The sequence below is a fragment of the Peromyscus eremicus genome, chromosome 5 (genome assembly GCF_949786415.1).
Source record: "Peromyscus eremicus chromosome 5, PerEre_H2_v1, whole genome shotgun sequence".
Taxonomy (NCBI): domain Eukaryota; kingdom Metazoa; phylum Chordata; class Mammalia; order Rodentia; family Cricetidae; genus Peromyscus; species Peromyscus eremicus.
The window spans coordinates 1415911-1486982 of NC_081420.1; the positions used below are offsets into that span (position 1 = coordinate 1415911).

The window sequence follows — 71072 nt, forward strand, 5'->3', positions numbered from 1 at the left end:
GGCCGCTTGGTCTGAGTCACGTGGCGGAGCAGGCTCCGCCTTCACCCCCGCTCCTCCCCCTTTCCCTCCATCTGGGTTTCTTTCTTTCCTTTTCTTTCTTTTTTTTTTTTTTTTTTCAATGAACACACACCGTGTGCATCTTAAAGCCACACCGCCCCATTTCACGGCTTCAGTTGGCTTCTCACTACTACGGTTCCCTCTACAGTTCAAGTGGGAAAAGAAAAATAATAGGATATAGCAGAATCCAGTGTTTGTGGGTCTGGTGTCTACTGCAGGGAGGAACTTAACTTGAAAACTTATTGGAGAATGGAATGTGCTTCCTTAAGTGTTGGGGTTTTTTTCCCCCCTTAAAGAGCGTAGATGTGTAGACGGTTTAATTTGTTACTGGCTCCAGGACCCCCCACCCCCACCCCGCGAAAGTCGCTTGTTTTTTGTTCAACGTAAAGCGAATCCCCGGGATGTCTTGGTGACACTGGGCGCAATATTGGGACAAATCCTCGAGATCTGTGCACAATTTGTTTCAAATGGATCCGTCATCAAAGCCTTTATTCTCTCCTACGTCACACTATTAAAAATTACAGGATACACACCAAGTTTTGTAATTTAAAAAAAAAGCCTAAAATTGACTTTAAAAACGTGGTTAATTCAAAGGCGGAGGGTCCAGATGAAACCCAAATAATCAGGAAATTTCTCAATTCCATTTCTCTGGACTGCTGAAAAGATTGTTTCTTTTTATATATTAAAAATTCAAATAAAAAGTCTCTACTTCTACGAGACTATGTGTCTGGGTTCTCTTTACAAACTCTTTCAAATTGGACTGTATTGTGTTTTTTTTCTTTGCGGGGGGGGGCAGGGGATTTTTTTTTAAAGGGTGGCTTTTCCCAACATCCTTGCTCTCCTCTTTAACTTTCCATTTTGTTTATCTTAATACGAGGCGTTGTTCCCTGCGAGAGTCTAAGTCTTGCCTTTGGTTATAAAAGAAAAGAGGAGAAAAAAAAAATTGGCACACACTGGCGCACTATCCACCACCCTGTCATTATTGGTGCAAGCCTGGGAATTCAAGGCGGACCTCCCAGTATTTGCTGCAGCTTGAGGCCAAAGTGCCTCTAAAAGGGTTTTCTTTGAGGAATCTCAGAAATTGTTTAAGCGCTTAAAAAATATTACATATCCCCCGTGTCTATCGCGAGGCAAATGCTCCTGTATGTGTGAGCGTGTGCGTGTGTGTTTGCGCGCGCGCTCGCAAAAGGCGTCTCACAAAAAGAAGACACTGTTGAAAAGAAAAGAAATAGGAAAGAAAGGAGGGAGCATTCCTTAATGGAAGTATTGCATGAGAGAAGGTTGGAGCTGAGCGGGCCCCCCCACCCCAGCCGGGGATGCACACACGGGGGTTGCCTACCTGGGTGGTCTCTCTACTTTGGTGAGCTGTTGCTAAGCAGCTAATAATAGTCATGTTTGCTGAGTAATTTCTGCCCTCCGTGAGCCAATCGCGTCGCAGAAACCCAAGCCATCTGACAGCCCCGGGGGCGGGAGTTCCAGCCTTTTTCTCTTTCGCTCGCTCTCTCCCCCTCCACCCCCTCCCCTCCTCCTCCTCTTTCTCCAAATGGAGAGAGTTCTTTTTTTTCTTCTTCCATCTCATCTATTGAGTCAAGGAGCTGCTGCGGCCGCTGCCCGCTGCACACACACAGAGCAGAGTCCCCAGGTCCCGGGAGCGAGAGAGGCGCGCGGCGCGGGGACAGAATGGTCCAGCGGGTCGGTGAGGAGAACAAGAAAGCAGAGTCCGGGACCAAGCAGCCACCGCGAACCCAGCAGTCGGAGAACGAGCAGCCGTTTCAGAAGCCACCACCGCCAACCCCAGCCGCAGAAGCAGCGGGAGCAGCAGCAGCGGCTGCCCCGGCCCGGCATCGCTGAGACCCGCCGGGCACCGTCGCGTCGCCGGCAGCGGGCGCCGAGGGAGCCAGCGCGAGTGGCGGGGGTCTGCGCGCGCCTTCTGCCGTGAAGGGGTCGCGGCGTGGGGCGGGGACGTCTGGGGGGACTTGGGGACCGCGAGGCGTGCCGTGGAAGCGCCGGCTCTCGCCCTCCCGCGAGCTGGATGTGGGCAGCGGCGGCCGCAGAGACCTCGGGACCCACGCGCAATGTGGCAATGGAAGGCGCAGGGTCTGAGTCCCCGGCAGCGGCCACGGCCGCAGCACCCGCAGCGCCCGCTGTGTGAGCGGCAGCAGCGGGTCTGTCACCCGGAGCCGGAGTCCCCGGCGGCCAGCAGCGTCCTCGCGAGCCGAGCGCCCAGGCGCGCCCGGAGCCCGCGGCGGCGGCGGCGGCGGCAACATGGCCTCGGCTGGTAACGCCGCCGGGGCCCTGGGCAGGCAGGCCGGCGGCGGGAGGCGCAGACGGACCGGGGGACCGCACTGCGCCGCGCCGGACCGGGACTATCTGCACCGGCCCAGCTACTGCGACGCCGCCTTCGCTCTGGAGCAGATTTCCAAGGTGCTCGTCTGTTCCCTCCTCCCTCTCCACTCTTCCTTCTTCTTCCTCTTTGGGATCCCTGCCACACACGCACACAGACACCCTCCTGAGAAAGCAGAAGACAAGTGAAGGCTGAAATTTTCAAACCCTCCCTCCGGACTTCGGAGGAAAGGGCTGTCTGAGGTCCGCAGGGGGTGGAGGGGTGCGTGCGTGCGTGTGTATGTGCGTGTGTGGTGTGTGCGCGCGCACACGCCCTCCCTGGTGTGCCTTTTCCGGAGCTTTGGAAACCGTCCTGAGTGGACCACCTCCAGGGCGGCCGCGGTGCAGCACTGCCCCCGGCTCTAGCACCCTTCACCCGCGCCCCTGCCCTCGGTTGTAGCCTAAATCTCCGCTTTGCCACATTTCTTAACCTCTTCGTGGGGGAGGCGGAGTGGAGAGAGGCGGAGAGAGGCAGAGGGGAGGGAGCCAAAGTAAAGGTGGTTTCCTTTTTTGGCAGCCGGTTCTGCTTTCGTTGAGCTTGAAATCTCTGCTCCCTTAAAAATTATTCTCGGGAGAGGACGTCCCCTCTCTTCCAGGTTTTGGGCCGCCTCTTCTCCCAGCCTGCTGGAGAGAGGGGCAATTGTAAACAAGTTGCCACCTTAAATCTTCGGTGCTGGTGTGCGGAACGGCCGGGTTCATTGTGTTTACGAGGCTGGCTGATATGTGTGGAATCCGGGGAAGGCGAGCACCTAGCCTGGGGCCCGTAGGGTCCCTGGCCAGCACCAGGGCACCGCTGTCCCGAGAGCAGCCTGCGCCCAGCCAGGACCCCCGCCGGCGCCGGCCTGGGCCTCTTCCCCGTACACTCGGCTGTTTTTTTTAAAGATTTCACCAGGAGGGAGTGGGAGAGGAGGGAAAGATCCTTGTGGCCGCCCTCTTCAGAGCACAAATAGTGTAAGTTGCAGATGGCTGCTGCACTTCCTAACTGAACTCCTGTGGCGTCTCCCAAAGCCGTGGAAAAGTGTCTGGAGCGAGCTCTGGCTGCCGGGCTTACCACGTGGACCCCCGCGTGCAGCTACGCCAGGCCAGAGGCCCTAAGGTCCACGGTCGCTGTATATTGTCCCTAAGTGCGCTTGCGCTCTTCACCCGCCTCCGGGGTATCCGAAGAGGCCGAACGGCTGTAGCTGGACTTACGGCAAAGGGGGTCGTGGCCTGGTGGTTTAGTGTTGGGCTTCTCCACTAGGATCACTCAGGCCCTACCTCTCCAGCTCCGAGACACTAATGCCTGTCTGCTTTTGTTGGCTCCCTCTGTTAGCCTCTTTCCCCAGCACCCCAAGTCTCATTCAGGGATGGTGCTCAGGCTGCGTGGGGGCGCCCTGTGTCCCTAGGGTGTAGTTCCCACGCTGCAGCCTCGCTCTGATTTACAACCTAGTCCCCCATGACCCTGGGGCTCTCCCTGAGCCACGGCCGCCCACGCCCTCCACTGCTGGGGGTGGGGGGTCCCCAGGCGGGTGTGCACGGACAGTGACTCCTAGGCGTTCACTCCTCCCTTCTGCTTCGTCCCCAGGGGAAGGCTACTGGCCGGAAAGCACCGCTGTGGCTGAGAGCGAAGTTTCAGAGACTCTTATTTAAACTGGGTTGTTACATTCAAAAGAACTGCGGCAAGTTTTTGGTTGTGGGTCTCCTCATATTTGGGGCCTTCGCTGTAGGATTAAAGGCAGCTAATCTCGAGACCAACGTGGAAGAGCTGTGGGTGGAAGGTAAGAGACCCGGCGCGCGTCCTTCGTCTTCTTTCCCTTCCCTGTGTTTGATAAAGATATTTGCCAGCCTGTACCTAGAGCCTTGCTGTGGCCAGCGAAGCCCCTGCCCGCACCAGGGGCGACTGTTTATTGTTTGCATGCCTGGCCTATGGCCAGGCCCGCCCGACAAAGGCCGCGCTGTAATCTACTCGGGGCGCTGCGCCTGCTAGGTGTGGTGGGAGAGAGTGGCGGGGGCGCCAGGCCCCTGCGCGGGACGGACCACTCGGCAAGGCCCGCGGGGGTGGGGGTGGGGGTCCCCGAGGTCCGCCACCGCCGCCTGGCTGGCTCTGGCCAGGGTCCCAGCGGCCGGAGGAGGGCCTCTCGGATCTCGGCTTCTGCGCTCGACTTCCTTCCCTCCCCCCACCCACCCACCGCGTTTGCGGAGAAAGGAGAGGGGGTGGAGGGCAAGGCCACCCCTCTAGCTGCAGGGAGTGTGCGCGCCCCCGGGGCGCGCGGGGGGCGGGCGCTGCGCGGGCCTGCAGAGGCGGCCGCGTGTGTGGTCCTGTTTTTGGACTGCTTTCAACTCTGGGGGAAAAAAACATTTGTCTCAAGGTACAAAAAAAAGGGGGCGGTGGAGGGGGGGCGTTGAAAAAAAAATAGTAAAGCACAAACTGGAACGCGTGTTTGCAAAGTAGATTAATGTTTCCTCGCGGGTGGGGGCTTTTTAAATGGAATTATTCTGGGGGGGAGGCTTGGCAGGCTTTCAAGAAAGAAATGTGTTTTTTTAAAGAATGCAGGTTTGGTGGGAGGGGCCACGGGAGCTCCCCCTGGGGTTTGTGTGCCCGTCTTTTATCCACGTTCCTCGATTTGGGGGGTTGGGGACCTGCTTTAGAAAAGGACTTGTAAATTGAAAATAGGTTCGCCGTTTCCCCCCACCCCCACCACTATGGACGCTTTTATGCCCTTTGTGGTTATAGGCTTTCTTTTTCCTTTTTTTCTTCGTTGGTCGTTTCTCAGTTATCTCTTTGAAACTTATCAATCCCTTGTTTGAAAACATTTTAGCCTCAGGCAAACACTGCTTTGGGCATCAGAGTAGTTGAGCAGATATTTCAACCCCAAGTATCTGGTGCATGTCTACTGTAAGCCACCGAGGACAGAATTGGGAAACCGGAGTTAATGAGTAATTCCTCAGGATGGTCTTGGAAACTAACCTTTGAGAATATTCACCTTTCAATGTTTTGCAAACTAGTGTTGGAGTAGTTAGTTGAAAAGTGACAGTTAAAATAATAGTTGAAAAGTGACAATTAAAATAATAATCCAAATCGTTACGAGCAGAACACATTCCTGCCTTAAGTAGCTTGGTTAATGAATACAAGTGTCTTTTGGATTGATTCCATTAGGTAATTTACCCCACTTTGCTTCCTTGTCATTGGTAGTTCAGGGAATAGTTTTATTGAGCACCCACAAGTCCCCTAGCAACAAATTTCCTGAGTTTCTATACTGTTTAGGCACTGTGGTGGGAGACAGTGCCCAGTGTCCTGTGCTTCAGACTTCTGGAACTCAATGCCTTTTCACTGAGTTCAGGTTTACACTTGAACTGGTCCATGCAAGTTAAATTAGAAGAAAAAAAGGCCTTAGTGGATGTCTTGAGGCAGGCAGGGGTACTAGAGAGACAAGAGGCAACAGGGTGTTGTAGTAGGAACAGGCCACGGCCTGCAAGACCTCCGGAAAGGAAAGTTAAGGTCCTCAGCACGGGAACTGACCAGCAGGGCTGTAGTGTAGAAATAGAGCTTTTTCCACACCATGACCATACAATGATTTGCTTTTTAGTAGTTGGAGCAGTTGTTTCAAGAATGACATGAGATTTATGAAGAGGGACTCCAGAGTTAAGTGGGAAGATGTTCAGTAAGGGGGACACACCTGAGGCAGACACCCTGGCCTGCTTTTGGCATCTTGAGGGCGCCCCCCATACACACACACTAGTACAAACCTGGGGCACCGTCATGCTAGGCAAACCCTCCTCCACTGAGCCACCTCATATATGTGTATAATGTTCCGTATAACAGTTGTCACTCTTTCCAGATTATGACCATGAATGGTCATCTACATGTCCAGTCATGTTCACTTTACCTACCATTGATTTAGGTCATTTAGTCTGATACTGCCTTGGCCTCGTTCATTCATTTATTCATTCTTGCCTTCTACAAGAAGCAAGTTTTATAAATTGGGTTAGGGGAACCCATTGTCATAGTAACTAGAGGTCTTGTTTATGGTATATGGAACTTAATGTTATATTGTGAGCCTTTGCTTTTAGGAGTAAATTCCCAGTGTTTATGGGTAATGGAGGTCAGTGAGTTACAGTGAGCAGTAGGCCCAAGTTCAGGTTCATCTTTGCTTCAGTCTCTTAGATAAATTCTTGATCACTGTCAGCGAAGTCATCTGTGACATGATTCTTTCTTCAGGTTCTGGGTGTGATTACAAGAGCCAAGAGCTTGCTGTACACACAGATAAGATGAGAAGAGAGCAAAGACAGATTGTAAGAGAAAAGGGAAGCTGGAGAGACAGAACGGTTGCTATTTCTCCTGTGATGAGTTGCCTTTGTGCTTGTGTGTGTCTATACACAGGCTTACTGTGTGTGTTCTGTCTGCCAAAATATTTTTAATATGACCAGAAAATTAAGGAATCTCCTCGACAGCCGTGGCTTATCATCCTGAAGAAATGGAGCTTATTACGACAGTCAGTCCATTCACCACAGAGTTTCCCCTCCCTTCTCACAGCGTCTATGCATGCATAAGTGATAATGCTTTGATTCTGTTAAGATGTTGGTTTAATAATTGCCTTTCAAGAAAATGACTGTTATATATGAGGTGACAACCTGAGTCTTAGGGTGTATTTTTTTGCACGTCACAGGTGTCAACAAGAGCTTACTTGTGAATGGACCAAAAAGGTTTGATAAAGATCTTGGTGTCGTTGGGCACCTGCTGTCACAGAAACATGGTGGCACATAAACACAAAATCACAAATGGTGATTTCCACCTAGAAGTATTTGGTCAGTGTGGGTTCTCTGTGCCTACTCTGCACCAGGCACTGCCCAAAACCCTTGAGAGAAAGGGTGATGACAATCTATAGATGAGTCAGTAGATGCTTAATTGCCACATTGTTAGGGAAATCAGTGGAGACTTCCAGGATGGTCCCAGGCTGGGAGGGTGGAGGTGAAGGACATTCTAGGCAGAAGGAAGAGGATGGTGGCCTCAAGTGTTCATCTTCCAGTGACCAGCGAGGGAGTGACTGAGTGGGGGTTGGACGTCCCATGGTTTGGAAGATCTACAGGGGTGTGTGCCACGGAGAGTGGCTGGGGCCTACAGGCTCGCTCTTCAAGATGCTGGATCTGTAGTTCTTAATTATCTCCTGGTACTCTTCCTGATATCAGAAGTGCTTGTATTTGCTTCTTAGGGTGCTGAAAGAAACTAGTTTTTTTGTTTGTTTTGTTTTGTTTTTTTTAAACCCTTCGCATTTCCCAGTGGCATTTCTTTCTTTTGACTTAGCAGATCTGCCCTCCTGCTCTCCTTAATATCTGCTTCCCTTTGCATACTCCCTCCCTCTCCTCCAGCTCTCTGTCACAAGTTTGTTGTCAAGGTACTCCTGTGACAGAATCTTCATTTATCTCCCTGAGATAAAAGCTTAGCCAGCGCCTGGCCTCCTTTTTTGAAAAGGGCAACAACCTTGAAATGACTCCATATTGCCCTGGTGTTTGATTGTTGAGGGCTTTAAGGCCAGTATCGGGGAGGAGGATGAGAATTTACTAAAGAGAAATAGAAGACTTTACTTTAAAAAAAAAAAAAAAAGCTTATTTGATGGGCAGTTGCACTCTCAATTCTGTACCGTATGCTTTCTGTGTGCTTTGCAGTTAGAGCCACTGTCCTTCAGTTGCTCAGCCTTGGCACTCTTGCCATTTGGGACTAGATAATACTCCTCTGTGAGAGGCTGTACACACTGAAGGGTGTTCAGTAGAGCCCCTGGATTCTACCCACTAGGTCCCAGCAGCGCTGTCCTAGTTAAGTCAGAAGCCCCATTCATTGCTAGATGCCCCAACTGAGAACCCCTGAGTTGGATGATATATGACTGGGTAGAAGACTTGTGCTTTGCAGGTCTAATTGGGTCTGCAAAGGCACCAGTGTGTGTGTGTGTGTGTGTGTGTGTGTGTGTGTGTGTGTGTGTGTGCACAATTTGATGAACAAGAGGTGGTTATTCAAAGAGCAAGTGTACACTTGGTGCAACCAAGTTGTTGTTACTCTATTCCCTTTGTACTCAGAGTAAAGTGAATGACAAGTAAAAATCACCAATAACTGCTTGCAAAAAATAGCAGGTGGCTCAGGTATTCCCCACGCAGGGCAGCTGGTGAGCTCTGAACCCATCTCTACGCTGCCCACCATTCTTGACACACCGAGAAGTCTGTTCATAAGCCAGTTTGGGTCATGGACTGTTTCAGATGCATCCAGAGCTGCTTGGAGCTTCCAGGAGACGACAGCTCCCAGATGTATGAGCCGCCTGGTCTGTGTGTTTAGGTTATACACCACAGCTGATGCCGAGATTAATGCTGGCTGGAGAGCTAGGGAGATTGGTCTGCTCTCCACAATACCATGTTTATATTTCATCTGGATTTCTCCTTCAATGCTGACCTGCCCATGACCCCTGGAACCCTATCCACTTTGGGTGAGGTGGTACTTACTCCCTCTTGCTTAATTTCTCTTACTGGGGGTGGGGGTTCCAAAGTTCTGTAGAGAGGGGTTTCTGGGTGCAGAGGGGCTTCTTGTGGCTGCCTCCCACATGGTCAGTGCCTGAGAGTGAACCCCTGATGTGTGTGCTCTGCTCAGGGGGTGATGTGTCAGGGCTCTTAAATACAATATTTTACAGTTATTTTGAAGGAGACTAGATTTCATGGAAGCCATTTTTCACAAAAGTCTTTGATCTCTTGGCAACACTCTTTTGACACTTTAAGTGGGGGGAGATGGTCCCTAAAAATCACTGTACCCCTAGGATTCTCATGTCTGCTGCTGTCATTTCCAGTGCCTGCTCCAGGCTCCTGACAGGTTGCTCCCTCTCTCTTCCCTTCTTGTCACCCCTCCTACCCTCCTTGCTCCTACCCACTCACTCCTAAATTGCTCAAGTTCATTTCCTCAGAAGTGTGTCAACTCTGAAAAGGTCTTTCATCTGGTCAGTTAGGAAAGAACTGGTCGATGGTCCTTTGAACCAGTGGTGTGAGGCACTAGCTGCAGAACCATCATACTCCTGGGGTGGCGGGGTCCATGGAGTACTCTGTTGGGTTCTACCAGCAGAAGAGCTGCTCTTCCTGCGGAGGATCCCTGACATTTTTTCAGACTTATAAGGACATGTTCTTTCTGTGTGTATAAAATGACCAGTGTATGAAGTAAGTCTTAGCCCCCTGTCCTTGTGGCACATGATGTAGGGGAGAATTGAGCCCTGTACCATCTATGAGCTGCTAAGTGAGACACAAACCATACATTTCCACCCAGGCACCCTACTTCAGCCTTTCCCTAAATGGAACACCCACCAGAGCCAGTGGAAATCCAGAGCTTTGATAGAGATAGAAGGGACTGATTATCTTACCCTGTTTTTGGCTGACTCTATAGCCTCAGATGTTTCATCCTCATGAGAGCTCTGTTAACACCCCAGAGTTCAGAAGGTTCCACTTGGGGAGGCAGTTCAGTGTGGACCGAAGGAAGAAGCTCTTGGAGTCTTCTCAGTGCCAACATTTTTTGAATGCACAGATACAATCAGGATTGCCCCAGAAATACAAGCTCTTCTGTTGCCTTTTTGCTGCCAGTCTCTGAATTTGGGTTCCTTACTGGGTTTCTCCCTCTCAAATCAGATTGTGGATCCTTTTATATTAGACTGATATTCCCTTTATACTACATTATATTAAATTTTTCCTGCATATCTACATTTAAGTAGATTTGGCAGAAAAAAAAATTAGCCTTCCTAGATAGACAGTAAAATGCTGCCATTGAGAAACTGCCTGAATGTTGTGAGGTGTGCAGGAGTCTACTGTCCAGAAAGTTGTATCCCATCCCTTGCCCCTTGGGGGTCAGGGGTTAGGGTAGTGATGTTAGGATTTAATGGAGTTTAGAGCATAGTTGGCAAAACAGTTGCCTTGTGTTAGGGAAACTGTTTCTTGGTGGACAGTCAGGTACCTTCTGATGAAAGGCAAGGTTGTTGGAGAGATTTAATATGAGAAGGCAGGGCCTTACTTGTAATCCAGAAGCCCAGGTGTGAATTGGACTGAATAGTCCACCCTGCCTGTGGGCCCCATGGCACTTGTCTGTGGAGGTGAGGCCAGTGAAGAAGCAAGTTTCCATGCATATCACAGTATATGCTTTGTATCCCTCCTGTTGGGATAAACACAAAGAAGCTGGTACAGATGTGCTCAGCTTAGCAGCTGAGATGGTTTGCAGCTATTGATGAGACCTGGACAGAAGAAAGCAGGAGCTAGAAATGGGCTTTCAGTCAGTGTGCTTAAGAGCTTCTGGATACTAGCTCAGGGATCCTGCCCAAAAATGCCAGATGTATTACATAGTCAAGGATTGCAATGTAAACACTGCTCCGTGCCACAAGGCAGGGTGGTCCATCTCCTATTTAAGAAAAGCAGGAGACCCAGAGTTGCAGAGCAGGCCATTGGCTGTCTGTCCACTGAGCACAGTGGTTCTCCTTGAGTTAGGAGCTGCACAATCAAGATTTGGAAGTACAAAACCCAGATAAATTAACACTTTAGAAGGCAACAAACAGCATCCTGTGCTAAAACGCCATAGAGAAGCAGCTTGCCTTTTGTACAGGGGGTTGGAGATGTGGCTCAGTAGTACAGCACTTGCTAGCATGCCCAAAGCTAGAGCCCTCCTGCTGCCCAAACAAACAAACAAACAAACAAAAGTTGGACAGCATAGGGGTTGGGAGTGAGTAGGAAGAAAGTTAGGTTCTCCTAGGAGCATCCTTAAGTTACTGTGAACGGTGCTTTTGCTATCTGCTCTTAGTTAAACTGAAAGGTAAGGGGAAGCTAGGCCAAGATGGGCCAGCCCTCCTCAGGACCTCCTGCAGTGTCAGAGAAAGCCCGCTGGGTTGGTTCGCCGTCTGGGTTTAAGCCCAGTGTTTATCACAAGGCTGCGTGATGTAGCACTAGGAGGTGGTTTTCCAGTTTGCTGTGCTTTCTGGAGGGAAGTCAGGATGCTGCAACTGGCCAGGGCTGGGCAGCTGGGCACCTCTGGTGCTGTCCACCAGGTGCATTTTTATAATGCTACAGACAGTTAAAAGATGGAAAATCTAGAGAGAGCACAGAACGTGTATTCAGCCTTCCTCAGAAGGACCAGACTCACAGTTTAAAAAAGGAACATATTTTGTGAGTTAGGAGGAAATCGGATTTTGGCGATTGTTAAAGTAAGTGCTCTAATATTTTCCTGGTTTGAGAAAGCCATCCATAGCATGCTTGGGAGCACTCCTTTAAGAAATGGTAATAGTAAAAACAGGAAATTGAGGCTTCTTGACTCCCTGTCTTTCTCTCCCCGACTGCCCCCACCCACCTTTTCCCTCCCACACTCCTCAGTTTCCTTTGCTCCTTTACTGGGAAATCAGAAACCTTTACAAAATAGTTATACATCACGAATGCCTCGGCTTAAATAGTCTAAGGAAGAAAATACTAAAACTTTTTTTCCCCCTAGCTGCCTAAGAAGTTATTTGTTTTTACCTGTTTCCCCTAAGGAAGTTCTCACACTGTTATAATTAGTTAAAAATGTCAAGTATGACACGTCATTTTAATCTATCTGTGGTCCAGAAAAGCACGTCTAATACCCAGGTTCAGCTGCGGCCAGTGCTTGCGATTTGAGAGACTCTGGATTAGGACTAAATATCTGTTAGCTGCTCTCTCTAGAGATTTGGGGGATAGGATGACCCCCTTTTTCTTCTTCTTCTTCTTTTTTTTCTTAAAATAGGCTACAGTTTCACATGGGCTCCCCAAAGAAATCTCTCTCCCTTTTTGTTTCCCACACCAATTGATTTATCATTTTGCTTGCAAGCAGATCCAGAATGTTAGGGCAAGAACACACTCACTTTTTTCTCGTAACTTTTTTGTTGCGGACCGAAACCAGTTGACTTGAATAAATTTTTCTGAGGCCTGAATGTAGCCAGCAACGTGGAAAAATCTTGCCATTCAGGGCCGTCTGAATGTACATTTCAGCCACACAGTAAGCTGCATTGGTAAGCACTGGACTGCTAAATACAACCATTTTTCGCAGCAGCGAGTTAGACAGGTGATTAGCATAATTAGCACAGCGCAGCTATACATATGGTAATGTTGAGTGTGTAAGTGCCAGCTGCGGAGTAAAATTTATGTCAGGGGTCGGCAGGGCTGTGCGAAAGTATTGTGTCCCAGCTGCAGGTCAGGGCCGCCAAAGCTTACCTCCTTTTCTCTCGTTGGTGAATACGCCAAACAGAAGAGAAAGACAGAAATATAACAGGTACTGCTTTGACGGAACAGCCCAGTTCTGTGCAAGAGGAACTGTTCTGTAACATTGCACACACATACACATGCTTGTGCAAACTTGCAGAAATCCCCTTACTTTCTCTACAAGTGATTTTTACTTCAAGCAGGTCTTCATGAGTGGGTATGGATGGGGGTAGGTGGGAAAATGGACCTGAGGGTTTCCAGGAAGGGGGAAGGGGAGGAGTTGAAAGTTGTGGTTTTGTTAGTCCTTCCCTCATTCCCTGCTCTATTTTCCTACCCACATTGTTTTCCTTCACATTAAATGTGGGGAGAATTCCTTACTAGATGGGACACTGTTTTATTCTTCAGGGAAAAGGGACTACCTTGGACATAGGAGTTTTGAACAGAGGACAAGGTTTCATTGGTGGGACTCTGCCCAGAGTACTTGTTTGGTTAGGGAAAAGGGGTGTGTGTGTGTGTGTGTGTGTGTGTGTGTGTGTGTGTGTCCCCTGTGGGCAGCAGCACTTCCTATCTGTAATCACTAAATTCTTTACAGATAAAATAGAAAAACAAAAACAAATAGGGTCCTTGCTTGAAAGAACAACCCTGAATGGCTCACACTTTGAAATGCCTGTTGGGGGATGAAGTGAGATATTTGTACATTTTCCACTCGGAGCATTTTTCTCTGTTCTCCTCTCTCCCACTTTTTTGGTTGGTGGCTGAAAGAAGTGGTAGTGTTGACAGAATATAGTTCACACACCATGCTGACCCGGTGATGAAGCTTCCTCCTGGCACCAGGGGGTCCTTATGTACTGGCCCCTAATCCAGCTAATCCTGATGGCAACAAAATCATGAAAGTGCCCCCAGTGCTGCATGTCTCCCTGCACAGATGCACAGGGAAGGCCAATGTGGCATTTCCCAGAGGCCAGGGAGCCTGCTTGAAAAGGTGGGGACTCTACTGTCTCCCCTGCATGCCTGCTCCAGGAGAAGAGGCTGGATACAGGCTTTCCGAAGACTGGAGAGCAGACATGATGTCGGCTTTACTGAGATGGGATTTGGGATTGGTGTCATACACAGCCATGGCCAGCAAATACTTGGGTTTTGATGATTTCTGTTTCTGTTTTTTTGAGACAGAGTCTCATGTAGCTGAACATGGCTTTGAATGTTTGACTCACAGGAGCCACCAGGCTTGGGTTTGTATGTTCTGAGCAAACATAGTACCAGCTGAGTGATCCCAGCCCCATTTTGTTATTTACTTATTTACTTTGGTGTTTTGAGATGGTCTTACTATATGGCCCTGATTGGCCTGGAACTTGCTGTGTAGACCAGGCTAGTCTTATACTCACAGAAATCTGCCTGCCTCTGCCTCCCAAGTGCCGGGATTAAAGGCATGCACCACTATGCCAGGCAGCCCTTTTTTATTTTTTTTAATTAAGAACTCAGGCCTTAACTAGATGTAATTAGTTGTGTTGGTTTCTGGTTCCACCTCCTGGAGGGGTTGGACCTCCCTCAGTGCTCACTTTTCTGCAGAATAATCAGACTTGACTTGTGCAATCAGGTGAGGTGGTGTTCTTTGGAGCTTGGGGCACTGCACAGCCTGGCAGGCACACAGTGAGGAACAGAGGATGTGTCTGGCTGGGCACTTTAGGAAGTCAGGAAAACACTGTAGTTTGGTGTGGGTAAGAGCACACACACACACCCTTCCCTTGCCATTTCTGATGAAGAAGGGGCCACCAGCAGATGCAGGGTTGTCTTGGAAGCTGCTGTAGGCAGCAGACCTGGTGGCAGAGTACTGGGCTGACATGATTGCATCTGACAGGGTGAGTGGTTTGGTCTCAGGGAAGACCATTCAGAGGAAGCAGCCCTGGCTGGTAACAGATGGCACTTGGAGCTGCTGGTCTATGGAGTGGGGGTGGGCAGGACATGGATGCCTGCCCAGGGCTCTGGTGGGTACCTGCACACTCACTACCTGCCTTCAGCTCTCTGAGGTGTGGTTTGTGGCTGGATGAGTGAGTGAGTGTGTTTTGCTTTCAACGTGTTTTTGTGTGGTTGTCCTTTCAGGAGGGACCAGTACACTTTGAGCTGTCTGATTCCAGCATATTCCCATGGTAGGCACTTCATACTCTCATGATGAGAAAGAAAGAAAAGGTCCTGACCATTGAGCAGCACCCTCCTCCACCCAGAGTTTTCAGCCAGTTCACTGTCTACATTACTACCATTTCTCTTTCGCTTTAGAAACGAACCAGTGCCAATCATTTTAGAGTTCTTCGTTTTAGCAGTGTGTATATTTTGGCCCTCTTGGTAACTAGTCACATCACTGAAAGAAGGAACTGAATCAGCTAAAGGTTGAAAGTCTCTCTTTGAGGCTGCTAGATAATTCACAGGATTAATCAAATGTGAATGTGCCCTAGTATGCACAGACCCCATTTTCCTAATTAGACTCTGAGTGGGTACTTTTCAGGCTGAAAGGGTCATTTGTTTTGACTGACTGACTTTTGGGGGCTTTGGGGGGAATTAATATCTTGTACAGATGACTGCCTGTTCCCAGGCCCCTATTCTGAGGTCGTTCATTCATTTGTTTGTGCAACACAGTCTGAGTATGTGCCATGCTCCTGGTTTGCCTGTGCTGTTCACTCATTGGGGGAGAAACACGACACCTTGATTTGAAACTTCAGATCATCTTTCAGTAATTCACAAGAAGCTTTTGCTGAAAAATTTAATTGGGAATGCTGGGTACATCTTTTCCTTTGGCTGTGTGAAAGGCAGTGACTTCAGCGTGGGACCTCGTGGGGAAGCAGCTTGGGTCTGTAGTAGATTGGAATGGTGCCCATCCGGAGGGTATGGCTTAGTTGAATGCTCTGCCCCATGCTTCCATTTGGAAAACTATGCTCAATGATTTGAGGAGAAAAGGACACACAGAGCCTGACTGAGAAATTCTTTGCAGAAGCTTGTCCCACCTCTTTCAAACTACTGGCATCAGCTTTAAATTTGTAGAGAATGATATGTACAATTTAAAAGAAAGAGGGCTCAGGATCAGAAGGAAAACGAGGCTATGGTCCATTGGGTCCTGTTAAACAGTGCAGCCTCCTTAGTGACAATTAAACAATTAATCCAACAAATTTGTCCAGTAAATAAGATGGAAGTTATTTACCTGCATTCTCAAAGCTCAAACTGTGAGCTTAGTATACTCACTGATACAGAATTTGATGCTTCCAGTCACCCCTGAGCTTAAGGAAGCTGGCAAAGTAGTTGGGTTAGATCAGTACTGCCTGCCTCTTACAGCCCCATTATGGCCTTCTCCTAGATCTCCCTCCTCCAGTGGTGGTGCTGGAAACTGAGGTCTGTGCCTGTGTAACACAGCTGGCCTGGGTTAATGGAGTTACAGCTACAATCAAAGTTTCTCTAAGCAGATAGTGATTTTAAGAGCTCTGCGGACAGACAGTATCACACAAATGCAAAAGACTATTTGGGGTTTTGGAATCCTGAGTCTTGTTCAGAGAGACTAGTGATTATTTTATTGTTAGAAATAATACATTTAGGGATGAGAAGGATTAAAAGATGCAGTAAGGTGTATGTATTGAGCCTGTTTATTTGTTAACTAGATAGGACCTCATATAGTCCAGGCTGATCCTTCCTTAAAGTCACTATAAGGCTAAGGATGACCTTGAGCGTCTGATCCTCCCACCTTGAGGGCTGGGATCACAGGACTGCATCACCATACCTGGTTTATTCAGTACTTGGTGATTGAACCTGGAATTTCTTACCTGCTGGGGAAGCACTCTGCCATTGAACTTACATTACTTTTTTTCTTTTATTATTTTTGATTATGTGTTTGTGGGTGTGGTCTGCATGTGGGTATGTAAATGTGGTACCCAGATGCATTAGAATAGATCCCCTGGAGCTGGAGTTGCAGGCAGTTGTGAGTCACCTGAAATGGGTGCTGAGAACTGACCTCGCAGTCCTCTAAAAGAGGAGTACTGCTCTTAACTGCTGAGCCTCCCTCCAGCCCTTAAACTTGTTTTTAATTCATGTGTCTAGGAAGTCTTTTCTTCTCATATGTCTTCCTTCCCTCCCTCCTTCCCTCTATACTTCCCTTTTTCTTTTTTGGTCTTGTTTACAAGGAAGTCTGCATTGCAAAAAACTAAAAATGAGTAAACTTCTCAGAAATCAGGTAAATATCCATAGACCATTACTCAGCAATCATGGCTGCCACTATGGTTCACTGACCCTATAACTAACTAAGGAATACTGAATTTCATGGCTCATTTTGTTCCATAGGTACTTTCCTGCATTATTTTGTAAACATTAAATTATTTATTTAAAAAGTATGCAAGAGGGACTTTGACCTTGTAGGTAGGAAAGAGATCAGGGCTTTAATATAGATAACTTTCTTAGTCAGGCAGTCTCAAGTAGCCCAAAGAGATACCATTTAAAATTAAATATATTTTCTTTCTTTCTTTCTTTCTTTCTTTCTTTCTTTCTTTCTTTCTTTCTTTCTTTCTTTCTTTCATTCATTTCTGGAGTTGAACCTAGGGCCCTCTACTTGTTAGTTGAACCTTCTGTCACTAAACTACATCCTAAACCCCAAGCAAATTGTTTTTAGATTACAGAACTTTGATACTTGCTGTAGGTAGTAAATGGGGTCACACACCCCCAAGCCCTTGTGCTCTTGAGATCTTTTTAAGTCAGTGGCAGGAGACCAGCTCTTGTCTGCAGGGCTGTAATCATCTGAAGTGGGTTCTTTGGGACTTCTTCAGGTTGTCCTTCTGCCATGATTCACCATTGCTCTGTCCTGAAAGTCTCCCGTTTCTTAGCTCGCTCATGGTGCCTGGGTGCGTGCTGCTGTAAGACAGGATGGATGCTGCAGTTGGTGATGAACGACAGTCAGCTCTCACCAGGTTCCAGCCACCCTCTCCTTCCTTCAGCATGTTGTCTCCCAGCATTGCTTTTTTTTTTTTTTTTTTTTTTTCTGCCCCACACCACCTTATTTTTCTTCGTGAAATTTGGTTTTCTTGGCATTGCCTGTTCATGTCACTGGCCCTGTAGCCCTCTTGGAGCAGAGCCTTAGAGAGGAATGCCTGGTCCTGTCCACTAAGCATTCCTACTCCTTGGTACATACCACATGCCATACTTCTTATGCACTCAGAGGTCAATAGATAGTGGCTGTGTGAGTTAAGTTGTTTAAAAAACTGTGGGTGACATGAAATGATGCAGCTAAATGTACTGAAGTTAGCTAGTCATTTGGCAAAAACACTCAGTTAAATACAAAGTGAAATGTTAAGCCTAGAATGTACATTAAGGCACAGGTACTCAGCATATATTTTAAAGAAGAGTTTTAACTCTGCTTGCTTGGTCCACCTTATCACTGATGGTTGTGGTCTTGCATTGACTGGTACTGATTGTCACATAGGTGAGATTCATAACAGTGGGCTCAGCAATTAAGAGAGCATACTGTTTTTGCAGAGGACCTGAACTCAGTACCCCATACCCACATAGGGTAGCTCATAAACACTGTAGTTCCAGCTCCAGGGGTTCTGATGTCCTCCTTCTTGCCTCTGTGGATACCAGCACTCAAGTGCATAGCTCATATCCCCCCACCCACCCACACACACAAATACCCATGATTGAGAATATTAAATCTTGTAAAAAGATACTCATGAATATTTACCAGTAGAGCAAAGAGAACAAAGATGTGTACCCACAGAGACAGAGTGGATACTTAGTTGCTTAGAGTGCATTTATTTTAACGTACACCATAGGGTGGTAATAGGGCCTGTGAGTTACATTTTTCTGTTGTGAGAGTATCCTTTCTGTTGGTTTGTTTTTTCCAGACAGGGTTTCTCTGTGTAACCCTGGCTGTCCTGCAACTCACTGTAGCCCAGGCTGGCCTCAAACTCAGAGATCTGCCTGCCTCTGCCTCCCAAGTGCTGGGATTAAAGGCGTGCGCCGCCCGCCGCCGCCGCCGCCGCCGCCGCCGCCGCCGCCACCGCCACCGCCACCACCGCCACCACCACCACCACCACCTGGCAAGAATCTCCTTTCTGAAACCGTCTATGATGAGAGTTTAATTTGAAAGTGTACAGTGATGTCCTCAGCAGTGTGACATATACCGTGCAGTGGATTTCTTATCTTTGTGACCACTTGTTGGGAGCTTTAAATAGAGACAGACTTCTTTGCTTAGGCCCTGGGGTCAGGAGTAAAGTTTGATCAAACAAACTGTCTTGATGTGCACAGAAAGCTCCTCGCTGTAAAAGCAGTTTGTTGGGGGAGGGAGAGACTCTGTTTTGTTGTTTGATTTTTATTTTATCTTTAAAAACATTTATTATTATTATTATTATTATTATTATTATTATTATTATTACTAACAACCTCTTGGTTTGAAGTCACCTGAGTTTTAATTTTTAAAAGCAAAAGGAAGCACAGTGTGTTGAACAGGATCTGGTCACAAGGAGGCGAGGAAAAATGAAGAGGTTGAGCAGATGTTGGGTTGCCTTGTAGCTTCTCGGTGCTTCTACACTGGCAGACGTCAAATTCAGCTGGCTAGTGACTTTGACAGCAGTGAACAAGAGACTATCTTTGGATAGGATGAGAGGGATGCAGTTTCCAAGTTTCCCTAGTGCTGAACTCAGCACCTTGTGAATGCCGGCCGGCACCGAGCCACACCCCTAGTCCTGCTTTTCCATAACTTGACACTGGTAAAGCCCTCAGCTGTTCCCTTTGGCATTCGTCAAGCTGTCTGCACACTTCGAATACCTTTTATGAGCCTTTGCAGCCCTCCTCCCACAGCCGCACCATGCTTTAGCTTCTTCACCTCTGAGCTCCATGGTGGCCTTGGCGGCTTCGTGGACCTACACATAGGGTCCTGCCAGCTTGAGATTCTGTACTAGTTTTCCTAATGAGGGCATTGTTTGCTTTGTAGACTGCCCCCCTTGTTTATAAAATATGCCAAGAGAACCAAACAGCCCACTGTTCTCAGTACTTACTTACTTTCCCAAACCAAATGTTTATGTCCTTGAATACTAAACTTGAAGAAAAAGGATTCCTCTTCGTGGGAAAGTGACAATCACTGAGTTCTTTCCAAGCTATTGCCGGAGGTCTGCATTTCAGAAACTCTGAGCTTATCGGTGACTTTGGGAACTATTCAGACCAGCTTCCTTTGCCTTGTGTGCACATGGAAGGCAGATCCTCTGACATCTGTCTTCCCAAGATGCCTCTCAGCACAGAGGTGGGATTCTGAGTTTATACATAAGAACACAGAAAGGAGATCCAGAGTAAAAATAATTTAAAAACTGTCAATTGGACCTGCTTGCCAGCATGCCTAGCTTTAGCTAACTTGTAGAAGAGACAGGTTGGTGCTGGATAGAGCGCCTCCTTGGCCTCAGTAGGAGGTCCAGCATCACCTGGGGGCTTACAGACACAAGTGGCACTCCCCACAAGTGACTCAGAACCTGAGGCCTGTTTTGTGGATACTGACCAAATGATCGTGATGGAACAAGGTTCCAGGGGCTGCCTGCAATCACCGTGACTGATCCATTGTTGCTCTGCTGTGCAGTTCCCCTGGCTCTTCTGACTTGAATCACAGTCTTCACCTGCCCTCAGGTTGTGTTCTGAACACTCACTGAACCACCTTCCTTGTGGATTTGTCCACAGAGGAGAAACTTTTCCTTGTTACCTGTGCTAGAGAGAAGAGTGTAAATTGCAGCATTTATTGTGAAATGTGCTGCAGGCATATTGTTTATATAAGCAAACGTGATTAAAGGTGTTTTGGTCTGGTTCGCAGGGAAGAGAAAGGCATGTCGTGTTTCCCATCCCCTTCGCTTTAAACTCAGGGTGTCTAGTCAGAATGCATCCAGTAGATTTGAGTATTTGACAGACACTGTGCTTAGAGAGTATTGTTTTTATTAGGCTTATCATTCCCAAAGCCAGCATTGCTGCTAACTCAAAGTTTCATGGCCAGTTTGTTCCTTGTTACTGAACCTGTCTTTTAGGGAGCAAGACAAAACAATTTTGAGGTGAGTTCTGTTCTGATCGATACCTATCCATGTTTGTCAGTTGGTGGACGAGTGAGTCGAGAATTAAATTATACCCGGCAGAAGATAGGAGAAGAGGCTATGTTTAATCCTCAACTCATGATACAGACTCCAAAAGAAGAAGGCGCTAATGTCCTAACCACAGAGGCTCTCCTGCAACACCTGGACTCAGCCCTCCAGGCCAGCCGTGTGCACGTCTACATGTATAACAGGTAAGGCCCCCTCTGTGTCATCTGCACAGGTCAGCAGGTAGGCCCTTTGTTTCCATAAATAACATTGCCTTCGGATAATTAAATTAGTTCCAACAGTTTTATAACTCTAGAGCCCAGGGTTTCATAGATGTTGCACAGTGCTACCATTGAGCACTTCCCCATCTTGATTTGTTTTTAGAGTTTGATAGCAAAATACTACACATTGAATTTTCCTTATCCAAAATGCTTGGGACCCAAACATGTGTCAAACATTTAAATTTATTTTGGAATACTTCCATGTAGGTAATAAGATTTATTAGGGGCAAGGTCCAAGGCTGAAGACAGAATTGATTTATGTTCCAATATGTCTTATATATTTTAGTACTTATTTTTTGTGCAAAAAATGGAGTTTCACAATATGGAGTATTTTGTTGGTGTCAAAAAGTTTCAGATTCTAGAGCTTTTCAGATATCAAGTTTTCAGATTAGGGATGTGTTCGACCATATGAGTGCCTGCATATGTGTCTGTGTACCACATGTGTGCAGTCTGAAACTGGAGTGAGAGCGTGTGAGCTGCCATGTGAGTGTTGGGAACCAAGCCCATCGTCTGCAAGAGCAACAAGTGATCTTAGCCTCTGAGCCATCTCTCCTGCCCTATAATGTATTTCAAATGAGTATCTTGGCATAGTCCACAAATGAATGTCATTTCATTTGCTTGGAGGGAGGGCTGCACACCTAGGCTTTATCTCATTGCTTAAGATATTTTTTTTCTCAAATTGGGTATTTTGTTAACTTGGTAAATTATCTCTATTACTGAACCTTTCTTTGGAGCAGTTACATTTTGGGTAGTCTCATTCAACAATGTTGAAGGGCAGAGGGAGAGATGAGAGGGGAGAGATGGGGAAGAAATTAGTTTTCCTACTTTGCATGTACAGGTGACATTAGTTACAAAGCCAATGGAAGAGTAGGTGTTGACCCTCCCTGGGAATTCTCTGGGATGTCTGAGTGAAGGAAATTCATACATACACCCTTTCAGAGAGTTTTGGAACAAAATTAACATCTTTTTTTATTTCCCTTAATATGTCTATACTCAGTCACTTCAGAATAGGAGCCATATGCACATGTGGCCCGTTGTTGAGCAGGGGAAAGATCAGATGTATGTAGGAAAAGGCTTTGGGAAATGTGTGGACATATTTCAGCAACCTGCTCTCTTCCCATCAGTAGTGTGTATTGTAGAGAAAGTAACTGTCTGGTCTAGATGGCAGAATTTGCAGTCAAAGGCCCTGTGGAGAATCTGGCATGGGTTGTTCCTATACATCATATGTGAAGACCTACACTGAGGCACCTGTCACTCACATTCTTCAGGACAAGATTTAAGGTTCTCTGCTGTGAAGTTACATCTTTTTCAAGGAAGCTAAGATGGACCCAGAGTTAGGCACAGGAACAAACCCTTGCATATTCAATATATGCGTATTTTAGATGAAAAAAATTAAAATGAGATCAAATGGAGTACTTGTCCAAGATCCTAGGGTTATTAAATTATCAATCCAGGCTTCAAAGCCCTTCTTCTGGATCCATGCCCAATGAGTGATCAACAATATCTTTCTCAAGCAAACACAGAGAACCAGCTCAGCAGATGGCATTGAAAACCTGCTTATGTTGAATATTCTGATGGCACTACACAGAATTAAGAAGAGAGAAAGACACAGAGTCAGACAGACAGACACATACCTACATGGTCAGCAGGTTGATAAGTAAATGGAGGGAAGGAGAAGATGGGAGAGATGGGTGGATGAATGAATGGGTAATGTCAGCCCTTATACTGGGGAAGGAAATACAGTCAGCACAGGTAGACACAGGCAAAGCCACATGAGCAGTGCACACCTTACACACCTCAGGTACCAGATAGGAGCCAGGGTTCTACAGGAGGGTCATTTTCACCAGCGTTAGGCAAAGGAAGCTTACTAGCAGGAAGGTAGAATTTGAAAAGGGCACTGAGCGAAAGATGGGAAAATTCTAGAAGAAAGCATAGGGACGAGGACACAAAGCACAAAAAGTGCCCTTGGGTGAAGACAGGCTTCTAAGAAGACCAATAAAGCAGAGCAGTTTGCGGGGGGGTGGGGGGGTGGGGGGGGTTAATTTTTGTTTTTATTCCTTTGATTTCCCATCTCTATTCTTTCCAAATACCCTTTTATTTTTGAGTAAGGCTTGTTTCCCTAAACACATTGAAAAAGCCATGGGTTTACAGAACACTCTCCTAAAGATTCTAAAATCAAGTTAACACATAGTCCATGTATTTAAGGTCATGTCTACCAGACTGGGAATCCAAGTCTACCTGGCAGAGGTTGTTTATAACATTTGTGATTAAGAACAGGAATGTTTCAAACATGACCTACAAATAACATCTGCTAGTAAAGAAAAATAAAAGCCAGTAATAATTTCCCACCTGAATATATCCCAACACTCACTACACTAACTCAAGCTCCAATTATTTTGAATTTGTGATAATTCCACTGGATTGCTGCAGGTTGTTTAATGTATGTAGAAAAGCAGATTAATGGTGTAAACAAGATTATTGGTGGAACACTTAAGGAAACAAGACTTTTCAAGTACTTGGGTAGCATTCATTTACATAAACACCCTACATGTTAATTACGATCCAGTGTTATCTATTCATTAAAGCAGGCTTGCCAGCTTTCTGCTTGGCAAAAGCTCTGCTGGTTTTGACAGACACTTCAACGTGATCGAAATTACAGCCTTTTGATAAGTCCTGTTGCTCCTGTTTTTAGCTCATTTCACTGCAGTAAGAAGTGTTCTGTTTTACTTTTTTATTTTTCTCTGCTTTTCATCCCAATAGGCAATGGAAGTTGGAACATTTGTGCTACAAGTCAGGGGAACTTATCACAGAGACAGGCTACATGGATCAGGTACAGTCTTTTCTTGTTTGCAAAGAGGGAAAAATGTTCATAGTTTCTGGAAACCACCCCAGCAGTGCTAGCCTAATGCACTCACTCCTGTTGTTTTGCTTTGACAGATAATAGAGTACCTTTACCCTTGCTTAATCATTACACCTTTGGACTGCTTCTGGGAAGGGGCAAAGTTACAGTCGGGGACAGCATACCTCCTGTAAGTGTACCCTCGGTGTTGAATTGCTGGGCTCTGTGACAGTTTCCGGTGTGGCTTATCATTGTTTATTCTGTTTCAGTTTTGGACAAGAGATAAAAACATTGAAATTCCAAGCGAATTTTTTTTTTTTTTTGAGTGAATGGTGGGGGGAAGAGGGGATTTCAGCAGAATGTTTTTTCTTTTTTCAAAAACAGTTCTGTAGGCATCATTAAATTTCATTCACTTTTACCAACCTATTTATATGCAAATAAATGCAAATTATCACACAGTCTGTGCAATTTTTTAAAAACTCTTTATAAAATGCTTGTAGTTATGCACACTAACACTCAGACCTTTAAGAAGAGAATTTATTACTGGGTACATGTCACAAAGAAATACTTCAAGCTAAGGTTCAACATCTTCCTGCAAAGTAATATATGAACCCTTCTTTAGATCACAGTAATGATGTTTAAGGGGGAAATATGCCCTCTGTGAAGGCCATGACAAGGGATGCTTCATAGCCCAGCAGTTGGGAATTACATATACCACATCATTTAAAGAACGATGGTTACTCAGTGTAGGCATTTTTCAGCTAATTAAGCAAGAGTTAGTGCTTGGGTTATTGCCTCCGTCCTGGCCGGCACGTATCTGCAAAAGCAATTTGCAGTGGCCATCCCCTGACCTTCAGTGTACAGTTTTAGATGGGAAATAAGGGGTTTTGTGTTTTCTGGTTGGGAGAGTCTGAATAATGACTTCAGCCTGGTTAAGCAGCTACAGTGCGGTTTGAACCACATAACAGGCAGCCAAAAGCCTTTCTGGTCTGTCAGCAGCACAATTTCCGAAGTGAGTGTGGGGGAAGTGGCTGTGGTGGTGATGGCAGAGCCCGTGGGGGCTTACCCACCCCACTGCCAGCCTGTCGAAAGAGGGCACACAAGAGTGAGTCGTTGGCGGTTACAGGTCAGATGCTTTGATTAGTGACAGCTACAAAACATTAAAGCTAGAAGATACTAATATAATATTGTAATTCTCTTTTGGTTTTTAATTTTGGATCTCTGTGTTCTACTTAGGAGTACTCACCCCCACCCCCACCGGCTAATTTTTTAAAAGATATTAAGTATAATATTAGTGGATTAAAAGTCTCTGATGTCTGCTTTAAATTGCAAGCTCTTTTCCTGACTTGTTTGTAAATGGCTTTCCTGGGGAGGAATACTATATTTTCCCTTTATACCCAAGTCCCAGAATTCTGCTTTGAACAGCCTGTTTTACGCAGATGCAGCCATGGTGCCCTCCTGCCTGTCTGAAGCCGGTTTTTCATGGCCTCCCCTCTTAATTTCTTTCGCAGAGGTAAGCCTCCTTTGCGGTGGACAAACTTTGACCCCTTGGAATTCCTAGAAGAGTTAAAGAAAATAAACTACCAAGTGGACAGCTGGGAGGAAATGCTGAATAAAGCTGAAGTTGGCCATGGGTACATGGACCGGCCCTGCCTCAACCCAGCCGACCCAGATTGCCCTGCCACAGCCCCCAACAAAAATTCAACCAAAGTGAGTTTCCAGAGAGTGCAGGGAAAAAAGCCTTCCTGTTTCATTTACAGCTCTCTTTCATATTTTCATCTTAAAGATTTTATTTGCCATGAGTTTTGTTTCTTTTTTAATTTGGTGTATGGAACTAAGGTTGTTTACAGAGCTAAGTTTTGCTGTAAGATTTAGCATAACCCTCATTAGCCTTGTTATTAATGTTTTCTCTGAAACAAACAAGCCCTTAACGCACTGGATTTTAACGAGGCATGTGACCTGCCTACTAATTCCCGTAATTATGTGGCTGTCTTTTCATTACAGCCTCTTGATGTGGCCCTTGTTTTGAATGGTGGATGTCAAGGTTTATCCAGGAAGTATATGCATTGGCAGGAGGAGTTGATTGTGGGTGGCACAGTCAAGAATGCCACTGGAAGACTGGTCAGGTAACCCAGCTCAGCACCCTACACCATCCTGTGCCTCTCTTCTTGTGCACACACATTCGGACTCATGTTAATCCTGCTAGCTGTGCAGTGTCATTGAATCTTGGGGAACATTAGCACATCAGGCCAGCATGCAAAGAAATCTCATGGGAGAAGTTTTCTAGAATGGATTTGTAGTTTTCATCAGAGCTGTAGCTGTTGATTTCAGGGTTTTGAAAGGTCTGCCCTTTGTGTAGACTAATGGGGGCAAGAAAATCCAGTAATAATATGTAGTTGAGTGGTGGGAGCTGATCAGTGTTATACACTCTTAAGAGTCAAAGACCAGGCAAAGCAAGAGTTAGCCTTTGTGCAGTCAGGGACTCCAGTCAGTCAAGTGTCAGGTGTTCCGTCTGCGGTTTCTCCCTTGGGATACTGTCTCTGGGATTTCTGCACCGAGAGAGTGTGTGGCTGAACCCAGTGTATCTGGTCAAGCTATCTACTCCCCTCTCCTTCCTGTTTCATGGAATAGGAACTGAGAAAGGAAATTGCCTATTAATTTAATTTTGGGGTCTATCTGTAAAAGGTTTGTAAGGTTACACCTTTAATATGGTACATCAATCTATTAAATACAATAACCATCCTGGTCTTGTTTGAATGGAAACATGTGCGCACAGAGGAGGGAAGAGGTCTGAGGGAGAGTTGGGGTTGCTCACTTGGGATATCACGTGGCACACACTGCTTTCTGGCGGTGCTGACCTGCCTTCTATCTGTTTACCCTGACACAGTGCTCACGCCCTGCAGACCATGTTCCAGTTAATGACTCCCAAGCAAATGTATGAGCACTTTAGAGGCTACGAGTACGTCTCTCATATCAACTGGAATGAGGATAGGGCAGCGGCCATCCTGGAGGCGTGGCAGAGGACGTATGTGGAGGTGAGCCTTGACATCAGGAACAACCTGTAAACAGTCCAGTCTTCCTGTCCTTATTGAAAGCAGTGTTTCCCAGTAGGTTTAGTGGGATTTTCTTTGTTGTTGAGTCTCACTGTGCAGCCCAGTCAGTCTCAAATCTGCTCTCCTCCTGCCTCAGTCTCCTGATGGTTGGGATTACACCACCACACCAAGCCTTGGATTAATTTTCATTACAGATTTTAATTCAGAGCATTGCATGAGATGGAAGCTTGATTTTCTTTATTGAGCCATTGTAAGACTTGGAAGTAGTGGCTGAAGAGACACTCATTCTTAGCGGAGGTGCCCTGAAACATGCCTAGTAACTATTGTGGACTCCAGAGCCCAGGGAGTGTAAAACGGGGGGGGGGGGGGGGGGGGGGGGGGGGGGGGGGACGGGACAGACACTGGGTGAGCAAGAAAAGGTGTCTGGAAAGCATTAGCAAGACAGAACCTATTCACAGCTGCAGGCCCCTTGGTCAGGTCATGTGACAGGAGGCTGGCCTTTGTTTCCCAAGCACTGACCTCTATGGGGCTGCCTCTGACCTTTTGAAAGTGGCCAGCAAATGAAGTGGGGGGAGGTGGAATTTATAAGAATGAGTTGTTTTGGATTAGGAGAGAACAGTTGTCTGGCTTGGAGGGAGAGTACCTTTGAGTTACAAAGGAATACACTTTAGGTGGCCATTGGCCGCCTGCTCTCCTGTGCTCACACTCACTGTCAGAGGGATGTTTCTCTTCCCTCATCTGACCACATGGGACCTTGTGCTGATGTCTCAGCACACAGTGTGGGGTGCATAGTGGTGTCCCCAAGGTCTGTGCTGGTGGAGCATGTTGGTGCTTTAATTCCTTTGGAAATTTAGCCTTGTCTTGTGACCACAGGTGGTTCATCAAAGCGTTGCCCCAAACTCCACTCAAAAGGTGCTTTCCTTCACCACCACAACCCTGGACGACATCCTAAAATCCTTCTCTGATGTCAGTGTCATCCGAGTGGCCAGTGGCTACCTCCTGATGGTAATTCTGGGCTCCCACGGGTTGGGGTGGTCAGCTTGGTTTGAGTTGGTTTGTTTTGTGATTTTAGTTCTTTACTATTCTGTGACAATACCTGCTTTTTAACTGCCCCTAACATGTAAGCACATCCAAGACAGAGACAGCTCAGCCTTGTAAGGGTTGCAGAAATGGTACCCAGCCTGTTGTGTGATGATTTTGTTGTTGGAGTTAATAGGTTCTCACTTTGGATGTGGGCAGTGGGTGGGGAAACATTAGAATCACACACATTCTGATGTTTGGCTCTTGTTTTGTGTCTCCCCCCCCTTCTCTCTCTGACCCCCCCGGCCCCTCCCCCTTCTCTCTGACCCCCACCCCCCCAATCCCCTCCCCCGTTGTTCTGCTTGCAGCTTGCCTATGCCTGTTTAACCATGCTGCGCTGGGACTGCTCCAAGTCCCAGGGTGCCGTGGGGCTGGCTGGCGTCCTGTTGGTTGCACTGTCCGTGGCTGCAGGATTGGGCCTCTGCTCCTTGATCGGGATTTCCTTTAATGCCGCGACAACTCAGGTACTACAGGGGCCATTCACTGCTGCCCTCTGGCCAACACTCTCCCGGCCTGCCGGCCCCTGTGTGTCTGCCTCACCTGAAGAGTCTTTAAAGCCTTTTCCATGAGGATGCCGTTTATCTTGGGGGAGGTCGAGCTCTCAGTGAGCCAATCTGGTCTGTAGGCTAAAAGCCTGGAGAGCTGGTGAGATGGTTCATTGGGTAAAGGCACCTGCCATGCAAACCTGAGACCTGAGTTCAATCTCTAGAGCCCACATAAAAGGTGGAAAGAGAGAACAGACTACAAAATTGTCCTCTGGCCTCCATACCGTGGGCTCTGGGGCACGCATGTCCACACACATACGCATACACACACACATTAATAACTTTTTTTTTTTAGTCTGGAGATACTCTTGGCAGATAGAGACATTCACTTAGAATAGTTTATATCATTTACTGATTCCCAAACTCTAGTGGGCATTAGAATCACGCTGAGAAAACAGAGCTGGATGGATGGAGTCTGCACGGAGGCACCTTCTTTATTTTTCAGCATTTCTCACTGATGCTGGTCTAGGAACTGTAGCTTTAGCTATGCGTTAGCTGGCTTCGTACTTTTAATTCTAAGTAAGCTCTTATACCTGGACCTTAGAAATAGAAGAAGCTTGTAAGAACATCTCTGAGTCATACCTGAAAGATTTTAGGGATGCAAACTATTAGATAAGTGCGTTAGTCCACCGAACTGGCATGAGCTCCCCTTTGGCACCTGTGGGGCACTGGCAGCACCGTTTCCCTGTGAGATCTTACCGGGCTAATTCTGTGATTGCCTGTGTTTGCTGTAGGTTTTGCCATTTCTTGCTCTTGGTGTTGGTGTGGACGATGTCTTCCTCCTGGCACATGCATTCAGTGAAACAGGACAAAATAAAAGGATTCCATTTGAGGTAACCGCAGGAGAAAAGAAGGAAGTTTGGGGGGTCACTCAGAGCACACTCTCTTCCTTAGTCCTGTAGTTTTCCGACTGTCTGGTCAGTCTCAAGTCAAATGACACATCACTGTGAGAAATGCCAAGAGCCCCATTTAGGATGCCCATGGAAATGCAGGTGTCTTAGCATTATAACTCAGGCTCCTGTGCCATCCTTCCCAAAGCCCAGGTTTGCTTCTATGGTTTTCTTTGGCTACGAGTTTACATTTAAGTCATCATTATCTTCAGCTTTCTGATTTGGGTGATGGTAACCATGAGGAACACATGCCCATGAGGGAGAAGTCAACAGGACCTTCTGTTGGGGTCAGGTTGGTTGTGGCCTTTCCCTGTACCTTAGACACAGTACAGCCAGTATTAGAAACTGCCACAACGTGCCTTAAGGGTGGCTAGTATAGGCTGCAGCCCTCAGCACGGTGGCTTGTCTCCCTCAGGACAGGACCGGGGAGTGCCTCAAGCGCACAGGAGCCAGCGTGGCCCTCACCTCCATCAGCAATGTCACCGCCTTCTTCATGGCTGCACTAATCCCTATCCCTGCACTGCGAGCATTCTCCCTCCAGGTGAGTGTACAGCGGCAGATCCCTGTGGGTTGGCTGTTCAGCATCTCCTCTCTGCTTTACTTGAGTTCAGCACTAACTTTACAAATCGAGTGCGTGCCAGCATCATTTGGGTATTGGTGCTGTTGGGTAGGTGCTTCAAGCCATGACCTGGCACTCCTAAAACAGATGCCAGAGCTTTTTGCTTTCTTAGACCTTGTTACCCAGCAGCTGTTCACTGTGGAATTGTACTGTGTAGTCTAGGTCAGTGGGTCCAGGGATGTGCCTTGAAGTCCTCCTTGGCTGGCTCCTATTTCTAGACTACTCCCCTTCTGGTCACCTCATATCTCCCTTCCCTAAACAGCCCCAGCCCCACCTCAAGGCCATAGAAGACTCTACTGGTGTATGCAGATAGGGTTGTTCAAATCCTGGGACACGCACTGACTGTCACACTGTATGAGGGTGTATTGGCCACTTGGCTGTATCCTACAGGGGCATCTCTTGGGGATCCTTGTGTCTCACTGCCTTTTCCTTGGTTGGCCTCTGCATTCCATCCTGTCCTCTTTGGTTCCTTACTCCCTTCTCAGGCTGCTTAAGCAAGCGTAGAGTGCCCACCACTCACTGTGCAAAGCTATGTTGCTGGCCTCATTACTCTGACAGCTCCCTCCCAGCCAGGTCCTCGCATACCTAGGCTGTCAGTCTGAAGAGCCTGTTCCTGGGTGTGAGAGGAGCAGCTGTGGGCCATACCTAGTAGTCACAGTAGTTCATAGGAAGCCTGAAGCAGTCAGCAGCAGGCTTCCAGGTAGTTCATGACAGGGTGGAAATTTCTTGAATTAATTGCAAGTTCTAAAGCTTCAGCTGAAGGGAACATTTGTCTCTCTTTTTCTTAGACATCCTAGTCTAAGATGTTTCTTAGGATGTCTAAGAAAACTCACGAGGTGGCCGGCTGCCTGAAGGAAACCACTTTGATGTACTTGTATGAAACTGCTGTTGAGTTTGCACGCCTTCACGCTCTCCACTCATCAGCAGGTTCTAAGAACCGTGGCCAGGAAGAGACCGTGACAGATGATGCCTCGTGTTCCTATTTATACTCTTAAATACACATTGTCACCTGAGTAGAAACAGTCCTGAGGTGTCTGAGCTTGATCTCCCTACCAGTAGAGGCCCTACTGTGGGTGAGGTGCAACCTTAACAGTTAGGAAAGATCTGAGATTGAGAAGAGCCTCTCCTCTGTCAGTCATAAGCACCAACTCCTGAAAAAAAGAAATACCAGAAAGAGGTTTGTCCTTAAAAACATCTATGGAAATAGAGATAGCAGTGGTTAATGAGAGAAGTCAAATCTGAAACTGGACAGAGACACAAGAAAATGAAAATGACCAGGGGTTTGTAATAGGAAAGATAAGGGAAAAGATGCCTGTGGCCTTGGTGGTGCCGCTGATGTTTCAGGAACCTGTCTTACAGAGGCATGCATCTGCTACACGCTCTTCTTGTGTCTGCTCTTGCTCATTGCAGCAGACTCTGGAACGGAGTTGGTTCTGGAGTCTCCACTGAGGCCTCTGCTCTCCTTTCCACTGCCTGCCCCTCGCTGTCCACTCCTGCTCCGCGCTGTATCGGCTCACACACACCTTGTCTTTCCCTCACTCTTTGCTCTCCTCTCCTCTCAGTACTGATGGTTCCTCAAGGCAAACTCCTCCTCCCTTAATGACACCCCACGGTGTGGTCTCTCCCTGAGGATAGAAAAGCCTTTTAGAAAATCCAGAGCGCTAAGTTCTCCCAAGGTAAGCACCTTTCAGGGACAAAGTGAGTGCTTTGCGTTTTGTGTGTCTGTCGTCTGTAGCCACGAACAGCATCCAGAGAGGTTCTGTACCGGAATAAACCAGTGTTACATTTGGGTTTTTTTCCTTGTGAGACTTTGATGATTGCCCTGACCAAAATAGTAGCATTCCTTCTCTCAAAGAAATAGCTTGTCTCCTGATCAGCCTTCACTGTCGTATCAGTTCCCCAGTGACCCCCAGACCAAGACCCTTACCGATTCTAATGATAAAGGTTTGCTTTAAATGTTTATTAGTGTCTCTGTCTCTGTCTCTGTCTCTCTCTCTCTCTCTCCCTCCCTCCCTCCCTCTCCGTCTCTCTCTCTCTCTCTCTCTCTCTCTCTCTCTCTCTCTCTCTCTCTCTCTCTGTGTGTGTGTGTGTGTGTGTTACTGTGTGAGTGTATGAGTGTATAGTGTATATGTTCATGTACAGGTGCCAAAGCAGGACATCAGGTGTCTTCCTTCACTGTCTGACTTGAGAAAGGGTCTCTCACTTAACCTGAAGCTTATCTGCCATCTGGGCTGGATGGCCAGTAAGCTCCACGCCAATGCTGGGAGTACAGGCATTAGAAGCAGTATTCAGCTTTTTCTGTGGATATTGGGAATTGGTTTTATGACAAGACTTTTCCTGGGGAGATGCAACACACATGTCTACTCATACCACATAGGGAACCTATGACAGACCAAAGTACAGATACCACCAAAGTCCAACTTGGTAAACCAGTGACTTTTATTGGGGTTACTTAGGGGAGTATCCGTAATGGGTTGCTTATAGGAGCAGAAATGGCTCAAAGCTGTATCACCAAAGCCACCCCAGCATGAGTGACAGCTCACAAAGCTAGGAACCGGGAGCACACTGCACAGCCTGTAGGCAGTGCAGCAGGGTGGAGAGCGTCCTTTCCAGGTGACTCCTGGTCTAAACCTCTGCTTCTTCCAGACAACCAGTTTGTGATCTCCCGAGTGGTCTTTGCAGTTCAGTTGTCTGGAAGTCTTCTTTGCAACTTGGCTCTGCTTACTCTGGCAGGGAGGGACCTAGTGAATCTGATCAGTTTCAGGGACTTCCTAAAGCTATTTTGAGTTGTTTATATTCCTGTTTAAAGAGCTTTCTGGATAGAATGTTTCAGTTCTGGAGGAAATTGTTTACACAACAGAATTTAAAATCAGGTCCTCAGGTTTTCAGTGACTTATCTACTAAGCATTCTTCCTATCCCCCCTTTCTGTTTGTGGCAGTGGGATTTGAACCCAAGACCACACAAAGAAGTAGTCTACCATTAAACTATACCCTTACACCAGTAAAAGGTTTTAGGTTAGGGTCCTGCCACAGGTGTCTCAGCAGGGCCACTATAGATGCTTTGGGGGTGGGGGCAGCATCTCTAAGAGTAACTGGATTCAATCCACAGCCAAGATCATTCCCATCAGATTCTCTGACTTACTTAGAATTTCTTTTTGTTGTTTAAAGTTTCATCTTACTTTGCAGAGACCATTCTGCCTTGAGAAATCCTTGCTAGATGCTTCTAAGGTTTTGACACCCATGGGGGATGTCAGCATTCATTTTCTTTGCAGAAAATTATTCCCCCTCAATATGGATCACATTGTCAAAAAATAGGTTAGAAGAGCTATTGCTGTGGGCTCTTGTCCCTCTGCTTCCCTCTGAATGCGCAAAGACAGCTGCCCGTCAGACTTTTTGATGGTGTTTTTTTAGTGAGTGTTGCCGTGGCAGCACATGCCGCCTGTGCCCTTGTGAGGCTTAGTGACTCAGGAGTCTCTGCCCTCACCCTCAAAAGATGCCTAGGGCTTATCTCTGCATCCCACTCCTGAGCTGTAAACATAACTGGAATTAAAAGGAAAATCTCGAGTATTACTATTTCCTGCATCTGATTGGTCAGCATCCACACCTAATGTGAGTATGCCATTTCAAGAAGTCACCAGCCCCAACAAGAGCATCCAAACTAGTTAAGATGTGGACTTTGCATCAAACCTCCATTTGAATCTGATTGGCTGGGAAGCCTCAGGCTTTCTAGGTAGTTGGTTCTGTCTGCTGCAAACTGCCCACATCCTGGTTACTGTGGGAATGCAGTGGGTGCTGACAGCCTGGCCTCCCATCACCCGTCACAGGACTGAGTGGCTTGAATCAAGAGTGTCTTTCTTGTCCTGTATCTTCCAACCTAGCATCTTGTATCTTCCTTGTTGCTCCTGGACCATATATTCATCTTCTAAACCTTTCTCAGGAAGCCTTCTTGGATCAGCCACCCTGTCCACCCAACCCACAAGCCCTCACCCCCTGAGCTACTGGGGACCTGCTTTTTAAAATGACACATCTCAGCCTTGTATGCAATTTATTTGTAGCGCTCTCTACTTCTCCAGCACCCAGCACAGACTAGACTTTAAAGAGAAGGGGTATATTTCCTAGATAGTGTCTCCAGTCACAGTAGTGACAGGAACCTGTCACACATGCTGCTTCATAAGGAAGCCTTCAGAGTCCTGCACATGCATTTGAGCTGTAGTTAACCTGTTCTGTTGGAATTGATGAGGTCCTTTTAAAATCAACTCAGGACAGAGTTGGCGTAATGTAGAAGACTTGGCTTTTTTGTGGCTCTGTAGACTTAACGGGACTCTTTATGGAAGGACATGTCTTCCAGATTGCTGTTTCACCTGCAGCATAAACCAACACTCCCTTTAAAAAGCCCTTTGTGAAGTGTCTCTTGGTTTTTAATTCTTGGTACCAGTGATGGCCAGGCCTCCTCCTTTCCTCACTCTCATCCATTTTCCTATTTTGAGAAGGTCTCAGAAGCTGTCCTTTGAAAGCTCTGCTAGGAGATTTTATTCTTAAAATTAATTTCTGATTATTTCTTCGCTATTTAGCATTCCCTTCCATTTTCCTTTTCTGCTCCTTGTCCACTTCTCAGAACAGCACTGCCCTTGGATGTCCTGTTGGCTCTGCCTAGTAACAGCACAATTTTGCAATTTTTACTAGGTCAGCAGGAGATCTGCCCAAGTGCTGCAGAACCTAACCCTGTGTTTATTCTAGGTTATAGAGTGGCTTTTGAATCCATACTTATTTATTCTACAGACTATAATCACACACAGGAATTTCTTTCTGCTTAACTCTCCTTGACCTTGGCTGTTGCTCACTAGAACACCCCAAAAGCTGCTCCTGAGGCTATTTGGAATGTGCCTATTAAAAACCTCAGGGGACATGTGTGAAATTTTACTTCATGTTTTAAAGGTGACATGTTGATAGGCTTGATCTACTTTATATACAGAGTATTAATCAGGATTGTGGGAACTCTTAGAAATGTTCTGGAAGGAAAATGTTTCTTTTTGTTTTGAAGTGAAACATCTCAAGTCTTTTCTTTGCCTGGCTTTGTAGATGTGATCTGGTTGGGTTAGCAAGTCACCAGTGGTTTCACTCCAACCTGTGTAACTTTTGGGGCTCTCCCATTTCCGTTACACATGGCCTGTTAGTGGTGAGGAGGGGAGGAGACACCTCACTGTCTGCCAGCTCGGCTTCACTGTGTAGCCGCAGGTTGTTGAGAGAATACTGTTGTCTTTGTGTGGGGTGCTGAGGAGATGGCCAGTGGTTAAGAGCACTGTCTGCTCTTCCAGAGGACCCAGGCTCTCTTCCCAGCACCCACATAGTAGCTCACATCTCAGATCCCAGGGGTCTGACACCCTCTTCTAGCCTCTGAGGGCATTGCATGCACATGGTGTACAGGCAAACACTCATGCCCATAAAATGAAAATTACAAAAAAGATGCTTGCTTGTAAAGCAGCAGGCTAACTAGGAGGTGTGTTGATTCCTTCCATTCTTTTTGCTCCAGGCTGCCGTGGTAGTGGTGTTCAATTTTGCCATGGTGCTGCTCATTTTCCCTGCAATTCTCAGTATGGATTTATATAGACGAGAGGACAGAAGACTGGATATTTTCTGCTGTTTCACAAGGTACATTTTCAGGGTCCTGGGGCCTGTTTTAGACATATAGAAAGACTGTTTAGAGAACCCTTCCAGTCTGTGGGTTTCTTCTAAAGGGGATGTAGCTAAGAGGGTTTGGGCTGGTGTGATGAGGGCAGGAAAGGATTTTAAACAGAGGACTCCTTGGCACGTGTGAGCTCTCACACTTTCCCCCTCTGATTATGCCCAGAAACCTCCCCTAGAGATTCTGCTGCTTGTGGTCTCTCTTTCCATCATGAACCCGTGTTTGTTCAGGACTGTTTGGTAGCTCTTTAGAGCAGAGGAATGCTGAAAACCACCTGTTTAGAAACACAGGGTGGTGGATTTTGTTTTTAGTTTTTTAGTTCTTTGGAGTTGTGCTTTGTGCAGGGGTCTATCATCATTTCAGGATCCACTGTGCATTTGGCTTGGACTTGATCACATCTGTGTCTAGAGCAGTCAGGTGATGCTTGCAGAGAAACAGTACATGTTTCTCTTCTAAGTCAGTGGTGTCAGCGGGTAGCATCAGTTCTCGGCAGAAATGAAAGCCCACTCTCTCCATCATGGCCACACACTACAGTGTGTTTTTCTCTTGTCTTTCAGCCCCTGTGTCAGCAGGGTGATTCAGGTTGAACCACAGGCCTACACAGAGCCTCACAGTCACACCCGTTACAGCCCCCCACCTCCCTACAGCAGCCATAGCTTCGCCCACGAAACACACATCACCATGCAGTCCACTGTGCAGCTCCGCACAGAGTACGACCCTCATACACATGTGTACTACACGACTGCTGAGCCACGGTCCGAGATCTCTGTACAGCCTGTCACCGTCACCCAGGACACCCTCAGCTGTCAGAGCCCTGAGAGCACCAGCTCCACCAGGGACCTGCTTTCCCAGTTTTCAGACTCCAGCCTTCACTGCCTCGAGCCCCCCTGCACCAAGTGGACGCTCTCTTCGTTTGCAGAGAAGCACTATGCTCCTTTCCTCTTGAAACCCAAAGCCAAGGTAACCTTCCACCATGTGTGCTTTCCTGCCTTGAAGAAAAATATGTGAACTGTTGGCACCTTTGGGATCCATCCTCATGTGCATGTGTGCTTCAGGACATGCCCACCAAAGTCAGACTGCAAATTTCAGGGCCGCTTTAATGAGCACGCTCCTACATAATAATATCCATGTAGCAGATATTATTATGAATATAAATGATGTCCTCGGTTTATATACATTTTTGTTCTTGGTGAGATTACTTAAAAAGATGATTTAGTGTGGTTTATGCCTTTCCCTCTGGGAGACTGACCCCCTAAGATGCCATGCTAAGTGTGGGCTGTTTATGTGAGAAGAGTAAAGGAAGCAGTTGGTGCTGGTATTGGAGGTATCAGGAATGTTCTTTTGGGTCTCATCCAGTGCCCTTCTCTCTGTTGCAGGTTGTGGTGATCCTCCTTTTCCTGGGCTTGCTTGGGGTCAGTCTTTATGGGACCACCCGAGTGAGAGACGGGCTGGACCTCACAGACATTGTCCCTCGGGAAACCAGAGAATATGACTTCATTGCTGCACAGTTCAAATACTTTTCTTTCTATAACATGTATATAGTCACCCAGAAAGCAGACTACCCAAATATCCAACACCTACTTTATGACCTTCATAAGAGTTTCAGCAATGTGAAGTATGTCATGCTGGAGGAGAACAAGCAACTTCCCCAAATGTGGCTGCACTACTTCAGAGACTGGCTCCAAGGTAGGACTTGCGGCAGAATGCCATCCTCTGCTTTCCCTCCTCAGTCTCACCCACAGTGATTCTCAACTGTCCACTGTATGAAAGAAAGTGTTCCATCATAATGGAACAGCTTTATCGCGTGCACGCGCGTGCGTGTGTATGTGTGTGTGTGTTGCCTGCATGTATGTGCATCAGTTATGTATCTGGTCCCTGAGTTTAGAAGAGGGCATTGGATTCCTTGGAACTGGAGTTATGGTTACTGGGAACTGGGAACTATAAGAGCCTTCGATTAACACATTTGTGAACACACATTGGGGAAAGACATTAGAAAATAGGGAGCCTGGAGGCTTCTATTGCTCTTTTCCTTTTGGATGGTGGCCAGTTGAATGACCAAGTGAAACTGGAGTATTTGGTGGGATTTCTGAGCTGTCTGGTAAATTACAGACTACTGTAATGGTGGATTTGGGGTCAGCCATTGCATATTTTGAACATCTTTTTAATTTTTGTTCATATACGTGGGGTTCATAGCAAATTTGAGTAGAAGGTGTAAAAATTGCTCGCTCCCCCCCAGGCCTTCCCCGTGTGTCAATATCCAACACTAAAATGGTATGTGTTTCATCTTTAAATTGACGTTTGACACCATTGTCTTCCAAGGAGCTTCATGCCAACTGTCCTTCCATTTGGTGATGAACTTAGAAATGTTTACCCACATATTGCTGTTTCGTGAAGAGGCAAATCCTGTTTCTCCCCCCGCCCCCACCCCCATTTTACCTTTTGATTTGTGTGTGAGGGTGACCATGTGCATACCACAGTGTGCATGCTGAGACAGCTTTCCTCATTCTACCATGTGGGGCCTGGGGATTGAACTCAGATCTTCAGGTTTGGTGCCTTTTACTCCCTTAGATACTATCTTTAGGAAATATTATTAGTCTGCTGGAGAAAAATATAAGATGGACTAAATTTGCTTGTAACTGCTGACTAACTGAGTATAAACGCATTCAGTGGTTCCCAGAACATCTGTTAATGTTGACACGGGCAAAGCACAGTAGACAATCAGGACCATTATCCACACAATTCAAGCAAAATTGCTTTTATTGGAGCACCCAAATAATTACAACTCCAGCATATGTTGGCTTAGATTATCCCAGTGGCTGTCTTAATTTCCCACTTAATTAGGCTTATTTAAACACATATTTAAGTGCTCTTTTTGTCCTAAGTCAGTACTCCTGCATGTAAAGATCAGGCAGCCAGCTTTCTTATGAGTCTGCATTAGGTGATAAACAACTTGGTTTGACGGGAATTGGTGTTGAGCACTGGCTAGAATTTGCTTATACATGTGTGCCAGGTCCAACTTTGAGGGAAGGTGGAGAAAGCATCATTTTATTGTTACAGACCAGGAAGCCCAGAAGATTAACTTGAATTCACCCCAAGTTTTATTTTCTTACACTCGGTTCTCAACGCATTATTTTTTAAGTAGTGAATTAACAAAGAGCCAAAACACTTGCCAGAGTCTCTGCTTTTCTCCTCACCCCCACTCCACACACACACATTGACCAAAGACATGCAAATAACTTGCCACAAATGACAGAGAGGTCTGCTGTGCTGAGTGGAGGAGGGTGTGGTAGAAGGAGCTCTCCAGTGTCTTCAGCCAGTGTCTTCCCTTTGGTGAGGTAGGCTGGGGTTGGGAAGGGTGCAATAGATCCTCTCTTTAGGCAGTTTGAAGGCCATTCTTCTAAAAACGGTACTAGAAGCAGTCTCTAGTTTCTCCTCTTGTAAGACCCAAAACATTTGGATGCATAGATACCTATATATTTGAACTACAATTTGGTTGCTAAGCAAGCAGTACCCAGCCAAACTGTTATGTGGGTACATGCTAAGATGTCAGAATCCCATGTGGCCATGGAGCTGTAATGCCTCAGTGGGTCCTCCAGAGCACTGCTCACAGACACCAGGGCCCTTGGACGCTGAGGCATTTTTCAGACCTGCTGAGTAGTTGCCCGGGTCCTTGAACATTTCCATGGAGGAAGCAGTTCTCACAGCAGCATTTTTTCCAAATACTTGGTGTAGTGTTGAAGTCCATTCAACTATGCCATCTCACTGGTCTTTGTTAACACTCCAATAGTAATTTTGTTTTTTTCACTCCTAAAAAATATTTAATGGCTAACACAGGGATTATCTCATGCTGTTTTGAAAGTCAGTCCTGAGGTAGAACCCAGGGCAGCATTCTACCTTTGAGATATATAGCCCCAGCTCTCGTAGGCCATCCGGGAACATGCACATAAAGGAGGTGAAGTTAGAGATGATGTACATGTGCATCATGTACAGGTGGCGTTTATTTTTAATTCATACTGAATTACATGAACGAAATAGATTATCATTTCACTTCTAGAGGCTTGTATATTTGGGTAATTCCTGTAGCCCAGACTTAAAAATAATTTTTTGTATAAAATGTTGCTAATAAGAGAACTGCAGCTGAAATGTAAGGTTTTGCTGTAAATTGTTGGAATGTAAATGTCAGCCAAGGGACAAGTGTTTGGTGTCTAACCCATGGTAGTTGAGATTTTCAGTGGTTAGTCAGAAAATACTGAACTAGTTGTGGAAAACTCAACTAGTCATAAAGTCAGTAACTGTAGAGTGCATTGGGGTCAGCGTTGTAGGAATGTGTTCTGAATTGGCTGCACGGCAGACCCTGCGGCTCTGATCTTTGGCTTCCCTGAATAGTGCCAAAATCTCTGTGTGAGCATACCTTTGCAAATGCACTTGGTTGCCTACTGTGACACCAGATGCTGCTGGTACATTGGCTAAGTTACTGGTATTATCCATGCATTTGGTGATTCTCCTGGACAGCATACTGCTCTCAGAATGAGTTTCCACAATGAGTAATACATGTGGAGTCTGGCTTTGGGTTGCCTGGGTTCAAAGCTTAGCTCTGACTCTTGAACCTTTCCAATGAAAGTGCTGATTAGCCTCTCAGGAGGTGAGCGTTAGAACTGACCGAATACTAAGGAAGGTGGACTGTGTGGAGTAGCCCTTTAACACTGAGCCAAGAGGAAGGTTAGAGCCATGCAAGTCTGGAGTCATAAAAGCTCTCCTCTCTCCTTTTTCCTCTCTCCTGGCTTGGCAAACAGACCAGGCCCCTTGTGGGGGGTTGGGGAGTGGTTGTCCTCCTCTTCTGTTTATTTTTTTCCAGAATGGGGGTAGGGAAGGGCCTTGGGTCATAAAATAACATCTGCTCGGTCCTGCCTGTGCAAACCTTACTGTGAAAAAGTCTGTCTGAGACTGGAGATTGCCACGCTGGTGGTCCCTCTGCCTGCCTCCTCCAGCCCCTGAAGTACAGGGCCCACAGGTGACCCAGGCTACACCCTGGAGACAATGCCCACATCGTAATAATGTTGGAGGGAGGCTTTCGTTTTAAGAGCAGCCCCACCTCCTCCCGCTTCCCAACCCCAAACACCTCACCATGCTGAGCATTCACAGAACATGTATTTTTGTTGTTTAGTTTGGTTTTGTCTTTGAAGTTCCTCTAGTCATGTCCTGAAATGGAGTAAAATGCATCTCTCTGAGCAGAGGTGTCTAACACAACAGGATAGGGGTCTCCGAAGCACCTGGGACTTAGGGAGTCTACTTGGGAGGTGACTGAGGAGCAGAGCTGGGGGGCGGGTGTTGAGGAGAGTGCCCTCCAGGCAGTGCTCAGACCCTAAGACTGGGTCACCAGGGCCTTGTTTTCTCGTCCAGCATGCTTATCTCTTTACAGCTGTAACCAAAGTGTCAGGTCTGTAATGATGGTTTTGATTACAGAGGCCAAGCCCAGCTGTGTGCGGTAAGCTGGTGGGCTCACCCATCCCCCAAGCCCAGAAAGCTCTTTTTTTCTCCTCTCCCAGGGCTTGTGGTTTGTCATTTGTTCTCAAACAGATTCAAATTTCCTCATGCTCCTTCTCCTCCACACCCCTCCACGTGGAAGGGTGGCAGAGAGGAAGCGAACAGGGGGAGAGTGAATAGGTGTTGGCTGTGATCTTTACACAACCTGGCAGCGGATCCCACAGCTTGTATTAGCTGCACAAGTCAAACAGATGGATCAGATTGACAGAGTCATGTTCGCTCGCCTGGGCTCCAGGAGCAGCCAAGCTGCTGTTGGAAGTTGGGATCTTGAATGGGATTTTACTGCTCTGGGTAGAGTTTCTGGTCCTGTTGAGGAACTCCTGGCATACTCCCTGTGTGCCATGAAATGGTTAATGGATGTAGTATGTGTCTTTCTCTTCTCCCTTGCTTGCTAGAATAGGCCTGAAGTTTGTTTGTTTTTTGTTGTTTTTTGTTGTTTTTTTTTTTTTAAAGAGTTGAGCTAGCCATAGTGGAGCTCACCTTTAATACCAGCAGTTGGGAAGCAGAGGCAGGTAGGTGGATTTCTGTTAGTTCCAGGCCAGTCTAGTCTACATACTGAGGTCAAGGTATAGGCCAGGAAGGGATACATAGTGAGACCTTAGAGAGAGAGAGAGAGAGAGAGAGAGAGAGAGAGAGAGAGAGAGAGAGAGAGAGAGGAAGAATGAGAATATGAGAATTTGATCTTTATCTCTTTTTTGGGTGGGGGACAGGGTCACACTTTATGGCTCTGGCCGTTCTGGAACTCACTATGTAAACTAGGCTGGCCTTGAACTCACAGGAATCTGCCTGCCTCTGCTTCCTGAGTGCTGGGATTAAAGGCTTGTGCCACCATTCCCCCTCCCCTTTCTGGGAGGGGTGTGTGGGTGTGGGTGTGCCACAGGAGGACATCTCCCTTTGAGTTACAGGCAGTTTGTATGCCTTCCAAAGTGGGTTCTGGGATCTGAACTTGGATTCTCTGGAAGAACAGCAAGTGCTCTGAGCCATCTCTCTAGCTCCTGGACTTTTGCTCCTTAGTTTAAGTGAATCGTGTGTTTTTCTTCTCCTCTCTGAGCAGCAATGGCTGGCACTGCAGTCCTTTCTTAAGTGAGAGAAAGCTGTAGATAAGTCTTCCGCCCTGCCCACTGTCCTCGGCGTAATCCCTTAGGACCAGGCCTCTTGGTCCGGGTTTTAATGTGTTGCACATGTTTGCTGTTTCCAGGACTTCAGGATGCATTTGACAGTGACTGGGAAACTGGGAGGATCATGCCAAACAATTACAAAAATGGCTCGGACGACGGGGTCCTCGCCTACAAACTCCTGGTGCAGACTGGCAGCCGAGACAAGCCCATCGACATTAGTCAGGTATTCCCCTGGAAATTGGGCTGGCAGTGTGTGATCCCAGTTGGTGTTCCATAAGGACCTGAAGTGATGGGAGGTAGTAACTATGACCTCGAGCCAGCCACCTTTCCCTTCTTGTCAGGTAGGGACAGGTGTTACCTCTAACACAGTAGCAATGAGCAGAATACAGTGGCATTGACAGTGCTTTTCCCAGTGACGCATACTGGGCTTTCAGAGTTTAACACTCATTAGTATGGCGTATTCAGACAGTGGACAGTGGATTTGTTGGTTAACAGTCATTTGAACAGAGGTTGGGTAGATGGGTGGCTTAGAAGATCAGAGAGGTCATTAGGATAGTGGAAGGATGTATTAATGCTTTGGGGTCAGCTTGGCCCCAGGAGTAGATGTTAAAGAACAGGCAGCTTGCTGTGGCCTGAATATAGCAAACAGAGGCATGCACCCTCCCTGCATTGTTCCACCTCAGTAATGAAGGCTGTTCTTTTTGATCGTGTTCTGTATTTGAAGCACTTGATCTCTGGCATATCCCTTCTGGTTTCCTCGGGCATGTGCAGGGTACATCTGCACCCTGGATTTGGAGTGAGTCCTAGGCCTCTCTGCTCTTCGTAGGTTACTTTCTCTATCTTTAGGCAGAAAACATCATGGTAATGATCTTCTCGGCAGCGCTGTATATTGTCTTCTCCCTTTTGCTGGCGTTAAAGGTGACAGGTTTACAAAGTACATTGTTCGGTCACTGTAGAGTGTGAAGTCTGGTGCTTTATAGTGGCATGCAATGGGCTGTCAGGTCTGACAAGGGTATGGCAGACCAGTCTGCCTGAGAGGATGGAGCAGAGACATACTGAATTGGACTTAGGAATCAGGGAGCCTGTGGGATGCCTGTGGTGGGGCTAGGCACCAAGATACCATTTCCTCTCCCGGGAGAAAGAAGAGCATGCTGCATGCACGGAGGCCAGGAGCTGTGCTATGTAATTCCAGAGACAGTCTGAGGACCTACAGTTGTTAGAAATCTCGTGGATTAATTGAATCCAGATCCCTGCTGTCTACTTCTCTCCATCTCTTCCACGCTCTTTATTCTTCCACTCTTTTCTCTGTGAACTGCTGTCACTGGTGTTTTTCATTTTGTTAAAAAAGACCAAACGTTGGAAGGAGGCCTGGATCTAAAGTAAACAGGAAATTTTTTTCCGGTGTATCTACCATATTTATAATCCACACTCTGTCTCATAGTGTCTTTGACTCAAGCAAAGCCCACAAGGCCTACTGTGGGAGCAGATGTGGCCACTGCATCTGACCAGGGCTCAGAAGTAAGATTACTCAGAAGGGCCCTGGCTTTACATCATTGTCTTCCACTTTCTGGCAATGGGCATTTTTTGAATACACAGGTCATCGGAGGCTGTGTTAGCGAAATTTATACAGATGTTGTTTTATTTTATAGCTCCCCTCCATTTACTGGGTGGTATTTCCTTCAGTGTTAACAGCAGAGGTTAACTGCACACAGACGTGGATGGGGATGCTTGCCAGGTTTCCCCCCTGCCCCTCCTATAAATATGTTTTTCCAGATTGTTCATTACCCGCCTTGGCTGCAGACAGTCTTTTAGCATTCAGATTTAATTGGTTCAGCCGATTCCTGGGCCGGCTGCAGAACGGTGTGTTTGCTGTAAACACACTGGTGATTGCATCCCCCAATAAGTGCATTTTGAAAGACATCAAAGGTATTCTTGAGGGACTTAGGGCACTGTCAAGCCATGGGCATTCTACTGTTTGTTGGAAATGTGGGTACAAAGCTTTACTCTCCCAGCAGGAGTGTGTTTACCTCACAGCCTGCTCTGAATGACCTCTGTTCTTCCCGTTTTTGTAGTTGACTAAACAGCGTCTGGTGGATGCAGATGGCATCATTAATCCCAGCGCTTTCTACATCTACCTGACGGCTTGGGTCAGCAACGACCCTGTAGCTTATGCTGCCTCCCAGGCCAACATCCGGCCTCACCGACCAGAATGGGTCCACGACAAAGCCGACTACATGCCAGAGACCAGGCTGAGAAGTAAGTAGCAGTCTATTCAGAGAGGCTGGGAGCTCTCAGAGGCTGCTTTAGTTGCTGCCTGGAGCTCAGCAACAGCCTCATTCGTTGACACTACCCAGGGTTCAAAAGTGTAAATAGAACAATATATTTCTTTTAGTTTAAAACTCTGGGAGACAGACGAGGATGTGTAATGGAATACAGCCCTGCACTCTCACTTTGAGAAATAAGCGTTTCTAACCTCCTTTTGTAGCCTTAACTCCAGACATCTCTCCTGATGCCAGCTGTTCCATGTGAAAGCTGGGGACGCCTCCACATTGAGTGTTATTTTACTATTGCCGAGTTTTATCGCTAGGGATTATATGTTTATCTTAACTTTGTCAACTCTGGTGTTGAAGGGATTTTTGGCATGTTGGGTCATTTCTATAAGCCACCAAGCACCTGTGCTCTGTCAGAGCTGTTTAAACTGGAGAAGAAAAGTCTGTATACATCAGTGTTCTCCTCTTCCCTTCACCCCTAAGCCTAGGGTTTGAAAGGTGGCTCTGTGTGGATTTAGTTTGCATTTATGTTAGAGATGTTAGTAGCAGCACATGCTTTGGATATTGGGCCAAGAGAAGACATGAGAAAGAAGACGGGTCCCTTTGCAAACAGGGCAGCAGCAGTCTGAACTCCCCTGTACCAACCCCCAGAGACTGGTGGCAAGCAGCCAAGGCTTGTCTTAATGAAAATTTATAGTTGAGATTATAATAGGGCAAATCATGTTTAGCAAGTCAACTGAATGACCCCAAAGGGTGTGGAACACACAGGGCAGTAACTAGATGCTTGTTGTGTGAGGATTTCTTCCCCTCTTGCTGAAGACTTAGCATTGCATTAGAAAAGCAGGCAAGGTTTAAGTTGCAAGGTCACTGAAGGACAAGAATGTGAAGTGTCTTTTCTGCAAGGCATGACTCTGGGATTACTTTGGTCTTATAAATAAATGGTCGAGGAGAGCAAATTGAATGTGGAAACAAAAAGGTGTTTTCAACATTGAAGTCTTAAAGCATTTAGAGTTCTCACAAATGGTAGTTGCTTCTGGAATAATAAAATCAAAGACTTAAAAAAATGTACAGATCACAGAGCCTTCTGCTGCCTTTCCGCTCTTCACCCACTTGCCACCACCAAATAAAATCAAAGGGTTGATTCTGGGCTCAGGAGATGACTCACTGGGTAAATGAGCTTGCCACACAAGCATAAGGACTGGGTTTGAATCCCCAGAGCCCACACAAAGCTGGGTGTGGTAGTGTACCTGTAACCCCAGTGTATAAGGCAGGATGAGAGGGGGATGGGAAATGTTCCTGGGAGCTCCAGGGCTAGCTAGCCTGGAATTTGCAACAGCAAACAGCAAGAGACTTTGCTCTAAGAAGGTAGAAGGAAAAGATTGACATCCAAGGTCGTCCTCTGACCTCCGCATGTGTGCCTGAATGTGCGCACGCACAGTGAAAACATATGGATTGTTAGTGAGAAATTTTAAACCATCTCTGAATATTGTGAAAGCCCAGAATCATGTATTGTTTGCCTTTTTTGTTGGAAGAAAGATAATGAGTGAATTTCTGGAAAGTTCTCTCTTTATTACACACCCAGCATCTGTGGAGTTGGGATGGAGGAGGCTCTTCCCTGAGGCCCTCATTCACCCTACTTCTTCTTCGTCCAGTCCCAGCAGCAGAGCCCATCGAATATGCTCAGTTCCCTTTCTACCTCAACGGCCTGAGAGACACCTCAGACTTTGTGGAAGCCATTGAAAAAGTGAGAATCATCTGTAACAACTACACGAGCTTGGGACTGTCCAGCTACCCCAATGGCTACCCCTTCCTGTTCTGGGAGCAGTACATCAGCCTGCGCCACTGGCTGCTGCTAGCCATCAGCGTGGTGCTGGCCTGCACGTTTCTAGTGTGCGCAGTCTTCCTGCTGAACCCCTGGACGGCTGGGATCATTGTGAGTTTACTATGAGGGTCTTTATAGAAGTCGGATTCCTTTCAGCATAGCTCTTTCTGCAGCCAGGAAGTTTTGTTTATGTCTGGGCCTTTGGAGGAGGAGGGTATAGATTGCATCATCTGTAAGATATTTATTCTACTTGAGGTGGTGAGGTTCATGGGGAAGGTAGAGCCTCTAATGACCGGAATCTGTGTCCCCGCTCACACAGCATTAAAACATGCATGTGTAAGACAGGAGGCCTTGTAAGCACACTGCATAAAGGCACTGAAATTTTACTTAAAAACAAAACAAAACAAAACAAAAAAACCAAAGCGTAACTAATTTTCTTATTCTAAAGTTATTTTGTGGCCTCATCCCCATCCTAATAATGTGTAGAAGGTTCTTTGTGTGTTATGGGGAAGCGTGCACAGAGAAGTTAAGACAGATGCAGGGGTGGGGATGACATGTGGGCTCTTGGTGCATCGTGTACATTGTAACTACCGGGGAAATGATAAATTGCCTCTCATAGCTAGTTTGGAGCATCTTCTCTCTAGATTACCCTCATATTTGAAGTGAGTCTCATGTAGAGTCTGAAATCCTGGCATTGTTTAAGTTCCATGAACTGTGGTATAGCCTTTAAAATGCCAGAATTATAAAAACAGATTTTGTTTCTGTGCTGAATCTGGGCAGCAGGTACATTAAAGGTAATTGTTTAGTCTGCAGAAATCTTCACAGCACTTAAGTCATGGATGGCGTCCATCTTTCTCTGTTGCTCCCAACCTCTGCCACCACCCGCTGTCCTATCCCCAAGCAAGAAAGATCATTTACTTTCATTCCTCCACGTGGTAGAAGTCGGGGAGGCTCACGAGAACCTCCTTGGTTGTGAACCAGTTCTCTCCTCCTTGGCCGAGGAAAGGCAAATCTGCCTTGTAGGTTTTCATACCATTCTCCACATCTTACAGGGAAGAGGAAAGGCTCCGAAGTCGTGAACTCGGGTCTGCTCTGGGTCCTAGTTGCTTCCCATCTCTTGAAAGCACAGTAACCTGACACGCTGGTGGCCCAGCCCACTCCCCAGTCTCTTCCTTCGGTCTGTGGGTTCTCCAACCAAAGCACAATTCCTTTACCTACAAAATCCTTTATTCACCCCCATCCTATCAGCTTTCCTTAGGCTGCAGCCTGTAACAGTCAAAAACACTGCAGTATGAACTCAACAGAGTTAAAGAACACTTCTTGGTGCTTAAGGTTAAAGCCTTGTTGTGGACCACAGTTGTCCTAGGTATTGGCTCTGGGACCTCTGTACCAGAGTACCCCCGGCTCAGGTTGGGTATATTAAAGCACTACTGTATTTGCATGTAACCTGTGCTCACCCTCTGTATTGTATTACTCTGGAACTGTTTCTAGTAACTGTGTTGCTGATGAAATAATAATGGGAAAAGGCTGGACTCTGATAGTATACTAATTTATAGATGGCTCCAGAATGTGGTCTCTTTATTTTTCCCTTTTTAGGATAGGAGCAGAGAAAAATAATTTGCAAAGAATACTAAACTGGTGGGTATGGATATAGCTCAGTCAAGCTGGGTGTGGTAATGTGTGATTAGGGAGGCAGAAACAGGAGGAGACCTGACCAGCCAGCCTAGCCTGATCAGTGAATTTGAGGTCTCCGTGAGAGAGCCCGTCTCAGTGGAGGCTCCAGAGAGCAACACCAGCTTTACTTCTAGTTTCCACATGTACACACACACACACACACACACACACACACACACACACACACAACTTTGCCTTCACAAAAACTCTTTTTAGCCTGGCAGTAAGTTGCGCTAACATCTCCCTTCAGCAGGCAGTTGAAATGTAAGGCGTGTCCAGAGGTGAAGGACATTAGTGCTTTTCCATAGTATTCAGGTGACAGGTGCTGTTGCTCCACATCTTAGACAAAGCCACACTGGGATTGTTGATTTGCACCGTTGGCCGCTCCTAGTGTCCCTTGTACCAATCACTACCTGTCGTGTGCCTTCCTCAAGGTCATGGTCCTGGCTTTGATGACAGTTGAGCTGTTTGGCATGATGGGCCTCATTGGGATCAAGCTGAGTGCTGTACCTGTGGTCATCCTGATTGCATCTGTCGGCATCGGAGTGGAGTTCACCGTCCATGTGGCTTTGGTATGAGAGGTCCTTCGGGGAAATTGGCTGACTGGGCAAAGGAACCTGGTCCTTTTGTTTTCCACATGTCACAGGGACAGCCTCAAGCAGTTTTCTCAAGGAAGTCTGAAATGTTTTGGGGGTTCTTAATCTCTTGGGGAGTCCTAGATAAGAGACATAGGGAGTAAAAATGATTGCTCACTACAGTAGTGTGTTGGGACTGTAAGGACTCTGCACATTGATACTGGTTTTTGTTGTTGTTGTTGTTGTTGTTGTTGTTCTGGTGTTTGGGGGTTTTTTTTGTTTTTTTTTTTTTTTGACTAGTAGCACACCTGTCCTGCAGTTGTCACTGTTGTCCCAAGATATTCTGTGTATTTAGGCAAACATCCATCCAGTTTTAAGTATAATCATAAAGTGGGGATGAATAGAGCAAGACCACCCTCAGAGGCTTGGTGGGAATAGCATAATTGAGGGTAAGGTGAGCTGGCAGCCACAGAAATACCCTCAGGCTTATGAACGAAAGCTCGGGTATACAGCCCTGAAGAGCCTGCTCTTCCACCTCAGCCCACCCATCTCTGTAGACCTCCCAGCTTCTCATGCATCCATGGCAGCAGAAAACGAGAACCAGGGATGCTTTCACCAGGACCTTGGCCTTCTTTATACACTGCCTTGTGTTGGAAGAAATCAACCTGAAAGAGAGTCTGGAATCCAAAAGATGAGCCAGCTACACACACTGATGAGAAAATTAGTCGACAGTTTCGTAGCAGTGTGCAGTTTACTTTCTGACTACAGATGTGCTCACATCCTGAGTACCTGGGGCTGTTAACAGGCATTCAGTAAATAAGTACTGCCTGAGTAAACTCTGGTGTTTGGAATGCCCAAGCTGGGAAACTCAGCTCTTGGCCTGAACCAAGTGATGTTAGCATGGCTTCTCCAGCATTGTTCTTGGAGCTTAGCACATGGTATGTGCCTTCTGTGACCTCTCAGACCTGTCACCGCACTCACAGGTTATGGACTTGGATGTTCAGAAAGAATGTTTTGAAGCTATTAGTAAGATGATGATTTAGAAACAGTACCTTAGAATTGTGTGTGTGTGTGTGTGTGTGTGTGTGTGTGTGTGTGTGTGTGTGTAGGTTCTAGCTTGTAGAGGCTAGAGGGTAACAAATACTGTTACTGAGACACCATTCACCTTATTTTTGGGGACAGTCTCTCACTGGCCTAGAGTTCATTGAGTAGGTTAGGCTGGCTGATAGCAGGGTCCAGGGATCTGCCTGTCAGGATTATAAGCCTGGCCCATCATGCTTTGGGTTTTATTCAAGATAATGCATCACTAACTGTGGCCCAATAATATGAACAGAGCATTGTAGTGAAGCCAAGTAAACATTCTAGGAGCTAAGCAGTAAAATTTTGAGCATATGTTTTGGAGAGAAAGATAGAGGCAACATCCAGCATTTCAGGCAGACCTGAGGCTGAGATTTTAGCTCAGTTGGTAGAGGACTTGCCTAGCTAGCATAAGCTCATAACTGTAACTCCATCTCCAGTGGATCTCATGTCCTCTTTCCTGTCCTCTGTGGGCACCAGGCAAGCACATGGTGCACAGACATATATGTGCAGGTAAACACCCATACACATAATATTTTTCTTCAGAAGACCATTAGGATAAAGACAAATGCTTTATCATGACGTGAAAAAAAGCAGTCATCCTTTTGGCTTTGTTGCTACATTTTGGGTGATTTTTTTTTCTCTTAACAACAGAATAGTCTCTTTGAGGTAACTCTAGCCACTACTTGAACTTAAGCGTGACTTACAGGGTGGGGGCTACAGCTGAGGTGGTGGTAATTTACTGGCCTCACCTACAGGAGGCCACAGGCTCTACCCCAGCACCACATAAACCAGGCATCGTAGCACCGAGAGGTGGAACCAGGAGGGTTAAGTTCAGGGTCATTCTTGTACAGTAGTGAGTTTGAGGCCAGCCTGAGATACATGGGAAAATTAGCAAAACCCAAGTATAGACACAGTTGAGCACTTCACCACATACAGTCCAGAAATGTGACCATCTCAATTCTTCCTTTGCTCAGGCCTTTCTGACAGCCATTGGTGACAAGAACCACAGGGCTATGCTTGCCCTGGAGCACATGTTCGCTCCTGTTCTGGACGGTGCTGTGTCCACTCTGCTGGGCGTACTGATGCTTGCAGGGTCCGAGTTTGATTTCATTGTCAGGTAAGCAGAAGTGGAATAGGAGACTTGATATAAAAGTCATTGCCTGCTCGTGTAGTCTCTGTGGCTTATTCCTCCGTCCGTCTGGTAGGTGGCAGCATCTCAACCTGTCTGAGGCATGCGACAAGCTCTCTTAGAAGCTTTCTGGTCTGGCAGTATCTTCGAAGACATAAGAGGAAAAGTTGAGTAGAGGCAGCTCCACAGCTTGAAGCTAGAGTTTCTTGGTATCCCAAGTGTTGAGATTCCTGTTATAAACATCTACAGAGAGATGACTGTGGGTTCCGATAATTAATAACGTTCAGCTTTGGTTTTCTCTCCTCCAGAACTTTGGGAGGGGCTGGGGATGTAGCTTAGTGGGGTGCCAGGCATGCATGAAGCATTGGATTCTGTCTCCCATGCCACATAAAAGAGGTATGGGAGGCTCATCTCTATAGTCCCAGTCCTTGGCTGTGAATTGAGTTTGAGACAGCTAGGGATGCATGAGACCCTGCCTCAAAATAAACTGTAGAAAAAACTTAGCATACCTCCAGTGTAATCTTCTAGTTCTAAACTTTACACAGGAAATGAGTACAGTGTACCCAGATTTTGTGTTTGGGTCCCTTCTGAGGAGAGTTCACCAATGCTGAACATCTGACTTCAGGGTCACATTCAGGGGCTCCAATCCTGGCCCGTGTACTCCTCTTTGGATCACAAGGCAGGATTTTGCTACTTGGTATGGGTAAGATGGTAACTTTCCAAAGTGTGAAAGACAGTGAGTTTTCATTTAAAAAGAATCTTAAGATTGGAACAAGAACTCTTTCCGTGATGCTGTTGGCTTCACTAAGTGTCTCTGCTCCTAGGTGTAAACCATGATCTATGGCAAAGAGGCAAAACCGGTATCCTCAGTATATAAGATATTAGTATGTCTTTAGAATAAGGCAGAAAGAACCCAGAGAGTGTGTGTGGTGCTCCATGTCTGAAGAGGTGACCTAATCAGGCTGTTCTTGGTAGCATCGTTTGGCTTTTCTTTTATTGGTACTCTTTGAAACAGAACTACTCTGCACTTTGCTCTCTGGGCTAGAACTCCTGTATGGTCTGGCTGCTCATCAGACCACTCCTTAGGAAAAGCACTACTGTGTGTTTAACACGGGAAAGCGTGAGGAAGACAAGAAAATGCTTTTTAAGGGATTGAGTGTTTGGGGGGTTGTTTGTTTATGAAACAGGTCTCATGTAGCTCAGGCTTGCCTCAAACTTGTGATGTAGCAGAATGGCTTTGAACTGCTGTAGCCTCCTAAGTGCTAGAATTACAGGCATTTGCTGCCACATGTGGCTCTAACATAAGCTTTACATGTGTGCACATACAGGCTGGCCAAGTAGGGAAGCTCACCTTTTCAGGTAAAAAGAGAATTTTTAGCTAGAAGTTTTAGTTGAAGATTAATGCAAAACAAAAGTTAGTTACATTGGGGGTGTAGCTCAGTGATACAGCAAGTACTTGCCGAAGGTGCGTGGGGCAAGTGGGTTCAATCCCCACTACCAGAGGAGAGAAAAGAGAGGACCAGTCTTGAGGCATTGGTTAGCCAGGCTTCCAGGGCATCAGTCTTTCTTAATGAGGGCATGGTTGGCTCACTGTCTGGGGGTGGAGTAAGCAGATTCATCTCAGTGTAGACCAGCACCCTATATAACATGCTTCCTGGTCATCTGGGGCTCTTAAAGTGCGGATTGACAGAGGCATTTCCAGACAGCTCTCAGCTGAGCCTGAGCGTGCTAGTCTTCACTCAGTCTCTGGATAAGTTAGTACTGATCAGTGGATTCTCCTTTGCCAGAAACTGGTAAGATACCTGGCTTCACTTAGATCCTGGTTTGGGTTTGTTTTGTGTTAAGTGGGTGATTTGGCATTTGTTTCCTTTACACACTCCTACACAGATACTAGCTTTGTCTTTATAGTATGAAGCCCAATGCCAGTTGGGACTGTTTTGGCATGGTCTCTGGGCTCTTCCAACACAAAGGTAATGCCAGCCTCATCTCATGAGTACCATTTTTTGTGACTACTGGCAAGTAGCACATAACCTACTCTGCTGTGTGGCTTATAGTCTGCTGGGATTGGGAGATACAAGTCTCCCCAGGCAGTTGAAAGCCAAGAGAAATAAATGCAGGGTGTGCTGGGACCTTGAAGGTTAGCTGAGGAGCCAGTGCACACCTTTGCAAAGGATCTCACAAAGCAGAACCCATTCCCTCCCTGTCCTAGCTGGGGCTGCTCATTCCCTGCCAGAGATACCAGAGTTCCCGTTTCAAGCACTTAGAAGGGCTTCCCATTTTCTAAAATAGGATGGATAAAGTCCTCACCAGAGTTGAATAAATGAGCAGACACTGTATACATGAAGCTGTCAGAAATCTAATTGGTCTGTTTATGTTGCAGCTAGATGGATGGGATGCAAATGTCTTAATGCCTGCCGCTGATGTATGCCTCACTGAAAGTTCCACAGTTTATGTTAGAGCAAAGACATTGGTGGCTTGGGTTTTTACTAATGCAGCTTAGAGGGTCCAGTGTTTACAATAGCTGTGAGGTATTTGTATTTTTATGGGGATTCTCTCTCCTTTCATCTGATGTCAAAACATACATAGACATGGCATTGTAGGGTGGCTGTTCAGTTTTATGATTCAGGGGACCATTAACAGATAGATATCCAGCCCTCCCTCTTTCTTTCCAGAACATCCTAGCCCCACCCCACCCCCCAGCCCAGTTCCATCAAAGCCTTAGAAATCATTAGCTCCAGAAAAGCATCCTTGCGTGGAGTGTGCGCCCTCCAGCTGTGCAGAGTGCTGACCAGAGGCGGGCCCTGGCTGACAGGTTTACCTTGGTATTCTTGAAGGATCCCAGACCTTTAGCCCTCAATGGTGGGAACGCAGACCTCGCTGTTCACTCTCCCTCTTCTGCCATGGTGCTTCAGCCTTGATGTTTGAATTGGCTGACGCAAAACAAGAGTATTCAAAGATGCTAAATTGTTCAACAAAAGATTGGCCTGCAGAGCAGCCTGCCATTGTGGAGCGCCCTCGCCCCGCACAATGCCCCAGCTCCCACAGAATGGGCAGCGTTTTCTTTGCAGAGCTGGTTCCTGTGTTCTAAAAAGGTTGCAATTGGAGCTATTTGGTAAAACTGGAACCCAGAGAATTCTAGGCAGAAAGTTGTGATTAATGAAAGCCCAGGGAATGCCTTACCTGATGGGCTGGAGACTTAATTAGAGATTCTGCCGTAAGAGGCAGGGGCATTTCACAGTGGATTAGCTGCCTGCAGAAGCAGGCTGCTTTTCCTCCTGGGCCAAATTGTTTAAATTCTACACCCTTCACTTCATTTGTTTGCTTCTGCTGGGTTTTCGTGAGCAGGGGCCCCTCGGCATTGTGTCTGCTTCCAGGTTGTTCAGTCACTCATTTCACATTCCGTATTCCTGTGTTGGTGTAACACGTTCATAAATAACATTACAGGCATGAGATCTCAGCAAATTAACAAACTAATTTTTTTTTCCTTTCATGAACTAACACTCTAGTGTGTGGAATGTAGTCCTCAGAGTCATAAGATTAAAAAAGAACAAAGCTCCATACTAATCTTGTGTTAAAGTGTGAACTACAGTTTTGTGGCTGACTTTTCAGAGGACTGGGATTGTTGAGCTGAGCTCTTGGTGCAAAGTAACATTTGGGTGCGTGGAGAGTAGAATGCTTTCTTCCCACACTGACAAGTCTCATGTCCCTTTTGTCTTCCAGATACTTCTTTGCTGTCCTGGCGATCCTCACTGTCTTGGGGGTACTCAACGGACTGGTTTTGCTGCCTGTACTCCTGTCCTTCTTTGGACCGTGTCCTGAGGTCAGTGATTAGCAGGGTGAGACATTCACCCCACAGGCCGCCTGCTTTCCCCAGTGCTGCTCCGGATCTAGATATTTAGGTGCTGCTGTATTTGCTGATGGTGTGACCGCTTTAGTAAACACCCAGCAATAATCGCCGTTTTACTTTTCCATTTGGTAGTTCAGGCTGGGGGCTGTAGAGCAAACTGTTTTAGATCAGCTGATGAGCAACTTCAGTCTTGGGGATATGCAAAGGAAGATTTTCTACTTCAGATAAGTGTTTGGGCTTAACAAGTGTAAAAGACACCTATCCTGCCTTTTTGGTGTTGGAAGACATGGGCAGTGTTTCTGTGCCAGTATCTTGATGGTCTGCCAGATAGCAGGGAGAGGGGAGTAGATACAGTATGATATGTGGGGTTCTTTTGTCAGGTGATGGAGGCTGATGAATAGCATTGGGCTTTGAACTTTAAGATGGGCCAACAGATAAATGAATGTAACACTTTAATTGGGAATCTCCTTCAATAGGTGTCTCCAGCCAGTGGCCTGAACCGGTTGCCCACTCCTTCGCCTGAGCCGCCCCCAAGTGTTGTCCGGTTTGCAGTGCCTCCCGGTCACACGAACAATGGGTCTGATTCCTCTGACTCAGAGTACAGCTCTCAGACCACAGTGTCTGGCATCAGTGAGGAACTCAGGCACTATGAGGCACAGCAGGGTTCCAGAGGTCCTGCCCACCAAGTGATTGTGGAAGCCACAGAAAACCCCGTCTTTGCCCGGTCCACTGTGAGTCACCTGAGGGATTGGGAAAGATTCATCTCTTCTCTGGCAGTGGGCCAGGAGGTCCAGGGGAGGTCCAGGGAAATCTGAGCAGCAGATCTCACAGACAGATAGGTACAAGAAAAAAGTGTATACACCAGGTCAAATCACAGGAAACTGCCAGCATGCCATTCTTTGTAAACTATGACATACTTCCTTTTAATCTTGTGGATTGAAGCGGCATTGCCAACATTGTTATGGGCAGCAAAGCTTGCCTAGAATACTCAACGCCCTGGGGCTCATCCCCAGTTCTACCCTTATTCAGAGTAGACTCAGCTGCAGGCCTTGACCCCCTTTCCCGTTCTGAGTATTAGGTGAGGAAATGTAACAAATGCGTATTGTACTGCCATGAGAAGCATTTCTTCCTTCTCATCTCTGTTCCCTTTAATTGGCCTTGGTACAAAAATTATTTTAGTTATTATCTAAGACTTTCCCATACCTTTGTGGCTTCAAGCTCTTACTGTTGTAGATGGCTGGAGATCTATTGAAGTGCAGGAGCATCCTGAGTTCTTTCCTTAATTCCAGAAGACAGTGAGGAATTGGCAGACTCCTTCCTTACCCACACTAGTCCCCAGTCAAGATGCTCAGCCTTAAAGAGCCAAGGAAGGCTCCAAAGTTCCCATTGCTCGCCTGAGCAATGTGTGTACAGGAAGTGTGTATTCGAGTCCCAGGCTAGAGCAGCCTTCCATGAAGGAGAGAGTGCCCGCCACCCCCCCCCCCATGACGATGCCCTGCTGAGCTGCAGTGTGAATCTGGTTTTGTTCAGCAGGAGCCTAAAAATAGGTACAAGCTCAACGACTTTGAAGTTGGTCACGGTTCTTTTGATTGATGTGGCCACTGTGTTGCTTGAGCTTTGTACAGAGACCCAGAAACCAGATTCCTAATGGTCAGGCTGAGACAAATGCATCTGACAGAAGTATCTGTGATGGTAGAAGTTTTTGCTCTGCTCTTTAGTACATTAGTTACTTAGCTACACCTGGCTTGGGGTTGGGGGCAGGTGAAACAAGACCCAGAAACTGGTATCTTACATCTCTAAAAGCTACTGTATATGATTGCATGTGTATCAATACACCCCACCTCTTGGCCAGCCAGGGCCAGACACTTAGCAGTTTGAGGAAAAGAACCTAGGATCTAGATAGACTGATCAGGGTGGGGTAGCTGGTTTGTAGAAGTGAAGCCCTTGGGATGTTCTTGCAGCTGTGAGCAGCAGCTATATGCCTCCAGTCAGCTTTACTGGAGCATGCAGGATCTGGAGCATGCAGGATCCACATTCTGGAGGTTACTAAAGGAGTGGGTTTTCTTCTGTGGGTGGAAGGACACCACTCTACCTCCCTGTGTTAACCTGTGTCACCTCTGCAGGTGGTCCATCCTGAATCGAGACAGCACCCTCCCTTGAACTCTCGGCAGCAGCCCCACTTGGACTCTGGCTCCTTGTCCCCTGGACGACAAGGCCAGCAGCCTCGAAGGGATCCTCCCAGAGAAGGCTTGCGGCCACCCCCATACAGACCGCGCAGAGACGCTTTTGAAATTTCTACTGAAGGGCATTCTGGCCCTAGCAATAGGGACCGCTCAGGCCCTCGTGGGGCCCGTTCTCACAACCCTCGGAACCCAGCGTCCACTGCCATGGGCAGCTCTGTGCCCAGCTACGGCCAGCCCATCACCACTGTGACGGCTTCTGCTTCTGTGACTGTCGCTGTGCATCCCCCACCTGGGCCTGGGCGTAACCCCCGAGGGGGTCCCTGTCCAGGCTATGAGAGCTACCCTGAGACTGACCATGGGGTGTTCGAGGACCCCCATGTGCCTTTTCATGTCAGGTGCGAGAGGAGGGACTCGAAGGTGGAGGTCATAGAACTACAGGACGTGGAGTGTGAGGAGAGGCCGTGGGGGAGCAGCTCCGACTGAGGTGCGTGCCCCAGGTGCCCCAGGGTGCTCTCCAGGGTTACCTGAGTACTGGCACATCCCAAACTGGACCCTGTGGGACCTTTTCTCCCCAAGGCAAGGCTGATGTGGCCAAACCAATACAGTTCCAAACTGGATTTCTTTTCTTTTAACTAGTAATCTCTTGAATGCAGTTTAACAGCTTTGCCTTGTACCTGTTTGCCATGCTTGCAGCAGAATTCTAACCAGCATGCAGATGGCCATGCAAGGTGAAAATATATGAAATGAATTTAGCACCACAGTCAGCCCGTTGTAGGGTTGCTGTGTTCTGACCTGGAGTTAAGGGGTGTATTGTGTGAGAGGCATACAGCTCTGTGGTCATGACCATGATGTGACTTCCTTTTTTGTTTTCTTTTAAAGGGTAATTAAAATCTGAAGCAAAGAGGCCAAAGATTGGAAAAACCCCACCCCCACCTCTTTCCAGAACTGACTGCTTGAAGAGAACTGCTTAGAATTATGGGAAAGCAGTTCATTGTTACTGTAATTGATTGTATTATTTTGTGAAATATTTCTATAAATATTTAAGAGGTGTACACATGTAATATACATGGAAATGCTGTAAAGTCTATGGCCTGGGGCCTCTCCACTCCTGCCCCAGAGTGGGGAGACCACAGGGCTCCTCCCCCTGTGTACATTGGTCTCTGTGCCACAACCAAGCTTAACTTAGTTTTTAAAAATCTCCCAGCATATGTCGCTGCTGCTTAAATATTGTATAATTTACTTGTATAATTCTATGCAAATATTGCTTATATAATAGGATTATTTGTAAAGGTTTCTGTTTAAAATATTTTAAATTTGCATATCACAACCCTGTGGTAGGATGAAATGTTACTGTTAACTTTTGAACACGCTATGCGTGATAATTGTTTAACGAGCAGACATGAAGAAAACAGGTTAATCCCAGTGGCTTCTCTAGGGGTAGGTTTATGCAGTTCTCATGGGTGTGTGTTTGTGTGTGTGTGAGTGTGTGATTTCCCAATGTACTGTACTGTGATTTTTGTTTTGTTCTTTTTCTTGTTTCTCTTTGTTTTGTGTGACCTTAGCTATGGCCTAGTCAAGCTGGGAAAGTCCAGGTCTCTTTTTGTCTTGGTGCTGGTGGAAGGGTGGACCCGTCATCTGCCTTATTCTCTGGAAATATTCCAGAGAAGCCAAACTTGGCTTCATGCCTGCAGCAGCTCCTGAGGTCATGATAGCCCTCCAGGGACCGCCCCTTGTGCTTCAAAGAGAATACATTCTCATAGATCATAATGTCGGGTGTTAGGGCCTCTATATATGGAGCCCAGTAGTCTTCATTGGTGGTGAATCTCAGCTGGGTTGTGAGATTACACTCAAAGGAAGTGTGGTATTGTACCTTTCTGATGAGCAACAACTGCACACAGCCTCCTACCCCTATAACCCAGATACAGGCAGAAAAATCTATTTCATTCAAGGTCTACATTCAAACCTTTACAGATCCGAATCCCTTTCGCTACATTGACTGCCTGGTTGGGGCGTACTGATGGTGGTGCAGTCAGCTGTGTGGGATGTGAGCTGCTGAAGACTCTTCTTCATGTGTTCTTGTCCTGTGCACACTCCATTCCCTTCTCCACTGTTAGAATTCATCTAATATAATGTCCATGGAAGAGCAGGAAGGTGCCATCCCAAAGAAGTATAGAGAGGAAGCTCTTCGAACCAGGTGTTAGATTTGAAAGTTTGATCCTGTTCTCTTTCCCTGAGGTTTAGGCTTGTTTGCCTCTGGCCAGAGACTAGTAGATGGGGAAGCAATATCCTCCCTTGTGAGTGAACACTGAGGACTTGTCTCAGAGGAAGGGAGCTAGTGCACATGGAGCTACTGTGAGGAGCGCATTCTGCATGCAGCTTCCTTCAATCCCTCCTGTCCTGCATGGAAACCTGTAAAGGCAATGGGCCCCTGGTAGTCCCAGCAGTCTAGTGACCTCAAACCATAAAACTCATACCCAAACTGTAAGGTACTAATTGGAAGCCACCTGTGGCTGCCGTGTGTGTGTGTGTGTGTGTGTGTGTGTGTGTGTGTGTGTGTGTGTGTGTGTGTGAATATGCCAGAGGCCCTGGACACCCACTGCTACTGTCTTAATGCCTGTCAGGCCACTGTCTGCCTACCCAAAACCAGCTCTGCTCAGATAGCTCGCGCCCTGAGTTGAGAAGGGGGATAGAAAACTCTGAAGCCGCCTCCCTGCAATTCCTGGTTGTGTCTGTCACTCCTGAGCCTCGCTCGCTCGCTCGCAGCATAAGGAAGTTTGTGCAGCCCTTTGGTTTCTGTACATTGTGAATCAGCCAAGGCAGGAAGAACACAGAGCTGACAGGAGACTGCAGTCTCGGAGTGTGTGTGTTGTCTGTCTGTCTGTCTGTCTCGTCATAGTTTTACTTTGTCTGTATTGTTTGTTCATTTGGATGTTTTAATTTTTAAAAGAAAAGATCTTTGCTGATATTTATAATTTTGTATCATAAGAGTGTCCTCCAGAATTTGTCATGCCAGTTTATAACAACAAAAAAAATGCAGGGATTTTATTTCTATTGGAAACACTATTGCAGTTATGTGTTACTTTTGAACAGAAGTTTTATTTGTATAGAGTGCTTACTAATGTTAAATAGTTCAGAGTATATAACATTTACATTAAGGACTCATGGTAGGTTTTAGTGTACGGAGTTTAAAGGAAATAAATATTCAAACTGGGTCTCGTCTGCCAAATTGGGTGGAAATGAGTTTGTGTCATTTCAATTACAGAGATGAAAGTATGCCATATAATTTATTTATATGAAAATTTATTTTTGTAGTGTACATAGTAGTCATCAAGTCTTTGGACAGAAGTATATTTTTAAAGAATTTATATGTGATGAAATCCATAATGTCTGGAATTTTGCTGAGACATGAGTGTGAGGACACTTTTCGTTGTAAATGACAGCAGGAAGAGGGAACTTTGACAGTGTTAAGAGAGTACAAGTGAGCAGCTATCCATGTGATTGGGAAGTGTTGATGTGAGCATTGTGACCTGGTACGGTTCTCAGATGAAAATGTACAAAACTCTCTAAATATTAATGTTCAAACACTGATAGAAATTCTAACATGAATAAAGATAATATAACTTGTTGGTTTATGTGCTTGTTTCTAGACTGTTCCTTAAAGTTCTCTTGCTAGCCTTGTGGAAGCTGTTTTATATTTATTTTATGGACACTGAGAAATTACTTAATGACCCTTTTAAGTGAGTGTTCCCTTTTATTTATCTTTCCATACATGCACTCAGGAATTACATAAGGCCAAATTCAGTCTAAACAAAATTGGCTGGAAGGGTGGATCAGTGGTTAGGAGTGCCTACTCTTCTTGCAGGGGGCCACTCAGAACTGTAACTCTAGCTCCAAGGGATCTGATGCCCTCTACTGGCCTCTACTGGTGCCTGTACACACTTACACATGCCCACACACAGACACACAGAGACACAATTTTAAAAATTGAAGTATTTTAAATACAAGACACGAATATTAACACTATAGCTGATAATGTAGTACTACTGACCTAGTACTGGGTGATTTTTTTTTATTGTTTTTTTGAGTGGTCACTTACTTGATTTCATCATTGCCATGCATGAGAAAAACATGACTAGAAACAACACCCCTATTTGGGTGTTTAATTTTTGTTTTTGTTTTCCAAGACAGGTTCTCGCTATGTAGCTCTGGCTATTCTGGAACTCGTTCCATAGACCAGGCTGGCCTCAAACTCGGGTTCACCTGCCCCTGCCTCTGCCTCCCGAGTGCTGGGATTAAAAGGCCTGCACCACCACTGGTCAGGAAGGCTCAAACCATCCTAAGCATGTGGGAAGTCCCAGAGAGCAATCAGCCAGCTGCAACCAAGACTGCCTCCTGGCTTTGTATGGATTTGTCAGGAGAGAGCCGTATCTGTGTCTATACTCACTGTTGGCACCTGCCTTCACGCTGTAAGGGCAGAATTGTGTAGTTTGCAATGGTGATTGACTAGCCTGCAGACCCTGAGGTATTTACTCTCTGGCCCTTAGGAAGAAGCCTGCCAGTCCCTCTTAAGGAAGTGTTTGGCCAGTGCTACTCAAGTGTGGTCCATGAATCAGCATGCCTTGGAAGCTTGCTGGAAAAGCCAGAATCCAATGCTGCTCCAGACCCACTAAATCAGTCTGTGGGAGGGAAGCCCAGGAGTCTGCTCTGAGCAGCTCCAGTGGTTCTGAAGCACCAGCAGAAACAATCTCTAAATTCCTTCCAGGCGGATGTGGCCTTGGTTCCCTAATGCAACTCAGGCTGAGTGGCCAGCACAGGCCGGATTCTGGAAACAACAGGGAGATCCTGACTCTTCTGTGTGGTCTTTCCACAAAAACACATGTTCCTCTGTGGGAAAGAGTCAAGACCTGTGAACTTTGCGTTTATGTCTGGGAGTCCAGGCAGAGGAATTCCCTTCCCAGTGTTCTGCCACACAGCTGTTAGCGTCTCTGATAGAACACGCAGGGGATGTGGGGCCCTCTGTCTGCCCTTCCTGCCTAGAGACTTCCCCAGCATCCAGTTGACCAACTCAGAGCAAGTCCCTTGCAACCTTGGAAGCCTGTGTCATCCATAAATGAAATACAAGTGCTCTCTGAGGGTGATATCTGAAGGTAAAGAATGGTGGTGGAGTCTTGGGCCACTGGGTGAGTGGGGATGGGATCAACCACATCCCACACATTCTACAATGACTCTTACCTGGACCTGAGTTCCCATCTCAGAGAGGACTGGGACCATTGTATAGAAACCCAAGAGAATGACTGAAACCCAGGGTGATTTCCAGGTGGGGCTGGGCTGGAGGGATGCTCAGCCAGCCACGGGCCTCCGGTGCAAGCATGACCCAGGTGAATCAGAAGCCAGGCTTTTCTGTGCTTGCCATCCCGGTGCTGAGGAGGTGGAGACAAAAGGATCCCTGGCGTTTGCTGGGCAGCCTAACCAATCAGTGAACCACTGGAACACAAAATGAATGAATGGTTCCTGAGAAACAACACTGAAGCTTTGCAGGAGCACACATACAAAGAATCAAACACTCAGTTAATATAATGACCTCCATAGTAGACACTGTCTAGGAAAAAAAGTTAAGCATTGCTTTATGTCTTAGAACTGTATCTTCTCTCCTCCTAATAGAGTTAGTGACTTGTTCGTTCTTAAGTCCTGTAGTGAATTTCATAAACAATGCTAACTTGGTTCCAGAATTCAAGTCAAGGAGAATGTGGACTCTCCAAATCAGACCATGGGAAATACTCCCTGCATTAATTAGAACCCAAGCCGTGAGGAGCCTTTGTTGAGACATACTTTGTTCCACAAGATGATTTGTTTTTATTTATTTGGCTGGGTTTTGGTTTGGGGATTTTTTTGAGACAGGGTTTCTCTGTGTTTCTCTGGCGTTTGCTCTATAGACCAGGCTGGCCTCAAACTTGGAGCTCACCTGCTTCTCTATCCTGAGCACTAGGTTTAAAAGCCAGTTTTAAGTTTTTAATCTTATTTTTACATTTACTGTATGTGTGGAGGTCAGAGGACAACTTGGGGGAGTCAGTTCTCTCCTACCATGTGGGCCTAAGGGTAGAAGAACTCAGGTCCCGAGGCTTCAGCAGCACCTTTACTTGCTCAGCCATCCTGTCAGCCAATTTTGTTTTATCGTTGATGCTAATAAGTTACAGCTAATAAGTAACTTCATTTTTAATCACATTGGCCTGGGACAAATTTTAATTAAACTGTTTACCAAGATCTGCCACTTTAATTCAGGACCTAGGACCCCTTTTCTTTTTTCTCTTCTCTTCCTACTCCCTTTCCTCCCTCTCTCTTCCTCTTCCTCTCCTCCTCTCTCCTTTTCTTCCTCTCTCCCCCCTCTCTCCCTCCCCCGGTGATCCCTCTCTTCCTTTCTTTCTCTTCCTTTCCACAACAACTATACCACAGCTACTGGGAAGCTCCAGGCCTCTGAACTCCAGGCACCAGCCATGCTGATAAAGAGACAGTTGTTTTGTTTTTGGTAACTGACTTCCCCAAAGAAGAAATGGAGGTGGGTCTACTAATTGTCTGAAAAGAACTTTGGCCAGGTTTTAATTGCTCTTAATGAAGGTCGTACATAATGAGAACACACTGTAAGCATGAGTCTGTTTAATCATTCATATAGTCACGATGGAGGATGTGTTGGACACCATTTTCTGCATATGTTTCCTGCCAGGAAATTAGAACTGTCATCATGAATCTCTGTGAGAGATACTCTGCCCTGTTCAGATCATGGAACTCCAGGAAACAGAGGGACTTGGGGCTCTGCTATAAAAAGAAATGTGCCCAATGTAGGTGACCCAAATCACAATTGACATGGCACAGCTGGGACTTCCCACTTGCCATGACTGAAAGGAGGCTTCTCTGTAAGGGTTCCCCCATGAAGCAAAGAAAACAGAGCTCACATGGCTGCAGGTGTCTGTGCAGCCTGTGAATGCAGCCTCGTGTGGCCAAAGAAGGCAATAAATAGGACCCCAAACAAAATCCATAAACTTAAAACATGAGAACTTTTTCATGAGGTTATTTGGGAGTAGGACTGAGTAATTTGATTGCGCAGGTCTCCAGCATGAACTTCACAAATCACAATGTCATGTTGAAAAGTTAGACACTTTGCTAGAGAGAACCACCACTACAGAGACACACAGTCCTTTCCCTAAGACAGAGTCAGACCTCAGCAAGCAGCAGTGTCTGCTGGGAGAAGCATGGGAAGCTCCATGACACTCGGTTTTCCTGGAGAGTGTTATCTTAGTTCATCTGAGGGTACCAGCACATGATGTCAGAGTGTGCAGCAGGGGCAACAAGAAAGTCAAGTTGTTCCTAAGAGAACAACTGCAGGAAATGTCTCTATCAATGACACCATCTTTACACACAACGGACAACAGCTTATGTTCTCTCGGGAGGCAGGGTGGGGTGGATAATAACCTGTTTTATTTGTATAAAGGAAAAAAACTATGTAAATGGAGGAAGACTTGATGAGCAAGTTCTGACTGGTGAGTTATTATATAATAATGAGGATTGCAGGAGTAAGCCCAGGTTGAGATGCCAAAGACTCCTCTTTGTAAGTACAAATGTGAATCAATGGCAGGGGCAGGTGGACTAGTGTTGAAAGCCTCTGCAGCCAGCGGAGAGCAAGATGAGGCAGGAATGGAGAATAGCAAGAGGCCCTCTGCCGCAGACCAGGATCGAAGAAGCACCATCAGAAAGGAATAGGTCAGATGAGCAGAAAGCAAGGCCAGCATCTCAAAATACACCAACACACCCTTCAAAGAAAGGCCAGACAAGGAGGCAATTATGACAGTGGCTGGAAGCATGTCAAGAGCCGGCCAAAGGCCTACAGGAGGTCTGTGGTCTGCAAGACGGGAGGTAGCCCTTCATGCTTGAACTCTGAGATGCATTTGCCCTTCTTGTGATGAGCATTTTTGCACTTCCGCATGGTTCCCACTTCGTATGGCATCATGGGAGGCTACCAGGAATGAAGATGTCTGACTCATGGAAGATTAAAGCTTCCAGGGACCCTTGACACCTTATAACCTGGAGAATCAATATGGCGTGCCTAACATAAGACAATACCCACAGCAATCAAGGTGGACCATTGATTGGGATTAAACTGATGTTTGTTACCTCCTTGTCTTCATCTTACCCCATTTGTTTTATGTGTTAATTTCAAGGACACAGGGGACTCCCATCCACACTGCTGTTGAAGCCAAAGAACCTCTGAGTCTTGCACCTCCAGGAGCATGTACACTACCCTGCACGCCCAGCAAATGTTTGTGCTAATGCAAACAGCGGCAGTGAGGGAAGCAATTAGCAAATCTCTGAATTCTCCTTCTGATTACACCTAAATTCCAAAAGCTAATTGGCTAAAATGTTCCTCCTTAATTAGAAGCAATTAATACATGAAACTAGGTTTGCATTTCACAAGAGTTTACATTTCACTATTGAAATCTCTAACTTCATTTACTAATGGTCTCTAATGGCCTGTAATCATAAGACACACACAATTACAGGGGGATTTTCAAAGTGTCGGAATGGAAGAATGTCTGAACTTATGAATTATTCTTCCATTGCTGACTACATAGCCAAGATCTACTGTAAAACACATGTCATGTGTACACATGCTTGCTCAAACACTCCCAAAGAAGTGCATTTGTGACATTTGACCCCTTCTGGATTTTCCACTCTCTGTTGTCATCCCTCAGCATTTAGGACTCCACAGACACCTAAATCCTCAGATGCCCTCGTAAAATGTGGTGTGACATTGGTATACAGCCTGGACTCATCCTACTGCAGACTTTAAATCATCTCTGTATTACTTATAATGAACATTGCAATGTAAGTGCTATGGAAATTGTTATTCTGTATAACTTAGAATATAACTACAAGAAAAAGATCAACATGTTCCATACACATGCACCTTTTTCTCAAATGCTTTGGACTCATTTGCTTCTCTCAATGCTTCTCTTTTCATCAGTCAAGCTAGATACTTCCAACACTAAAGTCTACTGAAATCCATCTGTAAGACACAAGGCGGGGGATACCTCTTTCCTTAAAGTGCTTGCTATGCAAGCATAAGAACCTGAGTTGGATTGCCAAACCCATGTAAAAATTTGGGCGGGGTGGCACATGCTTATAATCTCAGCATTGAGGAGGCGGAGCCAGGGAAGACCCCTCTGGCTCACTGGCCTAATCAGCAAGCTTCTGGTCCCAGTGAGAAACCTTGTATCCAAAATCAAGGTGGAGGGTGCAGGAGGAGCGACACCCAAGATTGTTGTGTGGCCCCCACATGCATGTATGCACACACACAGATAAAAAGATGAAGATGCTTAAGTCCATCCCTGTGTAGCTGTGAAACGAAACTCCCTGTTTCTTGCTTGATGCATGACAGGCCTTAGGTGATGCATCTAATGAACTCAATAAACAGGGCTCCTCTGCAAAGAGTCACCATGAGCCAGCAGCAGCGGGAGCTGTGGCAGCAACTAAAGGTGAGGAGGGTGGAGGTAGGGTGACAGGAGCAGAAAACAGCACCTGAGGAGTACAGCGGTAAACTAGGCTGAATGAGGAGGCCTCCGCAGGTGTGAGGCCTTGACCGAAATTCCTCACCACACAGCCAAGTCTTCTCATGAAACGATATTCTAAGATACAAGTGAAAAGACAAACAAATAAAAAGCAGAGCCTCTGTTTTCTTTATGTCTTAAGATTTACTTTAAAGATCTGTTTTTATTTTTATTCATGTGTCTATGTGAGTGTATTCCATGTGTGTGCAATGCTCTTGGTGGCCAGACAAGGTGACAAACCCAAAGGTGTTGTGCAACATGAACCTTAAAAGTTCTTATTGCCGGGCGGTGGTGGCGCACGCCTTTAATCCCAGCACTCGGGAGGCAGAGCCAGGCGGATCTCTGTGAGTTCGAGGCCAGCCTGGGCTACCAAGTGAGTTCCAGGAAAGGCGCAAAGCTACACAGAGAAACCCTGTCTCGGGAAAAAAAAAAAAAAAAAAAAAAAAAAACCCAAAAGTTCTTATTAATAAAAAGAAACCTGAGCCAGGTACTGGGGTCATCGCTGGAAGATCAGAGAAGCAGAGCTAGCCACAGCCACCTCACCTTGCCAATTCCTCAGCTGATCCTATTTCTTCAGACTGGATGCCTCTGAGTTCTTATCCAAATGGATCTCAGCTGAACTGTGCTGCTCAAAATCCTAAAAGCTTAACCAGCTCTAGTTCCTGGTTTTCACGCCTTATATACCTTTCTGCTTTCTGCCATCACTTCCTGGGATTAAAGGCTGAGTCACCATGCCTGGCTGTTTCCAGTGTGACTTTGAACTCACAGAGATCCAGATGAATCTCTGCCTCCGGAATGCTAGGATTAAAGGTGTGTGTGCCACCATTGCCCAACCTCTATGTTTAATATAGTGCTGTTCTGTTCTCTGACCCCAGATAAGTTTATTAGGATGCACAATATATTGGGGGACACAATATCACCACAGTGTTGTGTTCTTTATCTGCCCCTTAAAATTTCTATTTAACAAGCTAGGTGTGATGGTGCACACCTTTGTTTTTTTTTTTTTTTTTTGGTTTTTTTTTGTTGTTGTTGTTGTTTTGTTTTTTTGTTTTTCGAGACAGGGTTTCTCTGTGTAGCTTTGCGCCTTTTCCTGGAACTCACTTGGTAGCCCAGGCTGGCCTCGAACTCACAGAGATCCACCTGGCTCTGCCTCCCGAGTGCTGGGATTAAAGGTGTGCGCCACCAACGCCCGGCTGATGGTGCACACCTTTAATCTCAGCACTTGGGAGGCAGAGGCAAGTGGATCTCTCAGTTAGAGGCCTGCATGGTTTACAAAGTTTCAGGATAGCCAGGGCTATCTAGAAAGACCGTGCCTCCAAAACAACAACAACAACAAAGATTTCATTTTAACAGATGTACCACATGCTCTTCAAAGTGGCCATGGTTTAGCCTCGTCCATGTCTTCACCTCTTCCTATCACCACCTTTTCTTGAAGGACAAGTATCCTGTTTAGCTTTATTGTCAACTTAACTAAGCTGGGAAGAGGGAACCTCAGTTGAGGAATTACCTCTATCTCACACACACTCATTGGATACGTCTATTCGGGCATTTTCACGGCTGCTTATTGATGTAGGGTCCAGTCTATTGTGGGGAGTGCCACATCTGGGCAGGTGGGCCTGACTTGTATAAGAAAGCAAGCTGAGTAAGTCACGAGGAGCAAGCCAGTGAGCAGTGTTGTTTCATGGCCTCTGCTTCAGTTCCTGCCTCTGGGTTCCTGCCCTGACTTCCCTCAGTGGTGGACTGTAACCTGTAAATCTTTTCCTTTCCAGGATTCTTTTAGTCATGTGTTTACCACAGCAACAGAGAAACCAACCATGGCAACAGGTAAGGAAGGGAGGAACAGAATCGGGTCCTTGGATACTAATAACATACATTTTGCTTGCAAAGTTTATTGTGCAACTTCTGACAAACTGGGAGTTGATTATGATAACCAGCATATGGCAACATCTTTCTGATGACCTGAGTGATATCTGGGAGGGGTAAGTGATGCATAAGGCAGAATAATCAATAATCCCAGGAGGCTGCTTAAGGTTCATCTCCAAGAAGAGGTTATTAGAGTTAAGAAACTAAGAGGCTGGTGATCATTTTGTCATGGCAGGGTCATCATAAGGGTTATGGTTATAGATGGAGGATTAGGGTGGTACCAGAGATCATTTCCTAGCAGGGTGGTCTCCACCCAAGAATAAAAAGTGGGAGGGGCTGAAGAGATGGTTCAACAGTTAAGAGCACTAGCTGATCTTCCAGAGGACCCAGCCTCAACTCCCAGTGCCCACATGGTGGGTCATGACTGTCTATAACTCCAGTCTCAGAAGGTTTGATGCCCTCTTCTGACCTGCACAGGCACCAGGCATTCACATGGTGCACAAGCATACACTGGGGTGCCACATGCACGGGAGCCACCAGGGTAGTGAGGGAGAGACAGAGAGAAGAGAGTAGGTTTTTCCCTTTCTTTCTCCCTGCCCTTTTCTTTTACGTATATGGGTGTTTTGCCTGCAGGTATGTGCACCAGAAGAGGGCATCAGGATTCTCTGGAACTGGAGTTACAGAGAGTTGTAAGTCACCATGTAGGTGCTGAAAGTGGAACCCCAATCCTTCGCAAGAGCATCCAGTGTTAACTGCTTGCTAAGTTGTCTCCCCAGCCCCTTTAACTATTTTTAATAGTATTGTTTATTATTATTATTATTATTACTGTGGGGTTGAGGGTGTGTGCATGCTATGGCACATGAGTAGAAGTGGAGGACAAATTTCAGGAGTCAGTTTCCTCCCTCTACCACGGAGTCTAAGGACTGGACTTGGATCATTGGGTTTGCACAGGAAACACCTTCCCCTCTGAGCCATCTTGCCAGCCCCATCCTTTGATTCTCAAAGACAGTACCCTTAGAGCCCACTCTAATCACACCAGAAACATACCAGGAAAAGGAATGCCCAGTATGGTAGCTGGTTCTAAGAACGGTGACACGTCAAAAGTTGTCACAGAGTTAACTCTGTTGGCAAAGTTTGTCACTAGACACAGGAGGCACTGGGGTGGTGGGGGAAAGACACAGAGAGAAGAGTAGTTTCTTTCTTTCTTTTTACTTTTTCTTTTCTTTATCTCCCCACCCCCTTTCTGAGACAAGTTTCTCTATGTAGCCCTGGCTGTCCTGTAACTCTCTATATAGACCAGGTTGGCCTCAAACTCAGAGATCTCTATTTGTGTCTGCCTTGAGTACTGGGATTAAAGGTGTGCACCACCACACCCAGCTTCACTATCAAGGACACACCAGGCAATGACCCAGAAGCCTCTCATTATGGCTCATCTCTTAGATCTTCTACCATTTTCTAATAGCACCAAGTTTTTAGGGTGTACTTAGCTATTTAAATTAACTTGACATGAGCAAGGGTCACCTGGGAAAAGAGATTCTCAACCTAGAAAATGTCTTCATAAGATTGGCCTATGGGCAAGTCTGTGAGGCATTTTCTTGATTAATGATTGATGTAGAAGGATCCAGCCACTGTGGGTGGTGTCACCCCTGGGCATGTGTCCTGGGCTGTATAAGAAAGCAGGTTGAGCATAGCCATGGAGAGCAAGGCAGTAAGCAGCATCCTTCCATAGTCTCTGCTTCAGTTCCTGCTCCAGGTTCCTGCCTTAGTGATGTACCACAAACTGTAAGGTGATATAAACTCTTTCCTCCCTAAGTTGCTGTTGGTCACAGTGTTTATCACAGGAATAGAAAGCGAACTAAGACACGGAGGATACTCAAAATCCACACCATGGCGTGGATATTGTGAGTAACCTAGAAATAATTTCAAACACTATATGGGGGAGTATGCATAGGAGAATGTATAGAGGAATGTATATGCATCATATATGAATGAGTGGCAAGTATTAAGCTACGTTATGTGAAGGACTCGGTGTTAGGAATTGTACGCAGTGGGACCCCCAGATGCAGCAGCAGACTGTTGGGCAGCCGAGTTCATGTGGGCACAGCGGCAGGGTGGTGAGTGGAGATACACAACCCAGACGCTGCATCCACATGGACATGGTTTATTATAATAGAGAGATGAAGAGGCAGAAAGACAGAAAGAGGGAGATGAAGGGGGAAGAGAGAGGAGTAGAGAGAGGGGGGGAAAGAGAGAGAGAGGCGAGGGGTTCAAGAGGTGGGCACCTCATGGGAGGAAAGCAGAAGAGAGAAAAGAGAGAAATGGGTGGAGTTTCCCCTTAAGAATAGGCTTCTACATCAAGGAATAGGGTGGGATCAGAATATTAACACTTGGACTTGAACATCAGATTTGGGTATCTTTGGGAGTCTTGAGCCAAAGCCCCATGAATCCCAGACTCTAACTGGGCATCTTTTTGCTCCTGTCACAATGGTGGACTTTTCTGGGATATGCTGCAGAGGAAGAAATAAACCTAAAGTTTATTTCATGTGTTTCTAGCCCATGCACATGGCCTGAGGATTTAGGAAGGCTGCAGATGTGGAGCAACTTTCTGTCCTGAACCAACCATATCAAAATGTTTCTGTTTAGGGGAGTTAGCAGAGCAGTTAGAGTGCAATTGAGCCCAGC

General features: G+C 46.4%; 1 protein-coding gene across 2 annotated transcripts; it reads left to right on the forward strand.

Annotated features, from left to right (window-relative positions):
• Positions 1–2322: 2322 nt before the first annotated feature.
• Ptch1 (patched 1) lies at positions 2323–60563 on the forward strand. Of its 2 annotated transcripts, none has more exons than XM_059262757.1 (24): positions 2323–2481; positions 4004–4196; positions 20716–20905; positions 23741–23810; positions 23918–24009; positions 25331–25529; positions 25824–25945; positions 26707–26854; positions 27746–27877; positions 28261–28416; positions 29232–29330; positions 29803–29928; positions 35537–35655; positions 36247–36649; positions 37066–37375; positions 42432–42574; positions 44424–44607; positions 46274–46554; positions 48552–48689; positions 50747–50889; positions 54622–54721; positions 55225–55479; positions 56872–57415; positions 57811–60563. In XM_059262757.1, the coding sequence occupies exons 1-23, from the start codon at positions 2323–2325 to the stop codon at positions 57412–57414; spliced, it is 4305 nt and encodes a 1434-aa protein (XP_059118740.1). In that variant the 3' UTR covers position 57415; positions 57811–60563. The 2 variants fall into 2 exon arrangements, with proteins under 2 accessions (XP_059118740.1, XP_059118738.1); XM_059262755.1 differs by lacking the exon at positions 2323–2481 and adding an exon at positions 3208–3390.
• Positions 60564–71072: the final 10509 nt, after the last annotated feature.

Excerpts from the sequence above, each read along its gene's own strand:
- Ptch1 (XM_059262757.1), top strand. The coding sequence starts at position 2,323 with ATGGCCTCGGCTGGTAACGCCGCCGGGGCCCTGGGCAGGCAGGCCGGC. Across the intron at positions 4,197-20,715 it reads GGAAGAGCTGTGGGTGGAAG|TTGGTGGACGAGTGAGTCGA; the intron begins GTAAGAGACCCG and ends CATGTTTGTCAG. Across the intron at positions 25,946-26,706 it reads GCCACTGGAAGACTGGTCAG|TGCTCACGCCCTGCAGACCA; the intron begins GTAACCCAGCTC and ends ACCCTGACACAG.